This window comes from Arachis stenosperma, chromosome 10 (genome assembly GCF_014773155.1).
Source record: "Arachis stenosperma cultivar V10309 chromosome 10, arast.V10309.gnm1.PFL2, whole genome shotgun sequence".
Taxonomy (NCBI): domain Eukaryota; kingdom Viridiplantae; phylum Streptophyta; class Magnoliopsida; order Fabales; family Fabaceae; genus Arachis; species Arachis stenosperma.
The window spans coordinates 2,512,803-2,582,067 of record NC_080386.1 but is presented as its reverse complement, the minus strand read 5'-3'; the positions used below and the strand labels follow the sequence as shown (position 1 = coordinate 2,582,067).

The window sequence follows — 69,265 nt, the reverse complement described above, 5'->3', positions numbered from 1 at the left end:
CAATGGAGACCAAATTAACTAACAACTCTAATGTATCAAACAAGAATGGACATCAATGACTCAAAGATCACCAAAGTCATCAATTTCAAGCCAAGAGTAAAGAAAAACTAAGTGAAAACTAAGCCAAGCATTTTATCAAACACTTGGTGTCCATGAAAATAAAATAATATTAAAATGTAATAAAATAAATTCTAAAGTACCAAAAGCAAGAAAATGACAATAATAACTAAAGAAAGCCATAAATGAACATAAAACATAAATTGCATTAATTGAAAGTAAAATTAACAAAGTATTCATAAACATGAAAATTGGCATAAAAGAGAAAATAACAAGAAAAATGGAGAAGATAAAGGTGCAATAACAATAAATGACAAGGAAAGTAAATAAAAATAAGAATTAAAAGTAGAAATTATAAGAAATTAAACTAAATAACCCTAATTCTAGAGAGAGGGGGAGCTTCTCTCTCTAGAAACTAAGAGAAAACATAATAAAAGCTAAACCTAATTGCCCCCCTTTCACATGGAGTGAGGCATTGTCTAATATAGGAAGAATCAGCTTCAGAAGGTCCAAAAATTGGGCTTTGGAGGCCCAGAAATCGCCCCCAACGACTTCTTGTGCGTACGCACAGGATGTCGTGCGTACGCACACATGGTTTTGTGGCTCTTGTGCGTACGCACAGGTGGTTGTGCGCACGCACACTCCAATGTGTGCTTCTCCTTTATTTTTTCTTCATGTTTTCTCCCTTTGTACATGCTTCCTTCCACTTTTAGCTATCCATTCTTGCCTCCAAGGCCTGAAATTACTCAGAAAACATGTCATGGCATCAAATGGAATAAAAGTGGAATTAAATTGCTCAATTTAAGCACAAAAACGCATGTTTTCACATTTAGGTTCAATTTAGGGATCAAATACAAAAGTATGCTATTTGGGTGAATAAGTGTGAGTTTATGTGATGAAATCTATAGAACCTATGCACAATTACTCAAGAGGGGGGGTGAATTGAGTAATGCAACAACAATTTATCTTTTTGCGAATTTTAAGGACAATATATAAAAGTGTTATTGTACTAGTATTTTTCCAAGAGCTTAACTCAATTGCTAAGCATTTATAAGGAGCTTTTACTTTCCAATAGACACTGATTCAAATAAATTGATCAAGATTTTCACCAATCGGACTTAAGCCACTCCTTAAGTACTTACGAAGCTACTTTTCGATCACAATTTATTTGCTCAAAAGTAAAGAGACAATATTATTAAAGAGATGAGTTTAGAGAGAATCAAACGCTATTTAGAGTGGTTCGGCACAATCTTTGTCCTACGTCCACTTTCTTTCTCAATCGCAATTGAGAAGTTCCACTATTGCCAAGCTTCAAGGTGCTCGCGCAAAACCTTTTACAATCTGAGTCCTTAGTTTCTAACACCTCACGATATATGATCACCACTCGTATACTAACCCACTCCACTTAGAGATACCTTCTCTAAGATTTGCCTTGAGTACTTAGTATACCTCTTTGGTATCCTCACCGACTATAGTGTTTATAACTCTTGACTCAACCTTGGAGATCACACTCCAATTCACAAGGTGTACAAGAAAAACAATTCTCAAAGAATTGTTGAGATAAGTGAGTGCTCTCTAGAAGTGTGTGATACAATTTTGCACTATTGAACCAATTTATGTTTCTCTCTCAAAATGTGTATTAAATCACTTGAAAAATGTGTAGAATGTAAGAATATGAATGAGGTAATTTTCTTAATCAAAAACTTATGAAATAAGGCTTCAATCCATCCATTTATAGATTTCCCAAACCTTAGAAACGTTGGGGAATTAATGGGATGGAGCATTTATGTCAAACTAGCCGTTTTTTGTGTTTTTGAATTATTTGCATCGATGCATAACACTTTGCATCGATGCAAATATGCATTTGATGCTGAAATTTGAATTTTCAGCTAGGTTGCATCGATGCAAGCATCTTTGCATCGATGCAACAAGTCGTTGCATGCTTTGCATCGATGCAAGATAAGTGTGCATCGATGCAACCTCAAAGAACGGTTTAAAAACACTTTAAAATGCTTAGGATTGATCTCAAACTTGTTGGAGTCAATTCCTATGCTTTTGTACCTTGCATCGATGCAAACCTCAAAGAACGGTTTTAAAAACACTTTAAAATGCTTAGGATTGATCTCAAACTTGTTGGAGTCAATTCCTATGCTTTTGTACCTTTGAAAACAAGTTTTTAAACCTTTTGGCTAGCATTGAATCATCAAAACATTTTGTGAGTGTGTGTTGAGAGATTTAACATTTGGTTCTTAACAAGAAGTTACCTAAGTCCTAAGACTCTATACATGTCTTCAAAGTTGTGGACTTGAGTTTCTTGTTGTTGTTGTGTTTGCTTTCAACTCTTCATTTGTTCATTTAGATGTTTGTTGATTTGTCCTTTCATGTCGTTTGTTGGTTGTCATTCATCAAAACCTACGAATACAAACTTCGCATACAAGCAACATGATTTACATTTTCCCCCTTTTGATAATGACAAACCAATTTGAGGATATGTATTTATAAATGATTTTGAAAGTAACAATAATGCACTTTGTTTTATAGAAAGCTTTGGAGAAGACTTCACAAAAAACATTTTGCAGGAGTTCCCCTAAATATGTGCATTTGTTCTTTTAAAGGGCGTTTATCAAAGAAAACGATTAGATATCAAAGTTTTTGCTTAGCGGAAGTCTTTTTGAAATCATTGTTTTGCAAACTTATTTCTTCTTTTCAAATCCTCAAACTTCTCTTCCTTTTTCAAATGTTCAAAACTTCAAATATCCTCAAACTTTTCTTCCCCCTTTTGACATTATCAAAAGAAGGGAGTTTAAAATGTGTCATAGAAGCATGCATAAAACAATGAATTTTTTTTTTTTAAGTTTAATTTCTCTATTAATCTCAAGGATGAGATATTCCCCCTTTCAAAAAGAATTTGATTTCTTTTTATATATAAAGCATGCATAATTCCCCCTAAAATATATCAAGACATGCATATTAACTTAAAATAGGGTACCAAGCCTATTTGAGTTATTCACCAAACAGCATACAAGCATTAATCATTAAACAAATTATGAAGGAAATATCAAAGTATTTAAACCATAATAGAAATCCTTAACTTACTAGGAGTTAGTTTAACAATTCATATAATCAAATAAGCATAAAGTAATGAAAAGTGACTTTGCTCAAAAATGGGGTTTGTTGCTCAAAATGCCAAATTCACTTGTTTTTGTGTAATTTGGTCGTGTTTGCATCGATGCAATGGTCTTTGCATCGATGCACATGGCACGTCTTGTGCTTTGCATCGATGCAAAGCTTGGTTGCATCGATGCAGCATGCATCATTTTGCCCAAAATCACCAAATTTCATCCTTTGGTGGTTCTTTCTTCAATCCTTTGAGTTCCAACATGTATATACTCACTTTAAACCATATAAGCTTCAATTTGTTGATCCTCCATTGTTTATAATCTTCAAATTCTCATCTACCTCAAGATTAATCACTCATTCATCAGCTCATAAACTTTTCCAACGCCGATTACTTTGCCGGTGTTGTCTCCATAGATCACGTTTCCTCCGTTTGTAGGCTCATTGCGGTGAACTTGATTCCGCCGGTCATGTGTTTGGAGCATCCACTATCAACATACCAATTTGTATCCTTAGCTCCAACACGTACCTACAAAATAATTAAAATTTGGTTTTAGGTACCCAAGTGAATTTGGGTCCTTGATGGTTAGTATGAGCATAATGCCCATAAGGTGCCCATCTCGTATCTTGACTACGAAAGTTATATGTTTAATTCTAGTAAAGCATACGGGTGCTATGACCTACTTTATTACAATAATGACATATGACATTTGGATTATGCATCCTATGCATGTTTCTAAATGGTTGCCTAGGTTGTTTCCTAAATGCAACATCTTTGATCTATATACATTGTGATTATAATTTCTAAATGAAGCATGTTGAGGAGGATGTTTAAAGGCTTCATTCCTTTTAGGCATGCTTACCTTTGGGCTTGCGGTTGCCTAATAGGAGTTTAGCATTTTTAAATTTTCCTTTTTCAAAACCCAAGCCTTCCTTATTAAAATGCTTTTGGTTTTTCAACATTATCTAAGTTCTTTGAAGATTCATTGAACTTAGCTAAAGTGTTCTTAAGATTTGTAATTTCATTTTCATGCATTTTACAAGATTTGTATGGATCACTACTTGTGCTACACTTATCTTTTCCAAGATTGATATTCTCGTTTTTCAACATCTCATTTTGTTTTAAAAGTTCCATATTCTTTTCTTTAGGAGAGAATAATCTTGGGTAAGTTTTGTGTACACCTCAAGTAAGGCATCATATTCATCTTGTAAATTAAAAGAAGTGGGGTTGTCATCACTAACCTTTTCTTCGCTTGCCATTAAGCAAAGATTTGCAACCTCGTTGTCATCGGAGTCGGTTCATCCTCGTTCTCCCATGATATGTATGCTTTCTCCTTCTTCTTAAATTTCTTGTTTTGTCCTCTTTTTGAAGTTTTGGACAATTGGGTTTGATGTGTCCAACTTCTCCACACTCATAGCATTTTGGTACCTTTGTTTTGCTCTTGAAGTTTTTCTTCATTGCAAACTTATTGAATCTTTTTAATAAGAGTACAAATTCTTCATCTCCTTCTTCTTCATTATCATCACTCTCTTCTTGCAGTGATGTTGTTTTAAGGGCGAGACTTTTCTTCTTGCTTTCTTCACCTTTTTGTCTATTTAGCATAGTCATTTCATAGGTGAGAAGATTTCCTCGCAGTGATCAAATGTAAGTTGATCATAGAGCCTTCCTTCCACAATGGCGTTCACTTTGGAGTTCCATTTTGGTGTAAGGCTTGTAAGCACCTTGGTTACAATTGTTTATCATTGTATTTTGTGCCAAGCATTCTTAGATTGTTGAAGATCTTGGAGAGTCTTTCAAGAGCTTCTTCAATGCTCTCTTCATCTTTCATTTTAAAATTTTCCCATTCATGAACCAACATAAATACCTTTGATTCTTTAACGTGGTCGGTTCCTTCGTAAGTGATTTGGAGTTTATCCCAAATCTCTTTAGCGGTTTCACATGTAGAGATCTTCATATAATCATGCTCGTTAAGTGCACAATGAATGAAGTTGATGGTTTATCATTCATTGCCACTTTCTTCCAATCATCGTCACTATTCATCTTCTCCTTCGGAACTTGCTTTAAGACGGAGACTCCTTCTTCTTTAGCGCTTGTTGTCTTTGTTGGAATGTGATTTCCATTCTCAATTACTTTCCAAATTCTCACATCTTGAGAACGGATCCAAATTCTCATCTTATTTTTCCAATAAGAGTAATTTGTTCCGCTAAAAGAGGAGGTCTAGCGGTTGAGTTACCTTCGCTAGTGTTGTTGTTGTTAAAGCCTGTGCTTGCCATGATCTTTTCCCTTAAACGGTTAAGTCTTTCAAAGGGTTAAGCTCTGATACCACTTGTAGAACCTATGCACAATTACTCAAGAGGGGGGTGAATTGAGTAATGCAACAACAATTTATCTTTTTGCGAATTTTAAGGACAATATATAAAGTGTTATTGTACTAGTTTTTCCAAGAGCTTAACTCAATTGCTAAGCATTTATAAGGAGCTTTTACTTTCCAATAGACACTGATTCAAATAATTGATCAAGATTTTCACCAATCGGACTTAAGCCACTCCTTAAGTACTTACGAAGCTACTTTTCGATCACAATTTATTTGCTCAAAAGTAAAGAGACAATATTATTAAAGAGATGAGTTTAGAGAGAATCAAACGCTATTTAGAGTGGTTCGGCACAATCTTTGTCCTACGTCCACTTTTCTCAATCGCAATTGAGAAGTTCCACTATTGCCAAGCTTCAAGGTGCTCGCGCAAAACCTTTTACAATCTGAGTCCTTAGTTTCTAACACTCACGATATATGATCACCACTCGTATACTAACCCACTCCACTTAGAGATACCTTCTCTAAGATTTGCCTTGAGTACTTAGTATACCTCTTTGGTATCCTCACCGACTATAGTGTTTATAACTCTTGACTCAACCTTGGAGATCACACTCCAATTCACAAGGTGTACAAGAAAAACAATTCTCAAAGAATTGTTGAGATAAAGTGAGTGCTCTCTAGAAGAGTGTGTGATTACAATTTTTGCACTATTGAACCAATTTATGTTTCTCTCTCAAAATGTGTATTAAATCACTTGAAAAATGTGTAGAATGTAAGAATATGAATGAGGTAATTTTCTTAATCAAAAACTTATGAAATAAGGCTTCAATCCATCCATTTATAGATTTCCCAAACCTTAAAACGTTGGGGAATTAATGGGATGGAGCATTTATGTCAAACTAGCCGTTTTTTTGTGTTTTGAATTATTTGCATCGATGCATAACACTTTGCATCGATGCAAATATGCATTTGATGCTGAATTTGAATTTTCAGTAGGTTGCATCGATGCAAGCATCTTTGCATCGATGCAACAAGTCGTTGCATGCTTTGCATCGATGCAAGATAAGTGTGCATCGATGCAAACCTCAAAGAACGGTTTAAAAACACTTTAAAATGCTTAGGATTGATCTCAAACTTGTTGGAGTCAATTCCTATGCTTTTGTACCTTTGAAAACAAGTTTTTAAAACCTTTTGGCTAGCATTGAATCATCAAACATTTGTGAGTGTGTGTTGAGAGATTTAACATTTGGTTCTTAACAAGAAGTTACCTAAGTCCTAAGACTCTATACATGTCTTCAAAAGTTGTGGACTTGAGTTTCTTGTTGTTGTTGTGTTTGCTTTCAACTCTTCATGTTTGTTCATTTAAGATGTTTGTTGATTTGTCCTTTCATGTCGTTTGTTGGTTTGTCATTCATCAAAACCTACGAATACAAACTTCGCATACAAGCAACATGATTTACAAAATCCACTCAAATCAATCCAAAATATATCGTCAAATATGGACTCATCAATAATCTATTGAGCATAAGTCAATTGTGTGACCTTGGATATGTTGTAACCTTTAGAAAATCTGATTGTAGAGTCATTAATGAGAAAACAAGGGTTATTTTGTTTGTTGCCAAAAGAAGTGACAATGTTTATGGTCTTACACTAGATGATCTCAAAATTCAAAATGTAACTTGTTTCTCTTTAATGAAATCTGAAAAATGGATGTGGCATAAGAGATTAGGACATGCTAGCATGTTCCAAATCTCTAAGCTTGTAAAGAGAGGCTTAGTAAGAGATCTTCCTAATATAAAATTCGATAAGGACATCATTTGTGATGCTTGTCAAATGGGTAAACAAATAAAAACCTCTTTCAAATCCAAGGAAGACGTCTCAACTAAGAAACCATTAGAGTTGTTGCATCTTGATCTGTTTGGACCAACTAGGACTCAAAGTCTTGGAGAAAAAAGTTATGGCATGGTAATTGTGGATGACTATACTAGGTTTGGTTGGGTGCTCTTTCTTGCTCATAAACATGAGGCTTTTTCTATTTTTGAGAAATTTAGTAAAAAGATTCAAAATGAAAAAGGTTTAAAAATTGTTTCAATTAGAAGTGATCATGGTAAAGAATTTGAAAATCAATACTTTGAATCTTTTTGTGATGAACAAGGCATATCACATAACTTCTCTTGTCCAAGAACACCTCAACAAAATGGTGTTGTAGAAAGAAGAAATAGAAATTTACAAGAAATGGCTAGAGCTATGTTATGTGAATATGAAATTCCCAAGTTCTTATGGGCTGAAGCTGTAAATACAGCTTGCTATGTTTTAAATAGAACCATCATTAGGAAGTTTTTGAAGAAAACCCATATGAACTTTGGAAAGGGCATCCTCCCAATCTTAGTTATTTTCACGTGTTTGGCTGCGAGTGTTTTATACTGAATATCAAAGAAAACTTAGGAAAATTTGATCCTAAAACACATGAAGGCATTTTTCTAGGTTATTCCACTCATAGCAAGGCATGTAGAGTGTATAACAAGAACTCCAAAACTGTTGAGGAAACCATGCATGTCACTTTCTATGAGTCTAACTCTGTTCCTAGTGTTTGCATTGATGATAGTCCAGGTTTTGAAGCTGAATTGTCAAAGAATGCTGATTCAAGTTCTCATGAAGCTGCACCTGTTAGCAGCGAAAATCCCAATTCTGTAGGAAACAATTTAGAATTATCTCCTGTTGCAGCAGAAAACACTGATGCAGAGGCCATTGTTTATCAAGAGGAACCTGAATCCTCAACCCAAACTAGACGGTTCAGGGAATGGAAGTTTTTGAAAAACTATCCTGAAAAATTCATAATTGGTGATCCCTCCAAAGGAATATCAACTAGATCATCTTTGAAAAGAGTTAAAACCAACAACTTAGCTCTCATATCAAAGATTGAACCTCAAAATATCCAAGAAGCTCTTGCTGATCCATCTTGGGTATTAGCTATGGAGGAGAAATTGCAGCAGTTTGAGAAAAATCAGGTAGCTCGAATGGAAGCCATCAGATTGCTCCTTGCTTATGCAGCTCATTGTGGCTTCAAGCTATTCCAAATGGACATTTTGCTAAGCTTATGACAAATGAATTTGATATGAGCATGGTGGGAGAGCTCAATTTCTTTCTAGGCTTGCAAATAAAGCAAACTGCAGAAGACATATTCATTCATCAAGAAAAATATGCAAAGAAACTTGTCAAGAAATTTGGGTTAGAATGTGCCAAGCCAATGGGAACCCCCATGCATCCAAATATCAAGCTTGACAAAGATGAACATGCTAGAGATGTTGATGAGACACGCTATAGAGGGATGATTGGCTCTTTGGTGTATCTAACCTCCTCAAGGCCTGATATCATCCAAAGTGTTGGAGTGTGCTCAAGATTTCAATCAAAGCCTAAGGAATCCCATCTCTCAGCTGTCAAGAGGATCATCCACAGATGTGTATTATGTATTTCACATAACAAATTCAAAAAATATATTTTGTTTACTTTGAATTAAAGTTTTCATAATCGATTCATTTATTTAAAATTTTCAGAATTAAATAGCTATTTTAGTTACATAATCACAAATTTTTTTTATGATTTTATTAAATTTTTTTTGTATTTTTCGATATGTGCTTGGTACCACTGATTATGGTTTATGGTTTCCTAAGCTTGATTCCTTTCAATTAGTGGGTTTTTGTGATGCAGCTTTTGTTGGGGACAAAATTGATAGAAGAAGCACTAGTGGCATGTGTTACTTTCTTGGGAAATCACTCATAGTTTGGTCAAGCAAGAAGCAAGCTATAGTTGCACTTTCAACAGCCGAAGCTGAGTATATTGCAGCCTCCTCTTGTTGTTCTCAATTATTATGGCTAAAAACTCAATTAGCTTACTATAAGGTGAGTGTTTCTAATATTCCATTGTTTTGTGACAACATGAGTGCTATAAATATTTCCAAAAACTCTATTTTACACTCAAGAACAAAGCACATTGAAGTTCGATTTCATTCTATAAGAGAACATGTGCAAAATGGAAACTTAGGCTCCGTTTGGTTTGTGTATGTACTAAGACATAGACACTTGAGACATAGACATTAAATATTTATGTTTATGTATGATGTTTGGATGGAATGAACATGACTAGAGTGTAGTGTCTAATATTATGTTTGGTTAATAAAACACAAGAACACTACATAATTAGAATGACTATTTTGCCCTCATAATTCAAAGTAAAAAATCAATAATTAAAAAAAAACCAGAGAGGCAGAGCCCCAAATTGATTCCAGGGTTTCTTGTTTGTCCCTCTAACCTCAAGCCCCCGGAAATCTCCCTCTTGTGCGATCTCCTTCTTCCCGGTGCTCTTCCCTCGTGTGCGATCCCCTTCTTCGCGGTGATCTTCTTCTTCTTCTTCTTCTTCTTCTTCTTCTTCTTCTTCTTCTTCTTCTTAATTGTTGTTCTTAGTTGTTGCGAGTGTGTTTGATAGGTTCGGTTTACGAGAGGGAAAGAGGAAGGCGGCGCATTGATGAAAAGCCCATGCGTTGAATTAGCGTCGAAGAAGAAGCCGTCTCTTCTTCTCCTCCGTGTTTGGCAGGTATCTATCATACCCATTCATAATATTTACAGCTTATACTGTATTTTTAAGAGTTAGGAGTTTGCAATTTAGGGTTTAAGGTTTACCGCATTTTGGGAATACGGTGCTTGAAATATCTACCTGCTGCAATTTTGGGAATACGGTGGTTAAAATAGTAGTAATTGAAAAAATTTACTTATCAAACTTTACAAATTAGTGGATACTTTAGTAGATACTTTTGATATATTTAGAATTTTATGGTGATCAATTGTTGTGATGATAGTTCGTTGGGGTAACTTGGTTCTTCATAGGATGGAATATTTATTTTCTTGTTCTTTCCCCTCTTTTTTTCTGCTGCATGTAATCAATGCAGAAATAAACACTTGAATGACAGCATGTACAAGTTATTCATAAATCGTTTATTTGGTGAAACAAGCACACATTAAAGTTGGGTTTGATTTGCTTGTTGTGTACTGTGTTCAACGATTGATGGCTTCAACATCTGTCCACTGTTTGTGTTGTTGTTTTTCTTGTTTTCATATGGCGAAGAGCAATTAACTACAGTTGTTAGCCTGATTTGCATCAATACTGAGTATTGCAATTCTTAATGCTTTGCAATTACAAATATCCATATTTTAATTTTGATGTAAATATATTTAAGTATTTAGCTTATAATGCTGAGTAGATTGAAGTGTGTAGGTGACATCTTGAAAGATGCATTATATATTGATATTAGGCTTCATGTTATTGATGCTTTTTATTATTTATTATTGTTGGAAATGTTGACGAAATCCATATTTATAATCAATCCATTTACCAGTGAATTCATGCTAATACTTTGAGAATAGAAATTGGTGTTTGAGCTATATGCTTTTTCGTGGTAATGCATTTAGCTTAAGCTGTCTCTTATTTCAACTTTTGAATGTGTTATTTGAATTTCTTTTTGCAGGGAATGCTTGTGCCTGCTATCAAGCCATCAGGCAGTTATGAACAGCAGCAGAAATGGTTGGCTTTGGGTTATAAGATGCAAATAATTGGTTGCTATGCACAAACAGAACTTGGTCATGGATCAAATGTTGAATGGCTTGAGACAACTGCAACTTTGGAACAAATATTACTTTTGAAAGTTGTAATTTTTTCAATTATGTGGCACTATTTGTACCATGAACACTGAGAAACCATAGCATAAGAGTTCCATTGGTATAGTTTTAGGATTCAACACAATTGTATGATTGAAAATTGTATGAATTGAAATTTGAATGAAAAGTGGTTTCTTTGAAATTTAATTTGGCCAATTGTTTGCTTTCAGCAATGAGTATTTGAAGTATATTTTGTTTGCATTGCAATATGTAACTGGAGAATTTGAAACTCAAGCTGTAAACATCGTGTATGAAATCAATACAGAAAGTGCAGTATTTTAAGATCTAAAAATTGATTCAAATTTTGCAAAAGTGCAGAACTTTGTTGTGCAAAGGTAAACTGCACAATTAAAATTCAACTGTACCTAACTGCAGAAAATTAACAAACAGAATGCAGAAATTAATTTTAAAATATGCAGAAGTAAATAACTTTAAGGACAAATTACACAATACATTTGAAAATCGACAACAGAATTACGATTTGAATGCAATAATCCATAATTGCACAGTATAAAGGGAAAGTTGCATAATATAATTATAAACACCTGAGGCAAACTTAGGTGCATAAACCAAAATATCACATATGTTTCAGATTACAAATAAAGTCACTTCATGCATAAATTAGGTGCATATATAGCTATTGCACTTTAATAATGCAACAATTACCTAAACCCTGTTCAATTATAGCAAAGTGCCCACAGTATTTAGCAATAGACCTTAATAAGAACACAACTAATTAAACTAACAACACTAATAATAGTTAAAAGTTTTTCATTATATCTCGTACGAATGTTGCCTTTTCCTCGTCCAAACTCCAAAAGGTTGCCTTCAATTCCGGATTCTGCACAAATTTCTTTGCAACTTGCACAATCTCCATTGTGTCAAAGCCAAGACTCTTTAAAGTTTTGCCCATTTGGTCATTTACCCCACTCATTGCATTTGCTAGTACTTGCACATGCTTTCCTTGATCTTCTACTGCGGACTTAAAAGTTTCAGCCAAGTTTAATAGAATTGCAGCATCATTATTTTTCTTAGTTGCAGATTGACGTCCTTGAGCCCTCTCACTTGATGAAGCAAAAGAAGTCGAGAAGGTGTTGGGTAATTCACTCTCAGCACCCCCTAAATCCTCCATGTCAATATCCTCGCTGCCTAATCCCAAGCCACCAGCTGTGGCCGCAGCAAATGTAGATCCCGGAGTAACATCTTCTTCAGCATCTTTTCCACTGCATGCTTCAACACCGGTAGCTCTATCCTTACCAAAAATATTGCCAAGACGTTCAAACAAGGAAAACGGCTTTCCGGGAGTGTAGAGTGTGACGTTGCGACCCTATACCATAAACCAAAGTCGACATTAATAAACATAGCAAAAATGAAATTCACAGTTGTAAGTTTAAAAATCTTGCAAGAGGAGTGAATAAAAACAAAAAACATACCTTTCCCCAAGCTTCCAAGACTTGCTTGCTATCGACTTCAACACACATTTTTTCCAAATTCCACCCAAAGCCGCTACAACCCAACATCTCAGCCACATACATATATTTTTCCTTTAGTCGCTTGTGTTTATTTCTGATGTGCTTCACAGTGAGGCCACATCCAGGAAACTTCTCATTCATCTTATTTGCCAGCTTTTGAAATGTCCCAGGTTTAAATTGACCAGCATCCACTCTCTTGCCTTCAACAACCAATTCCTCCATGAAGACCACAAATTGTTCAGTTTCCTGTTCAGTTCACTGACGTGGTATGGAAGCCATTGATGCTGGATAATGTAGTTGCACAATAAAGGAAAAAGAGCACTAGACCAACGAAATTACTATAGGAATTATAAATTAGTACAGCAGAATCTTTATCATCATTACAACAGACTTACAATAACAGCAACTACACAATAAATATCAAGTGACTAGCAGAATTTTAGCAAATCAATACCGGGTAGCAGATTTGTAACATAGTAACACTACAATAAACTAACAATTGCAACAGAATTTAACTAATTACTAGTAGAATATCAATATAATTCAACAATTTCAACCAAATTAGATCACAACTAACTAAACCTAGTATGCAAATACGTTACGCCTAAAAAAACTCAAATTTCTTCAACAGAAACAATTTATAGTTCACGACAATTGCAGATATAATAAAACTAGAAAAAATTTGAAACTCTACGCATCATGTTCTGCTCTCCATATTTCCCACATCTCAGTTGCTAAGTCCTCACGCCATTGAGTCCACTCATGACTACTTTCCACAGCATCAATCACATCGGCTTCATCAACAACAGTGTCATCTCCAACGGGTATATGCTCCGGTAAAAGAGTTGCATCTTCTTCGGGATCAACATCCATATTCATTCGAATAAAATTTTGTAACAAACAACACGCAATAATAATGTGGCTTTGGATTCTAATTGGATAGAATGAGAGACTTCGTAGAATTGCCCATCTCTTCTTAAGCAGCCCAAAGTACCGCTCAATCACATTCCTAGCCGATGAATGCTTCTTATTAAATAATTCTAGACGATTTTGTGGTGCACGGTGACCTTGAGCCCACTCATTGACATGATATCGGACATTTCTATAAGGAGATAAAAATCCTCTACCATTGGTATAGCCAGCGTCCACTAAATAATAAGACCCTAAAATGGAAGGATGGAAAAATTATAAGGGGTATATCATAATTCTTTAATACATAGCTAATGCACTTATCAAGAGATTAATTTAAACATACCAACAGGTATTTTCAAGCCATTACGTCGAGTAATGGCATCTCTAAGTACCCTTGAATCAGATGCCGATCCTTCCCAACCGCTAAGGACATAGACGAAATTTATGTTCCGATTACAAACTCCTAAGACATTGGTGGATATTCTAGATTTTCTTGTCCGATACCTAGATTTATCACTCTTGGGGACTGTGACATCTATGTAAGTGCCATCTAATGCTCCTAGACAACCCTATCAAATGGACAAAACAAAATAGTTATTACATACAAATAAAGTTGACCAATACAAATTTAAAGTTTATGCAACACCTTACCTTAAACCATTTCCATCTGGGATCTATAGAATCCTCTGGTACAGGGTCTGCCTTTGCAAATAACACACTTTGGACATGCAACACTGAACCTAACACCTTATGAAAATACCTACTAACAGTTTCACCAGACCTATAAAACCTCACTTGTATACTGCGATTTTTGGTATGATGAGCTAATATAATCAAGAAAGTTGCTACTTGCTCGCCTATGCCAACATGACCATCATCATCTAACCCACCTTGAACTTGTAGCAATTCACACAAATTAGCAAATGCATTCAAACTCATTCTTAACTTCCATATGCAATTTCTATCTCCACCCGCCCCAATGATGTTATCTAATGCATCTCGCCTTAATGGCAATGTGTTCACTCTTCGCCCAATTGAAGAATGACCACTCCTTCTATTCCTAATATACATATATAAAGTAACTAAAAGAAACAACATCATCGTGTCAGATTGCGTTCTCATGATCCAGTAATATCCAACACATAGCTTAATTTGTTCAGAACGATCCATCATCACTTCCTAAGAAACAATTAAAAATAAATGCATAAAAATAAAATAAATTCTAATACCCAGTTTGACAACACTCAAGAGTAAACTATTCTTTATCATTTTAATCAAACTACAAGTAGAGAAAACACCCATTACATAATCACATACTCATATTAGCAAGCTAACAGTTTTTGATACATAAATGGAGAACTCTTAATTTATTACAGTTGCTAATTTTTTCTGCACTATAAATTGGAAATAAAATTCAAGGTAAAAATATACTAATAAATATCAAAACTAATGCAATCAACCAGTTGGCTCAGATTTCCTGAACAAAATAGCAAATAAATTATTGGGATATAATTAAATATAAGTCATCAGGTGGAGATACACAATGCTCCGTTATGATAACAAGTTTACAATTGGGGCTAAGTACAAGAAGCTCTCAAATGGACTCAAATTCATAATTTTGAAACATCAAACTGATTCAAATTGAACCATAATACTATGACATTATCTTTTTATTTGTTACCATCACTTATAATTTATTTTATTGACCAAATCAGAGAAAACAAGATAACCCAACATAATACTCCAGCTAAACTCTAAACATAATACTCCAACGGAATCCCATTAAAAATACATATCCAAAACAGTAGATTACCCAACACATAAGTGTTAAAAAAAAAATGGATATCCAATACAGCAATATACAAATACAATATACAAACAAACAAGAAGATTACGATTATTTCAAACCTTGAGCTGAGCTTTCTAGCACAGATGAAGGAGAAATATTGTGATAGAACAATAAAAAGCTTCAGCACATCGAACAACACACACAACTGCAGAAGATTTACAAAGCTGCAAAAGCGAGAAAACAGAGGAGAAGAGATTAGAACTAGTAAGGGTTTGTGAAAAGGAGAAGGAGATTATCATAGAATAACAACAAGTTTCACAAAATCAACCACCGCATACATACCATGGAGAATACACGAAGCTTCAGAAAACAAATGACAAGGGCTGAGAACTGATTAGGGTTTGTCAATAGAGAAGGATATATTTAGAATTTTAAAAAATTGATGAGGATAAAATGGTCCGAAAATAAAATTTCAGATCTGTGTCCAAGGCTTTTGTTCCGTGTCTCACCATTTTATTGAGACACTAAAAATATGTATACTGTGTATGCTTATGGGTATGTGTGTATCTCCAATTTTTGTGTCTCACTAATCAAACACCAGACACGTTCTACCGTGTCTATGTCTTGCCCAGACAGACACACTAACCAAACGCAGTGTTAGATATTCACTTTGTTAATTATGGAAGTCAGCTGGCTGATATTTTCACCAAACCATTGATAGAGGAGAAGTTCTACAAACTAAGGACTGAACTGGGTATTCTTGCTTCATCTTTGTTCTCTTAATGATTCTGATGTTGAGATTTTTTTGTGTTTAGTCTCATAAATCGCGATGAGATTTTTTTTTTTTTTTGGCAGGTGATGAGTAAACTTCATTAATTCACTATGAAGCCTACTGGATTCAAACCTGACCACAATGAATGATGGACCTCACGTGCTGGAGCAGTTCACGAAATATGGGCTTTCTTTACTGATTCCTTTGGGCCCATTTTATTATTGCTTTCTCTAATTTTTCTGGCAATAGCTTTTCATTTTTTGGGCCTCATTTCAATCTTTTTAAAATCCAAATTTTTTTTCCTTTTGTCTTTTTTTTTTAAACGTACGAAGGTTACAGTTGTAACTTTCAATACTTTTCAAAGTTTGAATTTTTTTCCTCTTTTCAAGACTCAACCTTTCTACTCCTCCAAGCTTATATTAACTCCCCACTACATGCATCCATTCACACTACACTCTTCACTCCTTTATCTTTTTCACATCAATACTCTATAAATATGGCACGAAAGAAAAGAGTTGTTCGTAGAGGCTCTCACATTGGCACTCATCGTTCTGACCAGACACACTCTTCTCCATCACAATCTCCCACTCATTCTTCCCCTCTTTCACCACCCAACCATACTCCTGACATGGCTCGCACTAAGACCACTACTCGCCAACCCGGCATCGCTCCTCGGCCTACTCCTCCTCCTCCAAATACCTCTCAGCCAAGTTCATCCAAACCCAATTCTTCCAGAGGTAAGAGACCTCTTCACGAAGACGAAGAGATTTTCTCCACTCAGACTCGCTATACCTGCGGTATAGTCATTGATTTCCCTCTTCATTCTGTTTCTGAACATAAGCTATCCAACCCCATTGCTTACAAGTCTTTCTATGCGGAGTTTTTCCATGAGTCTTTTGATCGTCGTCGTTTTCAATCTCTCATGAACTACTTATTTTTCTGCAAAGACATCTATAATCGTATTCTTTGTACTTCTAAGCTGGTCAATATAGACAAACTCCGTAGAAAAGGTCTGAACTTTACACTCCTGTTTGCATGTCAAGGATGGATTCCCATTCTGTCCATTAAGGAGAAAATTTACCTTGATCTGGTGAAGCAGTTCTACAGCAATCTGTCCTACAAAGAAGGGAGAATCGTCTCTTTTGTCAAAGGTAAGGTGATCATCCTCGACAAATACCATCTAAGCAAAGCCCTAGATTATCAGGACAGGGGGTTGATGTCTATACGTCGGGTAAGTGGGACGATACTCTGAATGTGTCTTATTTTAAAGCTCTGAGTACTGTGTGCGCCAATATTCCTCTCTTAGAAGGTACCCATCCTACTCATAAATCTCTTGGTCCAATCCGTGCCCAGTTGCATAGGATAGGTAACCATATCATTTTTTCTCAGCACGGCTCTTTTCAACGTGTTTCGTTTTGTAACACACTGGTTCTGTTTGCTCTTCTCTCAAAAACTCCTATTTCTTTTGCTTACTTGCTTGTAAGACATATGCATGCTTGTGTCAGTACCAAAAATGTTTTACCATATGCCATGCTTCTTACAAAAATTTTTCAATATTAAAATGTTGATTTTGGGGTTAAAATTTCAAAAGATTGTAACTCATATATCAAAGGGGGTGGTACAGTAAAGAAAACAGCACCCAACCATCGCTAGATTGATGACAGCACTGATGTTCCTTCTGTTGATGAGGATCCTCTGATTCCCCCTTCAACCTCCACCACAATCAAGGTCATGACATGCATTCTGAAGAATATGCTTGAGGAGTTCATCAATCTGACGACCTTCTTCTCACTCATGGTGCCGAGCGCAAAAGGAACCAAGTTATGGAGGAAAATGCTCTCAAAAAGACCAAAGGAAGAATCAAGATTCTGCGGGACTTTGTGAAGGATGTATAGGTTGGACTCACAACTACAGACAATAAGGGGGATGGCGATGGAACCTCTGATGAATGCAACTCTGATGCCTAGGCCCTATTTTATCTCATCTGTGATTTTTATTCAGTTTCTTTTTGAACTTGTTTTATTTTTGGATGACTGTAAAGACTTTAACTACTCTGCTATTGACACTCCATGAACTAGCCACTAATAAAATTTTGTGCAAGTTTTTTCTTTCCCTCCTTGATGACAAAAGGGGAGAAGAGAAAAGAAAAGGAAAATTGTTAGCATTGGCTTAGGAATTAAGGATTATGATACTGATACAGGATGATGCTATGCTTATTACTATGCTACACTTATTTTCATTTGTCCTGTGATGTGTTAATTCTTGTGATGTGTTATTACTATGCTTGCAAAAATTGGAATTGTATGTTTTTTAAGCTTTGTCCAGGTAAGCCATGATTAAGGGGGAGAGAACTGCTAACATTAAAGGGGAAGTACTGCACTTCGGATGGACATCAAAGGGAAGTACCCTCAACCCATTTCAATTAATTTTAAATTCTACTATTCCCTTTTATCATATTTGTTATCAAGAGGGAGATTGTTAAATCTAAATTGATTTTGGGTATTATAAATAATGACAAACATTTTTTTAGGTTGAAAGTCCAATATTATTTAATGTTTATTTTATTGTGGTAGGCCCATAACTTTTCTCACTGCTAAACAATAAAGCTGGTCTATTTCTTTGGTTATTTATGAAAAAATAAACAAACCTAAGACTAGCTTATGTCTCAGCAAGTTAAAGAACTAAAGCTCCTCCTTAAACCACCGTTAAGCAAATTAAATGGTTATGTATTTGCTAAATGTAATAAAAGGACAACTGAAAAAAAACATATATTTCACCGTTTTTCATAACTTCATTAACTTGTATCTTACACTTTAGTTGAGCACATTAGATTGTATATAGATATAGATGTTTCGGTCATTTCCCTCAGTGAGGAATCCCGGTGAAAGTGGATGAAATATCATTCAAAGCATTTTATGATGTTGGAAATCCAGAGTGATTCATAATCATATATGTTCATAGCTGCACACTATTCTAGAACATGCATGTAAAGTGTGTTATGTAAGAATTCAAGCTACATCATATGGAGAAGATCCTCACTCAAGAAGTGGTTGTATGATTCGTGAAGATATATATAGTGAGGTTATGTACAATCATCCATGCATCTAAGAATTGTAGTGAATGCGTGCAGTGGTCGAATTTGAGAACGTGTTGAATATAAATAAAATGGTAAAAACTCAGAGAATTTATAACTAAAAAAGTCATTACATGAAAATTTAATCAAATAATTTAAATTATTTAAAGATTTTCAACTATTAATTTTACTGTACTTGAATTTTTATCAAATAAAATTTGATGATAGAATTGATTTTTATCTAATAAAATAAAAAAAACTAATTTAATTATTAAAACTTTTTGTGAACTAAAAGTCTTAGACTAGAATTAGTTTCAGGTATTTTTTTAATCATATTAAATATGTACTAAAATTAGCTACCAAAATTAGTTTATAGTATAAAATATATATTAAAATATAAAATATACCTTAAAAATAAACTAACTACACATTTATTTATAGGCGACAAAAATAAAAGACTGATTTTGGTGCAAGTTTTTTTTTTTTTTTCCCAAAAGAGGGCTTTTAAACGGGGCAAGGCTGGTCCAATTCAACAGCGCCAAAGTCCAAGTCCCCTCTTTCTTCTTCTCCTCGTCATTCTTCATTTTGAGACCCCAAAAAATAAAATTGTGAATGCAAATTTTGGAGCGTTTATGCGCTTTGGTTGGAAGATGGAATCAACCACTGAAACTAGCGGAGGTGTATCATCAACCCAAGCAGTTCTGCTCGGAGCTTTAGCTCCTGGTGTGAATGTCCGTACACCCTCTGATTCACCTATTTCTTCATTTTGAATCTGTTCTGTGTTTTTTATTTTTCCTTTTTTCCCATTTCAGGGTCCTACTTGGATTACCTTAAAGTTGACTTTTTTGATGATGGGTATGTGTCTTGCTGTTATGTTGGGATTAGCATTCTCTTCCAGTGATTCACCCTTGCTGCTTCATGTTACTTTCCTTGTTCTTATTTGTGTTACCCTCTTCTTGCTCCTTAGCTGGTACTCTTTCTAATTCCTCATCTTAAAACCCCCTAACTTGTTCATTATTAGATTTTGCTTTTGATGTATCTGCTATCCATTCCATATTGAAAGTTGGTGAATTCTATGATGCCTATAACTTGATGTCTAAGTTATTTTTTATGTCAATTTTTGAATATTTAATAATTATTTACTTTTATACTTTTAAAATTAAATATTAATTTTGAACCCTTTTTGGTAAGTTACGCAAACACTTTTAGGCACCGTAGCAATCACCTTGAAAGTTATGCTTCTGTGTTTTTAAATGCCTCATGTTAGGTTACTTACTTCTCCTTTTGCATACCTGAATAATTTTGTGGCCATAGTTATCAAACTCTTGAGTTTACTATGAGAGCTTACGAGTTTATGTGCCCAAATCAATTTTACTGAGTTGAGGTTTATGATTTGAGTTTATCCTAACTCCCACCAGTTTAGGTGAACTCTCAAATTTGTTAATCTTGTTTCTGGTAGTTTCACCGGGGGTTTGAAAGATCCATCATTTGTGCCTATTTTAGATGCAGTTCAAAATTCAAACATTATGGTCATATATATTTGTCCAAAAACTCTGGTCTGCTGGCTGCTGAATTAATATAGCACAGAAAGATTTCCATTTGTTTTTAACAGTTTGGGCTGGATATAAAGTATTTACCTGAATTTTTTGTTTTTCAATACCTATTTGCAGCCTAAACTCGTGGAGCTTACATGAGTTTACATGAACTTAAATTATAAAGCTCAACTGGTAAACTCAATTGGGGACCTATATTGAGGGTTTGATAATCTGGCCTATTTGGTTTTCTTTACCTTATAGCCAACATTTCTCCAGCAAATTGTACTGAAGTTAACATAGTTATGCATATGTACATGACTATTAATGTTATTTTGGTTCATGTCTATGGTTGCAACATCTTAACAGAAAAATAATGACAAACTTGCATACTAATGTTCAATTGCATGCTCTGATCTTGTTCTTCATTTACGTGTCGCACAGTCGCACTATGCCAAAGACCACAGAATTTGGATACTGGCTAACAATTGTAGGCATAACTATCACGAACTGATGATGCCATCATGGCTGGAGCCTGGAGCTCACATTAATAGAAATAGTATATTGTAGTCTGCCATGCCATTTATTTGAAGTTTCAAATCTTGCATTAACATACTATCTATGAGTCTGATGTTCTTGTGTAAGTGCATTAGGTCGTAAAAGAAGCGTGTGTGTAAGATAATCGTGTGTCTTGCATGTGAACTGCATTTTCGCTGTAGGTTTCTTGCACAAACTGGCCTAGTGACAGTTGAACATCAAATGCGCGAGATGGGGTTAGTGCAAAATGATCATTCAGAGACAACTAGAAAGAACCAATAACTAATTTACAGAAGTTGGGAAGGTTCTGTGGATTCTTCTTTCATCATGGAAATGCTTGATAGAATAGTTTTGGATGAATTCAATGGACAGCACCCTAAGTCTTACAAAAGATTTTGCCCGGAATATAGAGGCTGAAGATGATGTAGCTTGTGTTAATGACTCTTGGCTTCCTAATCCTTATGTTTCTCATTCTTTGGTTTAATGCAACAAAAACATGAACAGCAAGGGAAGTGCAACAAGAACTTCATAGCTCATAGCCTATATAATGTTGTAGCCTTGTTGTGTAAATTAATTAATTAATTTATTTATTAATAATAAGATTTTTGTGTGTGTTATTGATGCTGGCTACTTACATGTTCAGTTTTATGAATAGACATTTTGTTCATGCTGACGCCACAGAAGAATTTTGGCTTTTATGGTTCAAGAAGATTTTGATGCTATGTTATACACGTGCCTGGGTTTTTAAATCAGTTAATGCTGTAAAAGAGATAGGATCTAGTTAGTGATTGAAACTAGTCTGGTACCTAAGGATTTAGAGGTTGATTTAAGATATAACCCGTGGAAAATTGCCTCTTAGTTTCTTCAGTTCATTAGAAATAACTTCAATGTCTTTAAGAAAAGGAGACTGTTAAGCGAAATTTAATAATGATAGAAGCAGAGTAGCAGATAAACATATGTGACAATCATTAGTGGGTTCAATTTCAACTATGATGATTCTTAGTTCTTGACTTCTTGTCATATGATATGTTCATATCACACTCATCGCCCTTCATGCAATATGTGTATCTCTTCCTAAACAATTTCGGTATGGATTTCTCTCAATTTTTTTAGTTACTTTTCTCTTTTTTTCTATCAAATCAGAGTAAATACAAAAATTTTACGTATACACAAAAATTAACTATTAATTATATATATACTTTAACTTATTTTTAATATATTTTATATTTTAATATATATTTTATATTAATAATTAATTTTAATAATTGATGTTAGTATATATTTAACATATAATATATATTTTCCAAATTAAAAAAAGCATACTAAATACAATCTAACAACACAAACAATTGATTCAAGCTGCACTATAGAGGAAAGATAATAAATAATAAATGAGTCATGTTAGAGAGTTAATGAATTATTTGTATAATGTGTATATAATAGACTATTGAGTTATAAAATGAATATTACCTATATTATTTAGAATAATCATTCGAGTACTAGGGATAATAAACATCTTTTCAAAAACTTAAACTGATTTTAGAGTTCACCAAAGATCAAACTCTTGACCTTTTGGATCTAGAACTCTAATACCATATCATGATACCACTCATCCTAAAAATTTCAGCTGATAAAAAAAGATAACACTAATAGTTATATTTCTAATGTTCCCTAAACTTCTATTATACACATTATACAAATATTCTATTAACTTCTTATACTTTTCTATAATAAATATATTTAAATTTCTGTGAGTAATATAAATTTTTAAGTACCATTTTAATAATTGATATATATGATGCCACATTTTTTGTTTGGACATCTCCACTCACACATTCTAACCTCAGCAATTACTGGGATTCTGGGAACCGATCCTGAGGTGTGGTTTAGATTTGTCACTCATACACCGCCTCAGCCACATGATGTCACATTTTTAAATTGCGTAGATTTATTTGCGGAACAACTTTTTTGTTTGTTTGTTCGTTCGTTTTAATCCAACTAAGTACTGCGTTCACAAGTATAGCCGGATCCATTCTCTTTTAACAAATAATTAGCTGATAAAACGATCCATAAATAAATATCAATCGAAAGAAAAAGTAATTTAAAAAGAGTTTTTTAATTAAAAAATTAATTTTTTAATCAATATTAACTAATTTTTAAATCTTAAATTTTTCAAAAATAAGATTAAAAAAAAGATAAGATTATATAGAACAGTTATCACTTATCACTGATATTGGTTGAATAAGATGAGAAGAATATAAAAATAAAAGTAGTGTGATGACTAAAGTCGAATGAGGATTACTAGAAGTCTAGAAGATCAAATCCCGAAGTGTTATTCTTGTGATTTGAGAGTAGGCCCATACGAGAGTGGGTCCCACTGTATATATAAGGAGAGAGGGTCCCGCAAAAGGGGTTGGTCCCACGCTAAACCCTGCATTCTCTTGTTCCCCTCTTTTTTTGCATGGCACTGTCACTTGCCGCTTCTTCCTTCATTCTTCTCTTCCATTCTCTTCTCTTCTCTTTCCTCCCTTTAATTTTCTTCTTTCTTTTTTTTTCCGTTAATATTCTTCATCTCATCCACCCTATATATAAATCTTTACATATAGTCTTTTTCTTCTCTTCTCTTTTCTCTAACCAGAAATTTAGGAATTCGCTACTCTTGACTTAGCTTAATTTCTTTACGCAATCGACGATCATCATCAAACCGTCATGGATTTTAATTGGGACGCTGAGCATATGTTCGTCTAACTTTTTTTTTCTTGATTATTTTTATGGAAAAGTTTAGGGCCAGCAGTTTTATTGAATTTTGGCCAGCAGCAGAAGAAGGTGAGTCATTGGATGAAATCTCACACCAATCTCACACCATCAAATCATCATTGATGGGTAACTGATGGCTAACAATCACAAAAATTGCTGGCCCCTAGTATTGCTTATATGTCGGTTTTTTCGATGCTCAATTTTTATTTTCTGAGTCTCTCTTTTTTTGTGTGGGTAGATTTCAACTGTATATGCATGATTATATGGTGAAAAGAGGAATGCACAAAACCGCTGAGATTTTCAGGAAGGAATGCAATCTGACTGACACTGCTGTTAGTATGTATCTGTTCCTCCGACGTCGTTTTCTTTTCTACGGTCATACACATTATACAAACCTATGGTTTTCAAAGAATGTGGCTTCACAATAGAACGTTAATTACTGGATTTCGTAATTTAATTAAAACCTTGCACAGAGTTTTTTTTTTTCCGTTTGTGTTGAAAAACTCATATTACTTGCAGTTGCAATGCATTAAAAAAAGTTTTCTACTAAATAGGGTTTTGTTACCTAGATCATTTTTCATTACCAAGAATGCTTGTTAGGTTACAAAATTAATTCCGATTGAGTCTACATTATTGCTAATGAAAAATGATCTAGGTAACAGTTTTAATTAGAGGTTCAATTAGTTAATGGTATCGGTATATACTTATTGAAAATTGATGAACTTAGCATTGATGCACTCAGCTTAGTCAATCTACTAAATCTTGCTTCACATTGACTAATTGTTCAGCACTTGATTCTCATGATGGGTTCTTGCTCGAATGGTGGTCTGTTTTCTATGAGATATATATGTCTAGGGCTAGACTAGCGAAGGATCAGGCGACTGGGGCAGAATCTTCTAGGAAGGTGGTCACTCAATACCAATTTACCAAATATATTTCTTAGTATTGTTGTCAGATGGTGCATCCTAGTCATACATTTTTGAGTTTTCAGGTCCCAGGAACTACATGTAATGCCGGAATTAGTGTCCCTCCAATCCCTCGATCATCCATGAGTGAGCAGAGACCTGACCAATGTCATGTCAACGCCAGATATAACAGGATGATGGCACAACCAGCTGCATGTGTACTACCATCTACACTGAATGCAAAAGAGCATCCTGGATATCTGACTGTAGATGCCGCCAGAGCAAACAATTTGAAGCTGGCTGTGACCAATTCAAGGTAATGACAGCTGTGGTTGATAAATTTTAATGTGTCGTCTTGTGATTTTTGCTTTCATAATCATGTTATTCCTTCTTTATTTTTGTCAGTAATTCGCTGCAAGATGTAGGGAATAATGCTCAGAGGGAAGCTTTTAAGGTATAGTCCAGTTCACCAAAATATACTAATTAGAACTGCAAACTTGGTCCATGGCATGATTGGATCTCAATTTAATATTTTCAGGATATTTGCATCGGAAGGGACGTATCTAGGGACCCTCTAGATGTAGCCCAAAGGACATTGCAATATAAACCAAGTTTGTCTTTAACCTATTTTCATAGCTCAACATCAAAATTTTTTACCCTTAAGCTTGTTGGCTCATGTCTGTTTGGAGATTTTAATGGTTAGTTTTCTTTGCAGATACTGGTGAATCTTTCAATCGAATGCCAATTAACGGCTGGCCAGTAAATGTAGGTGTTGGAGTATGATTGTTGAGTCACTTGAACCAAAAAATTTCAATCTCAATTCTTTTTTATCCTATTGATATTGTCACATTTGATATCTTATTGATATTCTCACACTGAGCAAGATCTCCTGGATTTACAGAACCAAGTATTAACCTCATTTTTGCGAGCACCAAACTTTCAACAGCAATTTCAAGCGCAGACAATGCAAAATCCGGAAGCAATTCCTGCTCATGTACGTGCAGGTAGTCCTAAAAGTCAGAGTTTCCCAGTTCCTGGAAACTCTGTTGAGTGCAACAATCATCACACAAAGGTTTCCGAGGCTGAATTAAGCATAAAAGATAGGCAGGTTGGTGAATGCATGCTCCTTCTGTTGATGTGGTTAAGACATTTATTTTCTTTGTTTCATTCTGAGATAGTAGAGGTAGGTCTTGTGAAAAAATGAAGTATCATGCAAGGGGAGCCTAGTCATGAGCTTTTTGGGTTAATGGGAGTTAAATTCAAGGGGAAGTCAACATGATTATTTGACAAACAAAAACACAGGAAGAAGACAAGAAGATATTCCTTAGTGAAGTATGATTGCATGAAAGGATTTCTGTTAGACAAGAAATTCTGTTTCTCCAGTTGTTGCATATTTCTTCTTAACAAATTGTTTTCATGTTGACACAGACAATGGACCCAATGATTAGGGATAAGCAACCACAGATGCAGTCTCAGAATGTTGAGGTATGGCATTTGATCTTTTCGAATTCCAAATGTTGAAATTTAAATTATTGTTAGAAGAAAAAAGAATTGGCGCTTATGTTTCTGAAATAAGGTTGTACCCGTTCCTCATCAGAAGAGCAAAAAGAGAAAGGCAGCGATACCCTTGAGGACTGGAGAAAGTGCCATGGTAGGTTGTCTTTTTATTCCTTCTTACAATGGCTATGTTTAAACTCAATGCAATGTTATTTATTCAATTTGTTTAATGCTACTTTTCAATCTGGTTTCCATAATTTTTTTCATTGATCTGTGAAACACAAAATAGGATTGTGTAGATGTAGAAGATGGAAAGCCTATGGATGAAAGTGTGGAGTCTTTCCTGTCATTCGAAAATGAACATGCTGATCATAGAGTTGTGCCTTTCAGCAATCTGACTCGTATTTCAGCTGCACGTGGTAAAAATGAAAATAAAGGTAATATATCCCACAAGAAAATGATGCCTTAATGTAATCTACACATCGATCATAATTCAGTGCTGACCTTTGTCCATGTCCATGTCCATAATAATCTTAGTAGCGATTGATACTAAATGAACAGCAACCTTGGTAATGAAAATTAGACAGAATTAAAATATAATGAATTCCATAAGGTTAAAAGGTAATTCTAGCAATTATTAAACTCTCATTCTAGTTTCTGACACAAGGATATTTTACCATTTGGTAGGTTTTTCATTTGAAGAAGTCAGTTGCCTTCACTCAAGCAAAAACAAGGTTTTATCCACCCATTTTTCATGCGATGGAAAGGTTTTGGCAAGTGCTGGACATGAGAAGAAGGTTGATTTGTGATCAGTTTCCAAATATTAATAATTTACTTTATGCATTCCGAGTCATCTGGGTGTTTCCTCGATTCAGAACTTATTGTAGTTTATGATGATGACAGGTTTTCATTTGGAACATGGAAACCCTTAATTGTGTTACTACTACAGAAGGACATTCACATCTCATTACAGATGTTCGGTTTAGGCCAAGTTCTACTATATTTGCAACATCTTCCTTTGACCGATCTATAAAACTTTGGGATGCAGCCAGAGTGAGTTGTTAATCACTACTTTCTCTGTTTTGTAGTTATATCTTCATTTTATTTTCCCAACATTGATATAGTTTAATGTCAGACATTCAGACTATTTAAGTTATCGTTTTCATGATGTAGCCCGGCAAGTCATTGTTCCAACTCGACGGTCATGCCGACCAAGTAATGTCATTGGACTTCCATCCAAGGAAGCCTGCCATTCTTTGTTCATGTGATAGCAATGACATAATTCGTCTGTGGGATATCAATCAGCGTACCTGCTTGCATACTACTAAGGTTAGGTTTCCAGACCCTTTTCTTTTGTGACGATAGTATTTGTCATTAGGTTCAATTGTTCTGATCAGTGCTAAATGGAGTTGGATTTTGTTTTTGAAGTTGAGCAATGCCAAATTGCGCAGTGTATAAATTTGTTAGTAAATGATATTGTTTTCATAGCACCAACTCACTAAGTTCATGTGTTTATGGTATAAAAATATCAGACTGGACTGAATACACCATTAGAATATTGTAATATTGTTTTGCCCAGAATTGACATGAACATTATGTTTCTGATACTTACTGTGAAAAGAAGAAGCAATTATAAGGAAAATAATAATAATTGTACTACAGGGAGGCGCTAGTAAACAAGTCAGGTTCCAGCCTCGTATTGGGAAGTTTCTGGCTGCTGTGTCCGGAAATAATATCAAGATAGTTGATTTTGAGAGCAATAGATTTATGTACCACCTAAAGGTAACCTTCATCGTTGAGTGATGCCTATTTTATCACGACTCTAGCTTTCACCTTATTGGTAGGAATTTGGATTTTGCACATGACTGAATTTCATTTCTTTCTAGGATCATGTCAAAGATGTTCTTTCCATTTGTTGGGACATGAGTGGAAACTATGTTGCCTCCGTCAGTGAAGATTGCGCACGTGTCTGGTCTGTTGCAGATGGAAAATGTATAAGTGAATTGAATTCCACTGGGAACAAGTTCCAATCGTGTGTATTTCATCCAGGATATCATAATCTCTTAGTAATTGGTGGCTATGAGGTAAAAACTCCATTATGAGATTGATATTTTAGCTAGTGCTTCTTCTGGGCATGCATAATGAAGTTATTGATTTAAGCTTTAGCACCCAAAAATCTGGCTTTGCTTCTACCGTTATTCAAATCGACAGCTTCTAACATACAATTTCTGTTTGCATGTACTGCAGTCCCTGGAATTGTGGTGTACAACAGAGAGCAGTAAAACATTGACAGTTCCTGCACACAAGGGACTAATTGCTGGACTAGCACATTCACCCCAAGATGAAATGATTGCCTCAGCTAGCCATGATCATTGCGTGAAACTCTGGAAATAAGGACTTGGTGCATAGTTCATTGCCGTAGTTTAAATTTTTAGGACCTTTTTCTGATAATATTTCTTTTCTGGAAATTCTTTTTTCTTTCAGATTATGTTGTTTTACAGGCAAACGGGTACTATACGACATTATATGACAGGAATTGGTAGATAGTTTACATAGGCAAAGATACAATAAACGATTGCGCAAATTATTGTACAGTTGCATCTATCATAGACTTAAAAAGTTAAAATCATAACCAAATAAAATGCACACATTTCAGAAACGTTTTTCCTGAAGGGCCTTGATCCTTTAGCATCGATTCAGTTTATATGTTTGAATTTCCAAATTAAAACGACGACACATTTATTGAAAGCTAACCAGGAATCAAACAAACATGGAGATTTAAAAAATAACTTAAATTTCAAAACAAGTTGAGGAAGCAGCTCTTTGAAGAAATTTTTAATTTTCTACACAAAAAAAATGGAGCACTCTTTTGGACATTGTGAGAAAGAGATGGACGAGTTCTAATCTATATGAGAAAGATGAATTGCCTCATTGCCAGAGTTGTTCCATTGGAATGCCACGCTCTTGGGCAACCTCACGGAACTGCTTCATTTTCTGAACAGCAGCAACAGTTGCCCTGGCATTGTTGAGTGCATTGTTGCTGCCTAGTTGCTTTCCCAGAGCATTCTCAACTCCGGCCATCTCGAGAACAATCCTCACCGCCCCACCAGCAATCACTCCGGTACCCGGTGATGCAGGCCTCAGCATCACCTTGGCTGCTCCATAATCTCCATCAGCTCTGAAGAACAATGACAACATTCTATAAATATAATGAAAAGTGAGAAACTTAGTTAGAAGCATGATTTGATTACCTGTGTGGAAAAGTCAAGTACTTAGTCAAAGGAACAGTGATGATGTTCCTCCTTGCATTAACAGCAGACTTCTGAACAGCAGCAATGACCTCTTTGGCCTTTCCAACACCCACACCCACATTCCCCTTCTTGTCTCCGACCACCACCACCGCCCTGAACCTCAGCTGCTTTCCTCCCTTAACCACCTTCGTCACCCTCCTCACCTGAACCACCCTCTCCTCGAACCCATCCTTCACCTTCTCCTTCTTCGCCTTCGACCCGAACCCAGTATCCTTCTTCATCTTCGAGTCCATCACGTATATGTCATTTCCCAGAACGCTCACGCCACTGTACGCCGGTCCGTACAATTCTTCGTATGCGGCGGCTATTTCGTCTTCCGTTTCCATTGGCCCTTCGTCGAACGAAGGTGGGGCCACGAACCCTTCCGGGGCTTCTGGTGGGTTGAAGGGGACCTCCTCTTCTGGGTTCACGTTGTCGAAGAACGAGGTGTCGATGTCATCGGAGGGCTTGGATTTTGCGGCGGCAAGGGTGAGTGTGCGGGGGCGTGCGGCGGCGAAGTTGAAGGTGAGTTTGGAAGCGGGCAGGAGAGAGAAACGTGAAGAAGTAGCAGCAGAAGATGTGTGAGAGTGGAGGGAGAGAGAGGAGAGGGGAGAAGTGAGAGAAGCCATTGAAGAAGAAGAAGAAGAAGATTGGGTTGGATCAGTGATGTTAGTGTTGTGAAAGGGCTTATCCAGAAAAAGCCAGCGCTACTTGGCTGGATTCACCTCACTCGCTCTTTTTTTCTTTTTCTTTTTTCTTTTTTCTTTTTTCTTAGTTTTATTTTTACTCATACTATATCTACTTTTTACTCTCAATAAATAAACTTCATAATACTTAACAAAATTTGTTGAGTTAATAGATTTTGAATTAAAGATTAGTCGCAGATTACAAACACAAAAGCAAGCTAAAAGAAAAAAAATTGCACTACTTCAACCTTTATCTTATAATAAAATGTGTGATCAACTTTTTCACAAAAAAATAAGACCAAAGACAATTAAAATTTTAAAGATTTTGACTTCAGATTAATTAATTTTAAAAAATAAATAAATAATGAATATGTATGTTTTCTGTCAATAAATATTTTAAAATTAAATTATTTATATTAGAGACAAAATGAAACACAGAGTACAGAACTAAAAACAGTCATTATTCTCAATTAGTAGAAGGAAGGTTCTTATCAAAATAGTTACGACAACTATTCCTCTCTACACTTTAAGTTGCTTCAAGTTACCAGATTTTCTAATTGTTGATATCCAACAGAAAATTATAAATTTCTAGTGGGACCAGAGGAAAACTAAGCGAAAACAGTGATAAATTAAATAGGATATCATTTGCAGAGACAAGAAGCAAGGAGAGTTAGGCATCAAAGATCTTAAAGCATTCAACTTAGCTATGTTAGCCAAACAAAATTGGAGAATAACAACTAAACAGAAATCATTAATTAGCAAGATATACAAAGACCGTTACTTTAAATATTCATCCTTTCTTAAAGCACACACTGGATCAAGCCCCTCTTGGGTTTGGAGAAGTTTATTGGAGAGAAAGAAAGTGATTGAAAAAAGTTTAATGTGAAAGATAAGGAGCAGATGTTCAGTTAAATTTTTGAAGACTCTTAGATTAGGAATTTTAGGCCTATTTCAGTCTACCAACAACAGAATGCAACCTCAGATATTATATGACTGAATCAGCTACTCAAACAAAACAGAACATGGGATACATAATTAATTTAATCAATCTTTAGTTCAGATATTGCAACAAACATTTTGCAAACAGAAATTAACGAAGGAGAGGATAGGATTACCTGAGCAAATAAGAAATCAGGCCACTCCTTAGTAGCATCGGGGTACCAAATAGCTTTCTTTTTCTTCCATCCTCTAATTGATCAGCTCCTTAAAGTCTAAAACTAAAAGAATATTTGAAACTCGGTTTGGGATCTGCAATGCCCCTGAAGGTAAAGATCTTCATCTGGAGGCTACTTCACAACGGAATTCTGGTTCGGCAGCGCATTCACATCAGATTCTACAATGTACAAGACGTGTGCCCTAAGTGTGGAGGAGAAGGAGAGACGGCTCTTCACTGCTTAGTGCCCTGCCCAATTGCAATTTAGACTTGGCAATTATCTAACCTCAACGCGGCACCAACAGTTAATAACAATCATGAACCATAGCAATAGTGGTCGGATCTGAGCGAGTTTGCACGACGACAATTGCAAGGAAAGAAGAAATTGGCATTGGCGACGATGCTAACTTGGACAATTTGGAGAGGAAGAAACGCTAAAGTTTTCGAAAGAAAGGACGTTCTCCCTCAACAAATATATGTTCAATCTAACAAACTCCATTCTGAATAACAAACGCACAGACAGTTTAGACATGTAATCTAATTTCTATCTTTCCATTTCTTTTATTAGATTTTCTTTAACTCAGCAATGTAATTTTACATTGACTTTTTCTTTTCTCGATTAAGTTATTATGGTTTGATGCAAGGACATTTTGAAAAATTCCTCTCTTATTATTTGTTGTCTAAATATGGACCAAACCACAACAATGTTCTTATTTTATATAATGAAATGAATATTGTCTATCTTTAAAAAATAAAAAAAAATTACTCATGTGTTTTGTTATTTGTAGTAGTGTGTTCTATTGTTATTACATGAACATGAAAATGATGTATTTTTAGATAATAAAGTATTCATTATCTTTTAATTTTTATATAACTTTTATCAACTATTTTATGTTTATACAAATTTTACCAAAATAAATAAATTTCATTTTAAAGTTGTTATTTACGTGATAACTATTTATAAATAGACACATTACAGTAATTAATGGTACATATAAATATCAACGTTAAGTTTTGGATGATAAATTGATTAAAAGACATGACGTATTAATCGTTTGCTATAGTAAAAAACCAAATTAATACTTTTTTTTTTTCAGAAACTAATTAATATAAAATCAAAATCTTCAAAGATTTAATTGTCACCTTAGTAAAAAAATAAAAATGGTGCTATTTATTTATTTATGAGAATGAAAAAGGGTTTTTGAATTTTTGGAAAAGAATAAATGGGTTTGTTGGACTTTGGACTTGAGATCATTTTGTTAAATAGGCCTAGGCAGGGTGGTTGGCCCATTATTATGAATAGAAAATTACCCTCCGCCGGATTTGAAAACCCTAATTTTTCTCCTCTGTTTTGAGCTCAGCCGTTTCGAAGTGCAAACACAGGCACAGACACAGTAGTAACAGAGATCCAATATGAAGGTTTTTCTCAGAATTTCTCATTCTTATTTCCGTGGTTGTATAATTTCTTGCTTTGTGACTAAATATTGCAACTCTTTTTCAGTTCAACATTGCAAATCCCACCACTGGATGCCAAAAGAAGCTCGAGATCGATGATGATCAGAAGCTGTAATCTCTTCACTACTTTTATTCTTCGGTTTTCGCTTCCATTCTTTAGTTCATAGGAATATTTAATTAAAGCCAAAAAAAAAAAAATGCACGGTGTATTAAGTAATTTGAATGTGGACTTTGCATTTACAGGCGAGCATTTTGGGACAAGAGAATCTCACAAGAGGTTCTTGGTGATGCTTTGGGTGAGGTATGCTCTTTTATTTGCAAACCTTCAACGTATGCTGAAATTTTGTTTAAGCAACTTTGACATTGAATTAATCACCTTCAATGCTGTTATACCAACAGGAATTTAAAGGCTATGTTTTCAAGATTACTGGAGGTTGTGATAAACAGGGATTTCCAATGAAGCAGGGAGTGTTGACCCCTGGTCGCGTTCGCCTCTTGCTCCATAGAGGTAATAGTTATCGACTGTTACATGTCTTCCTTAATTAAGCTTTGAGATTAAGATTGTAATGAAAATTAGTATAGGCTGCACAATGCATAGAGCATTCATTCAAGTCTTGTGTTCTGTGTTTTAATTCTACATTCGATATGTTTTAGGTCCAGTTTGGAAAAACAACTTAATTAAGCTCCTTTTAAAAAAATAGCTTAAACAATAAATAATTATATTAAAAATAGCTTATAAATAAGTTATTTTGTGTTTTTGTTTTTAGTTCCAAAAATGCTTATTTTAAAAGAAATGTGATAAAAAGTAATAATATTATGAGAGAAGTCATTTTTTTTAACTTCTCTATAAGCTCTTAAATAGCTTCTTAGAAAGCTGCAATTTGATTTTGAAAATTGTACTAGACATTAATACGACTACTTTTCATAAGTCAAAAGTTCAAAAAAGTTACTTTTGAATCTTCCCAAACGAGCCCTTAATGAATCCATTTAAGTAACAGGACTTTCGTATTTGTTTTCCAATTTCCATTGTCTTATGGTTATTGCAATGCCATATATTGCTTTCTTGAGTTATATTGTCTTGCTTGAGCAGGAACTCCTTGTTTCCGTGGATATGGAAGGCGCAATGGGGAGCGTAGGAGGAAGTCTGTTCGTGGGTGCATTGTCAGCCCAGACCTCTCTGTTCTGAACTTGGTAATTGTGAAGAAGGGTGACAATGATTTACCAGGCCTGACAGACATTGAAAAGCCAAGGATGAGGGGTCCAAAGAGAGCCTCCAAAATCCGCAAGCTGTTCAACCTTTCCAAGGAAGACGATGTGAGGAAGTATGTCAACACATACAGGAGGACATTCACAACCAAAAATGGTATGGTTTCTTGCTTATGTAGTGTGAATATTCTAGTTAGCTTGGTCATGCCACTACGAAGAGGCTGCTCCTCATATTAAAGGAGGTGAAAGAAAGAAGGGCCTGATGGGAGAATATCCTTGATTTGCATATGTATTATGATTTGGAATCGATATATCTCTTTGACATAATTTCTGATTTTATTATTATTTATTGTTTCTCATCTTGGTAATATTTTCTTTTTTGATTTTGCTGCAGGGAAAAAGGTGAGTAAAGCTCCAAAGATACAAAGGTTGGTGACTCCCCTGACACTTCAAAGGAAGAGGGCAAGAATTTCTGATAAGAAAAAGAGAATTGCCAAAGCAAAATCAGAGGCAGCAGAGTACCAGAAACTCCTTGCCTCAAGGTTGAAGGAGCAAAGGGAACGCCGTAGTGAGAGTTTGGCTAAGAGGAGATCAAAGCTCTCCAGTGCTGCTGTTAAACAAGCTTCCTCTTCATAGATCGCTTGATCTTGGTCATAGTTTTTTACAGTGTTATTTTCATGATACCTCTGTTATTGGATTTTGTAGTTCAAATGTATCGTTTCCTTTTTTTACCTCAACTATTTATGTTGTGTTTGAAAGCTTAATAGAATTTTAAGTTCTTACCTAAGTTTAGTAATAAAGGGCTACTAGTGCCTGCCTTTGTCGCGGATCTTGTGTGCATGCTGGGATAAGCATTAACCGGACTTCCTCACTAATACACGTGGGAATCATTACTTGAGTTATGAGTGCACAATTTTGTTTAAGAACAAATTACACGTGTCTGTTCATTTATCTACGGAATCCATCCCTACTTAGATGTGGATTTGGCTTGGTTGGGTGAGTTTTAAGAAAATATACTATTGAACAAGTACTAAGCAAGGCAAATAGCTTGGTTAGTTTACTTACTTTTGCACTCTGACTATGACCAAAACTTCTTAAAAGATAGATATTCAAATACCTTTTGAAGTTGTACAATTCGCGAAACCAAAATTGATTCCTATGGATTTTTGTGCATGCTGTTGTTCAATCAAACTATGACACCGGTTATGTAAGTATGTTTAACATGAATGCAATCAGACAATTCGAAAAGAAAATTTATTATGATGTTTTGGTAACTCAATTTCAAGGTATAACTAAATTTGATTGAATTAATCACTTGATCTAGATTTGAGTAGGAAAAGAGTGTCAGCAACGAATGAAGTACGTGGCGAATTCGGAAGCACACGTGTCAACACGTAGAACACGTGGCAGTCTATTTCTTTGCCACCCTATCGGCCTTTCTGAAAACGGTGCAAACTAGTCAAGCTTTATACTCATCAAAATGTTTGTTTTTATATCATAACAAACTAAAGTTGGAGAAATAATATAACCATACATGGCATCAATATTCATAACCAGAAACGCAATGGCAGCAATGTTCATAACAAGAACCACCGTCTTCCGCTGCTACACCAAATCATCATCACTCTCCCTCAGATTCTCCCACAGACCCTCCTCCAGGATCGTCTTTGCTTCTGCCTCCAATAACTACTCAGACGTAACTGAAAACTCCATCATCACAATTCAACTTAACTAGTTCTTTTTTCAGGTCCACTCACGTTTTTTTTTTTTTTTTGTGTTGTTTGATTAATTTTCAGTGGAGAAATGCAGCAGAAGGACCTGGAGAGAGATCAAGAAGTGATAATTGGTCGTACGATGGTACGAAAGCAAGACGCGAAGCAGAAGAGAGCGCAGAGAGAGCGAGAGAAACGATGAAGGAAGGCGTGGATAGAGCAAAAGAAGGAGCACAAGAGATGAAGGAGAGAACGAAAGAGTATACTCATGAGGCGAAGGAGAAGACGAAAGAAGGCGCAGAGGACGCCCAGGATGCAGCTGCAAGAATGGCGGAGACGACGAAGAACGCGGCTGATCGGAGCGGCGAGACTCTTAGGAATGTTGGTGAGAAGGCTAAGGAGACTGTGCAAGGTGCTTGGGAGGCTACCAAAGACACCACCAAGAAGATCAAGGATACTGTCGTTGGAAAGAATTATGATGACGACGACGATGATGATGAAGAAGCGCGTGGTGTGTTGGGTGATGATATTGCAGATTTGAAGAGAAAAGAAGATCGTAAGAATAAGGGGTATAGTGACACCTAGAATTGTCAATTAATTTAAATTAATTAATAAGTTTAATATTAGTATTTTACAGCATGCAAGATATATATGTATCAAGTTTGTTTAACTCTTTCGCTTGGAATAAGAATTTAGATAGTCTTATGTATACGGACACTATATACAATAAATCACCATCTTAGTATAGTTGTCATGAGCTTAATTGAAAAATTGCTTTAATTTGAGACATAAGTTGTAAATTGAAATTGGACCAACTGAACAAGAACCGAAGAGCTAGTCCATATACTAATTTAAACCAACAATGGGCCAGTAGGATGGCTGGACTGAAACCCAAAAATTGAATGAAAAGAAAAACCCAAAAGTAGCTTTGAATAGTTGCAGTACAAAAGAAGCTTTTAATAATGCACTGAATTGAGGAAACACAAATGAAAGAGAAGGATAAACCACTAAAAAGAAAAGTATAGGGAGACAAAACAATGGATATTTAATATTTATTAAATATTTAATTTAATAGGTATGTAAATGATTATGTTGATTATTTTTAATTTGATAATTTTTTTATTCGATTTATTCATATATTTAATAATAGCTGAATATTTAATTTACTAAGTGTATAGATAATTATTTTAATATTAAAATTTAAAAAATAATTTAAGATGAAATATTTTTTTATTTTATTGAATTAATTTTAAAATTTATTATTTATATTATTTATAAAAATTATTGTCTATCTAATAAAACCACCACTAAATTTGCATCTGGACTATTTTGGCGTTCTCAAATGATTTTGACAAATATTTTTAATTTTTTTATTGATAAAAACATTTTCAAATGATTTAAAAATACAATACAGATGTTCAAAAAGAATATTATTCCGTTTATAAGTAGTAAATGAATTTTATAGTTAATAAATTATTTATATATTTCATTTAAAATTTTATAAGAATATTTAGATAATTATTTATAAAATATATAAAAAAATAGAATAAAAATTTAATTTTTAGATTTTTTATTTTTTAAAATTATTATTGGTTGTGATAGCAATAGTATCTAATAAGCGGGGGTGACATTGGTAAGAGAGGCGTGTGTAAATTGTGAGCTTTTTTTTTTGAATTTTTTTTAATTCTTTTTTTGTGATTCTCTTTTTCCTAATTCTCTCAGCCTCAATATTATAGTTATTAAAATAGGACTGAATCGACTGATTCGATTAAAAAATTAATGAACTGAATTTAATATTGGTCTAGTCCAAAATTAAAATCGTGAATTTTGGATCGGACCGAATTGCTCGGTCTCACTTCCTCTAAAAGTACAACAAGGATGATCATGCTCAATGTCTGAAACGAGGGTTGAACCCCTTCCTCTGAGAATACAACAAGGATAATCATACCACCAAACTGCAATGCTTCTTACTAATATATATACAAATTATAATACATATAGCAATATTTTATTTTACATATATTCAATTTATTTTAATTTTAAAGTTACTCATTTTTAAATTAATTATATTTTATTTAACTATAAATTTTATTAAATATATATAAATTAAAAAAGATAAACAAAAAAAAATTTATTAATCACAGTTTATTTTTTCTTTTCATAATTATATGATATTTATTAATATTATTTTTTCAATAAATACTTGTAGTATATAATAATAGATAAAGACTCACATGCAGTTGTCTTTATATGAAGTTGATAGTTGAAAATCGTTAGATGATATTTTATCAAACTTGTCAAATCATCTAACGGTTCTTAAATATCAACTTTATATGAAAACAATTGTATGTGAGTTTTCACCTATAATAATATAATAATAAAATAAATATAAACTAATTAATAAAGTATTAAAATTTGAAAATAAGAATTATTTTTATAAAAACAAAATAAAAGTACTTATAATAGAAAATAATTAAATTTTATATAATTATTTAATTATACCAGGACAACAGGCTCGACTAGTCACCCACCGATTGAACCAATGACTGAGTGACCTAATAATCTAACCAATTCGATCACCAGTTCGGTTATGATAATTATGCTCAATATTGTACTTACATTGATTCCATTTGTGATTTTTCTATACTTACACATACATACCAACGATTTTTGCTTAATTTGAGTAAGCAACCTTATCATTTTGGTGCTCTCCTTGAGCTGCCATGGCGGACAACACGCAGCTGCAAATGATACAATCGGCATTACTAGACTCACTGAACAAGTCACCATGAACAACTATCTACTATCAATAGCATACGCTAGCTAATATTCAGGTTAAATTGGCCCAATGTTTTTACCAAAAGCAGCGGCCCGCCGACGTGACTCTTGGGGATCGGGCTTCGCTCCACCGCGCCAAATGAGAGTTGATTTCCTGAGTTTCGTCGGTGATGATGATGTTATGCAATGGATTTATGAGGCATATCATTTTTTCAATATTTACGATATGCCTGAACACCAGAACATTGACTTGGTGGCAGTGAACTTAGAGGGTAAGGCACTAGCGTGATTTCAGCTCCTGGAGAAGACGGGTCAGGTGACATATTAGTTTTTTCTTTCCACAGCTATTCAGCTACAATTCGGTCCCTCACAGTTAGATAATCCCTGGAAGGATTTGCAAAAGCTCAAACAGGTTAACTCTGTTTCTAATTATTTTGATGCTTTCAATAATTTGGCCGCTTGAACTTATGGCATGGTTGATGCCTTACTCCTAGACTGTTTTGTGGGTGGTTTGCACCCGGAGCTCTGTCGAGATTTGAAATCTCGCTCCCCACCTTTGTTGTTACAGACGGTCGCTTTAGCGAAATTGCTTAAGGACAATTTCCTTCCGATGCCGCCTTGCAATCGACCACTACAACCACCTTTCATTCTGTTGGCTCAGCGGCCACTGATACCTACGCAATCCCCTAAACTATTGGCGACCTTCCCAATGCCAGTCCCTGCATCCACCCCATTATTACCCACCCCTACTAAGCACCCTCAGCTTCAAAAGCTTTCACCTACAGAAATCCAATTTCGTTGAGTGAATGGGTTATATTTCACTTGTGATGAGAAATTTTCATCTTCTCACTATTATGCCTCCAAGCAATATTTTATAATTCAAACATTAGAAGACATTCTACTTGAGTCACATAATGGTGGTAAGCCTATTCCAGTGCCTGATAATGACCAAGAATCAGGGGTTGAAGCCCTTGAGACACCACATTTGTCATATAATGCGTTGTCAGGGGTCCCCTCGAGGCGTTCCATTCGTTTCACGGGAATTATTAAGAATCACCCTATTCATATTTTGATAGACGGAGGGAGTTCGGACAATTTTATCTATCCTCGTTTGGCAAAAGCACTGAAACTTGTGATTCACCAAGCCCCTCCATTTGCGGTAGAGGTTGAAAGTGGTGATTTGCTGCATTATGAGGGTGAAATTAAAGAGGTTTTGGTTGTTGTCCAAGATAATTGCCTGTGCATTTTGGCCTATCTTTTGCCTATTGCCTCGGAGGAGTTGGTGCATGGCGATAGTTGGTTAAAGACTTTGGATACTCACTTGATCAATTATAGGGAGAAGTTTATCATGTTCTTGGCTGGTGATCACTTGGTTATCTTGAAAGGGGAGCAAAAAAATTTCAGAGCCAACTTCATTACATCAGTTTAAACGGCTTCAAGTAGTAGATGGTATAGCTGCTTTGTTTACATTGCAGGTTAGACAATTTGCGATGGAGGAAGGTTCTCTTGCATTGGCCTTCCCTCTTGAGTTGGTGCCTGATCTCGCAGAATTACTACATGGTTTTCCTAAGGTTTTTCACCCTTCCAAAGGTCTTCCACCGAAGCGAGCACATGATCATCATATTCCTCTAATTTCTGGTACTACACCTATGAAGGTTCGACCTTATAGGTATGCTCATAGGCAGAAGACAGAAATAGAGAAACTAGTGACAGAAATATTAAATGAAGGAATCATTCACCTGAGTACTAGTCCTTTCTCATAACTGGTGAGTTTGGTAAAAAAAAAAAGGACAAATGTTGGCGTTTTTGCACTAACTATAGGGCGTTGAATGCGGCCACGATCAAAGACTCTTTCCCTATGCCAACAGTGGACGAATTGTTTGGCGCTCGATTTTTCTCTAAACTAGATCTAAGAGCAGGGTATCATCAAATATGGGTTGCCCCTGAGGATTGCTTCAAGACTGCATTTAAGACTCACCACGGTCTATATGAATGGCTAGTAATGCCAATTGGGCTACAAATGCACCGGTCACATTTCAATCCCTTATGAACTTAATGTTTGCTGAAATGTTGCGCAAATTCGTGCTGGTATTTTTTGACAATATCTTGATTTATAGTCCTGACTGGTCTTTACATCTAACACACTTATGCAGGGTCCTATTGGTTCTAAAAGATAATTATTTGGTTGCAAAGTTATCTAAGTACTCCTTCGGCCAGCGGAGTATCGATTATATTGGTCATATAGTCTCCGACAAAAGGGTCTGGGTGGATGATGCAAGGTCTCGGCCATTAAGAATTAACCTATTCCTACATTAGTGCGCCAACTACAGGGTTTTCTAGGCCTTGCAAGCTATTATCGTAAATTTATCAAGAATTTTGTTATGATGGCATCTCCTTTGGACTTGCTGTGGAAGGAAAGCTTTCGCTGGTCTGATTCAGCAGAGGAGGATTTTAACAAGTTGAAGAATGCTCTGATGTATGATCCTGTCTTGGCTTTACCAAATTTCTCTAAACCATTTGTCCTGGAAACAAATGCGTCAGGATCTGGTTTTTGAGCTATTTTGAGTCAATATAACCATTCGATTGCGTACTTCTCAAAGAAACTTTCATTAACTATGCAGAAACAGTTCACTTATGCCAGAGAAATGTAGACGACTCACAGCAGTTTCAAAATTCTGGAATTATTTACTGGATCATCGTTTTGTCATTCGAACGAATCATCGAAAATTGATAGAAATGCAGGACCAAGTGATCAAAACCCTGGAGCAGCAAGCTTGGCTTCCGAAGTTGCTTGGGTATGACTTTACCATTGAATACAAAAAGGGCAAAGACAAACAAAGGGCAAATGGGTTATCTCGCGTCTTTATGATATTGTCCACCATGAAATCTTCTTTTGTGTTACAACTTAAGGCTTCTCTCCAATCAGTTACACTGGCTTCTGAGTTCTCGACAGCTGAATTGGAGTCTGACTGATTGTAGCAGCAGGATGGACTGTGGTATTGGGATGGCAGACTGGTGGTGCCAAGGGATTCATCCCTCATCCCAACCATTTTAGCTGAATTCCATGATTTCAAATTAGGCGGTCATGCAGGATTTCAGAAGAGTCTAGTGAGAGTCTTGACTCAATTTTTTGGAGGTATATGCGTGCGGCTGTTAAAGAGTATGTGGCTAGGTGCCAAGTGTGTCAACATGCCAAGTATATGACGCAGGCTCTAGCAGGGTTACTGGTTCTGCTACCAATTTCCTCCGTATTTTGACAAGATATCACTATGAATTTTGTCACGAGGCTTCCTAAAGTACAAGGTTATTCCGTTATAATGGTCGTGATGGACCATTTATCAAAATTTCTTAAATTTCGTACCTCTTCCGGTGAATTACACTGCTTCAAAAGTGGTTGATATTTTTATTAATCGGATTGTGAGTTTACATGGTCCTTCGAGCTGGATTGTGCCTGACCGTGATAAAGTCTTCATTGGTAGATTTTAGGAGCATTTTTGTGCTAGACAAGGCAACACACTGGCCTGTAATACAGCCTTTCACCCAGAGACTGATGGCCAATCTGAGGTGTTTAATCATTGCTTGGAATTGTATCTCCAGTGCTTTACCCAACATAACCCACAGGACTGACTTTCTCTGCTTCCTTGGGCTGCATTCAGTTATAAGACGTCTTGGCACTCCTCAATCAGCATGTACCCTTATAAGGCTCTTTTTTGTCGTGATCCCCCTGCTATTCTCCGATACACTCCCCATTCTAGTGACCCTCAAACCCTACAGGATTAGCTGCAACAAAGAGATAGTGTTCTGGTAGAGCTCAATTGAACTTGGAAAGGTTCCGAAATAGAATGAAAGCCAAAATGGATCTGAAACGAAGGGATCTAGAGTTTCAAATTGGGAATTTTATATTTGTTTAATTGCAACCCTATCGACAGCAATCCTTTGCTTTATAGGCGAATCAGAAATTGTCTAAGAAGTATTTAGGACCTTTCAAGGTGCTAGCATGTTAGTTAGATCTCCGGCCCACGCCCATATTCATCTGGTGTTTCACATTTTCATTTTCAAGAAGTGTGTGGGACATCCTGTTGCGGCAACTTTTTCTTCTCCTTTTCTCATGGATGGCAATCCTGTGATACTGGAGCCTCAGTAAGTGTTAGGTCACCGCATGATCAAAAAAGACAATAGATGGTAGGAGGAGGTTTTAATTCAGTGGCACTCATTGGCAGCAGAAGAAGCCACTTGAAAATTATATGAGCAGATAAAGCAGCAATTTTTTTCCTTTGACCTTGAGGGCAAGGTCCCTTTTAAAGGTAAGGGTAATGATAGTAATGGTAGTAACATGCCGCACTCAAAAGGAGCAATGCAAGCAGAGCACAATGAGGATCGTAACAAGAATGACCATATGACACACTCAAGCTATAATAAACGCAAATAATAGAATTGGTGCCTATTAATCGAGCGTGACATTGGCAAGAGAGACGTGTGTGAATTGTGAGCCTTCCTTTTATTTAAAGCCTTCTTTTAACCGTCATAGCCTCACCGCTCACCACTGCCCCCTCGCATCCTGTGCCAATGCAGCCGCACCCCCACGCCGATACAGCCGCAGTCTGACCACGCGCCGCTGTCCTTCTGCAGCCCATGCAGACGCAGCCCTAAATAGCAACCCGTGCCTTCTCCTCACATAGTCATGGATGGAGTCCTTTATGGATGGTGGAATTTCTAATCTCCCATTCTCATTAAGCAGTGACAATTCTACGCTTTCAGATAGCAACCTTATCAAGCAGATGTTCATTTTACGTACAAAAGGGATGGTTGTTCTTATTGGTGTGGGGATGGTTGGTGAAGCAGCGACGACGGCCACAACCTCGGCGGCGACGATGATGTTCGGCTTGGAAAAGAGCGACGCCTGTGCGGGGGCTGGTTACGGAAGCAGTGATGCCATCAAATAGCCAGGGGCCGACATGATATTTGGTGATGTTGGATGCGCAAATTTCTGACAAAGTATTTATCGGAAGGATTATTTGCATGTGAATGTTCATCTTACATACAAAATAGATGGTTGTTCTTGTTGGTGGGGGATGGTTGGCGAAGCAACGACGGCGCCCATGACCTCGGCGGCGACGATGATGTTCGGATGGGGAGAGAGCAATGTCTATGCGAAGGTTGGTTACAGAAGCAGCGACGGCGCTGAGAAGTCAAGGACCGACAATGATATCCGGTGAGGAGAGAGCAACACCACTAGAGGCTGGTTGAAAAATAATGGCGCTGATAAAATTTTTAGGAGAGGCAGCAGCGACAGATGATTAAAATTTAAAAAGGTAAGATAAAAAGATTTTTGTTACTTGATTTGGGTGAGTTTTTTTTTATTTTCGATAGATTAAAAAATTAACTTCTTGTTCTTATTGTTTAAATTTTTTATTGTCTATTTAGTAGAGTTGAAATGTTACAATATGATTTATTATTCTAATATTATATATGTTACACATACCTAATCATGAGATAGGTAAATTCTATGGTGTAAAAATAAAATTTTTTTCTACACATGAAAAAGTCAACGTGGCATGAATTTAAGAGTGACACCTATCTTTTGTTATTATTGCTTTGTTCATATTTAATAGACAAATACATAAAAATTCAAATTTTGTCTTTTTCAATTAAATACATTAATTCTAATAAAACATTAATTATTGATATATTTTTGTTGTATTGGACCAAGAAAAAATAATAATTTTTGGGCTATAATAAATTGTTATTAAAGGAACATATTTTATTGTGTTTACTTTATCAATAAAATTAATTAATTTTCATTAAATATTCTAAGTATACAATAAATAATGTTAAATACTATAAATAATAAATATTTAAAAAATAAACATACAAATTCAAAGTTTAGTCTCTAAATTATTATGTATAACATTAAACTTTTTTTACATTTTGTATAAGAAAATAATAAGTGTTATTTTTATTTTGTGAGAGTAACTTTAGAAATTTTTTGTCATTTGATTTATGTAGAAGTGGTATGTTTTAATTTAATATAGATGTAATCACAAATCAAAGAGTCCTATTTGCATTTTAAAAATTAAAAAAAATTAAAATTCATCAATCTAAGGGTCAGATGTTTTCAAATCGGAGAATCGGTTTTTTTTGTCACAAAATCGGAAGATTGGTCTTGTATTTTAAAAATTTAAAAAAATTTAAACTCACAAATGAGAAGATTAAATTTTCTAAGTTTACAAACGGGAGGGTCAATTTTGTGTTAAAAAAAAGGTTAAACTTCACAAATTAGAAGGTTAAATTTGTAATCTCCATATAAAAAAATGTATCAAATTTCATACGTTATTCAAAAATACTGTTATGAATTCAATATCAAAATTAAAAAGTGTTTATGAATTAGTTAAAAAAATTCTTTAATCCATGAATTATTTATTTTTTAAATTAATTTATAATATTTTGATTTATAGTATGAATGATAATTTATTTAAAATTATAAATATAACAACAAAGTTAAATTTAAAAAGATGAGAAAAAAAACTTAAAGAACAAAATTGGAGTCTAAAACATAACTAAAATTATTTAGTACGTATGAATATTTTTTAAAATGTCGAATATTTAAATTTATTTGAATATTTAAAATTATTTAATATGTATAAATATTTACTTATGTTCCAGATTTGCATATGAATATTTTTTCATCTTTTTAAATTTAACTTTGTTGTTATATTTGTAATTCTAAATAAATTATCATTTTTACTATAAATATTTATAAATCAAAATATTATAAATTAATTTTAAAAAATAAATAATTCATGGACTAAAATTTTTTTTTAACTAATTCATAAATCAAATGACAAATTTTTTTTAAAGGTACTCTTACAAAATAAAAATAACACTTGTTAATTTCTTATACAACATGTAAGAAAAATTTAGTATTATACACAATAATTTAGAGACTAAAATTTGAATTTAAATATTTATTTTTTTAATATTTATTATTTGTAGTATTTAATATTATTTATGCATACTTAAATATTTAATAAAAACTAATTAATTTTATTGATAAAGTAAACAAATAAAATATATTTTTTAATATTAATCCATTACAATCCAAAAATTATTATTTTTCTTTGGCCCAATTTTTTTGGTTCAATACAATAAAAATATATCTATAATTAAAGTTTCATTAGAATTAATATTTAATTGAAAAAGATAAAATATGAACTTTTATGCATTTGTCTTGTCACATCTGAAAAAAATAATAATAACAAGAGATAGGTGTCTACTTCTAAACTTATGCCATGTTAGTTTTTTCATGTGTAAAAAAAATTTATTTTTACACCATAGAATTCACCCATGAGATAACAACTTAGAACTTTTATCTATCTCACATTGAATTTAAATAAATAAATAAATAAAATGAAAGTGTGAAGAACTTAGCAGAAGTATGAGAAAGAGAAATAAGGAGGTTATTGGATTCTGACATAGCCACCATTTTTCATTGCACTGCTACCTCTATCTGCAGCCGCCGCCTCCTCTATTGTGGTCCTTTCTCTACACCCATGTTGACCCACGTTGACCTCATTTAACCAAATTTCAAGTAAACCCCACACAAGTTTTTTATTTCCATCTTTACTCCCTTGTTCCATTTCAGTTTATTCAAAATGAAATTAATTAGGAGCGAGCTTTTAAGCGAAAAAATCCAATCTATTGAGATTTCAGAATATAGTGAATTAATTGTATCACATAGTAGGAGATTTATTCTAAGATTTGTTGTTGGTTCTTTCTGTGTATTTCTAGGTAATTAAAGTGTCATACTATTACATGCAAATATGGTAACAATTGCCGCAGTTTTACTGTGAACCCATCCGATCCTTCACATATATATAAAGACATAACCACACACACTAAAGGATCATCGGGGAGAGCAGAAGAAAGCATGGAACAAGAAGGAGAAGGAGGAGAAGACACGAACAAGAAGGAGAAGCAGAAGCAGTTAGTGGGAGATGCAAAAGCAGCACAAGTAGCAGTGGCAGTGAAGTGTCCAAGGTGTGATTCCATGAACACCAAATTCTGTTACTACAACAACTACAGCTTGTCGCAGCCTCGCTACTTCTGCAAAGCTTGCAAAAGGTACTGGACCCATGGCGGAGCCTTGAGGAACGTTCCCGTTGGTGGCGGTTCTCGCAAGCCCAAGCGTGCCAAGCTTGCTGGTAATCATTTCTCAGAAGCTACGGTTGTGGGGGTTCCTGCTCCTTCTTCTGTTTCTTCTGTCACTCCATTTTTCCAAAGTGGTGCTGGTGGGTTTCTGTCTTCTTCGTCTCTTGGTGGTTCTGGTTTTAACAATGTGGATTCCCATAATTTCTTTGATCAAATGATGATGGGCGGTGCAGATGAACAACAAGGATTCATGATGAATGAGAATAGGGCCCTTCCTCTCATGAACCCTGATGGATCTATGTGGAGTACTTTGATGACCACCACCACTCACATCAACAATAACAATTCAAGTGGTGCTTCATCTTCTGCTTCTTCTGCTTCTGATGCTGCTGCTGCTTTGATGCTGAATCAGTGGCCTAGCACTGTCACAGGGTTTCCCCCTCCTCCTCCATCGTCTTTTTGAGCTCTATCTCCATGACTAGCTTTATTTGTTTCTTGTTTAATTTCGGTTTTAACAACCGTTTTTAGCTGAAACAATGCTATATGCATCGTTTTTTTTCTGTCCATTAAGTGTACATCTTCAACTTTTTTATTCATAGGTGAAAATAAAATAAAATAAAATAAAATAAAAAGACGTACACTTATATTAATAATATGGAAAAGTCTAGGGGACCAACAGTTTTATTGAATTTTGGCCAGCATGTAACCAGCAGAGGAAGGTGAGCCATTGGATGAAATTTCACACCAATCTCACACCATCAAATCATCATTGATGGTTAGTTGATGGCTAACAATCACAAAAATTGCTGGCCCCCTAGCATTGCTCTAATAATATATCAATAAAGTAATATGAAAAACATGTGCTTATACTATATCTTTTATGGACTGCTTGGATATTGTTTCATAGATTAGAACGAAAGAAAGGTGAAAAAAAGAGGTGCATAATTGCATAAAGATATTGTGATCTGATTTGAGTTAGCTAGGATGTTGAAGAACTGCTTTAATTTACATAGCATTTTCTTATTGTCATAAATTTTATGGGATGAATGAAGTTTTTTCTTCCTTAGTTAGTAAGATTTTTGTTATTGCAATAATTCTACAGCACTATGTTTTGATTTGTTAAGAAAGTAAAGTGGAATTGAACTAATAAGTAACGAGGATCATTGAATAAATTAAGCTTACTTTTAGACTAATTGAGTGTATAAAGCTAACAAGTAAATTATGTGTTAAAAAGAAAAAGCTGATGATAGAATGGTTGTTGAATAATGTGGTTGCATGTGGGTCATTCAGGATCTAAATTATATAGTATGCTACCTCTCTTATATAGCTTGCATTAAGTCCCATGTATTATATTTTGTTTTTATTTGCACGCAACAATGCTATGTTTTGTTTTGGTTGCGATCTAATATAAAACTAGGGTGTTAGATATCGCGTTGCCAGAAAGTAAAATGAATAATATATACATGAAATTATTTAACAAAAAAGTTTTAAAAATTAGTATTAAATCAATTTTTATTAAGTTATTTAAAAAATTATATATATTTAATTAGAATTGCATATATAAATTAACTAGGGTGTGTTTGTGAAATACGTTGGAGAGAATAAAAATGCGTTTCAATACTTTAAATGCTGTTCTTTAATATTTGGCAATTTTTTTTCTGAACGCTAACGTGATTCTGCATTTACTCAACTTACGTCTAGATTTGTTACTAATTATTATTGGTTTTTTCATAATTTTTTTCTAAATAAATACTGAGAATATTAAAACAATTATTCTAATTTTTATGCACTGTTACTATTTTAATTTTTTATAATATGTATTATTGTTCCTATTATAAATGATAAATTAAATAAAAAATTAATTATAAATAATAATAAAAATATAACTTGTAAAAAATTAGAACCTAAAATAATAATAAAAATAAAATTATTAAGAGTACTTAAAAAGAGTACTAAAATATGTTATTTTATATATTATTTTTAATTTAATAAATAAATATTAATTTTTACTATAAAAAATACTTAAAAATTGTCAATTTTTATATCTTATTTTTAATTGCATAAATAAATATTAATGTTTATTATAATAATAAAAAATTTTAATATACTAAAATAGAATACTACAAAAAATACTACAAAAATATAAAAAAAGATTAAATATACTTAAAAAATAATATTATAATTTAATATTATATTTTTTTAGTAATTAATTAATTATTTATCTAAAAGTGATTTTAATTAATATTATCCAAACAATATTTATTTTATCAAAATCAATTTTAATAAAAATTGCCAAACATAAATCATGTTGGCATAAACTCACTTTTACACAAAATCAATTTTACAAAATCATTTCCATTCAAACTCCAATTTGCTCAAAGTAAATCCAAACACACACCTAATTATTTATATTTGTAAGTTAAAAGTAACTATTCATGCTATTGATTTTTTGTAATATATCTACTAATTGCAAGAGTAAACGTCTTTTTAAAAGAAATTTATAATTAGTTAGATGGATATTATCAGCTATAAGTATTGATATAAAAAAAATTAATAATAATGTTAGAATATAAATGCATTAAGTGTTTTGGGAGTTTATCACACCTAGTATATAAAAAATAATTATTTAGGAAAATAAAAATAATAAACTGTGGCTATCAAATAAAATTTTTAAAAATTATATAAAATATTAATAAAAATAGAGGCAAAAGAATAAGAGACATAAAATAATGTAAGAAGACATAAAGAAGATGTATGAAATAAATGTTGATTGATTAATAGAATAAATATGAATAAAAAAAAGAGAATTATTTATATTTTATTAATTTTTATATTTATTAAAAAATAATATTAATTACTATTAAAAATATAAAATAACTTATATAAAAAAAGAGCAAAAAAGATTTAAAAAAGTTAAATACTACATAGAAAAATAAAAAAGTGATGTGATGAGAATAGAAAAACTAATTAAAATAATAATTTAACTAAAATATTTATATAGAAATATTAGAAACCACCTAATATATCAAAAATTCATTGTATCATTACTTGATTTTTATTTTTATACCTTATAAATAAATTGATAAATAAATAAATTTTCATATAAATTTATTCTCTATGTATATTAGAATTTGGATCATTAATATTATTTAACATTCTTTATGCTATAAATTTTTTTTATCTATTAATTAACATTCTTTATGCTATAAATTTTTTTTATAGAATTAGATAATTTGATGACTAAAATTATGAGATTAGAGTGAAATTAATTATATAAATGTTATTTTTTATAATAGTATAAGTATAGTTCTAATATAGATACTTATTATTTCTGTATTATTATAAAAATGACATGATAATTTTATATAAAACTTAAAATTTTATGTATCATTCACTTATTATATAATACTATTTTGGACTCTTTTTATATATATCATAATAGATTTCATCATTCACTAGTTACTTCCACTACTACTATATACCAATAATAATAATAATGAAATTGATGAATAAGTAGATGTCCATCACAGTTGATTAATACTGTGAGTTAACTCATGCATGCAAGTGTTGTATGATACTTATTATTACTAAAGAAATGTGGGAGAGATAATCAAAATTAATTAGTCTAAATTAATTTAAAATTGTCTTATTTTATATTTATTAATTATTTTTAAAATAAATATATCATATTAAATATAATAAATATATAATTTTAAATATTATAAATATATAATTATAAATATTAAATAAGTTAAAATCATTATCTTTCTAACATTATTGTGTTATTATTTTTTGTTATTTCAAGTACTCATTGCATAATGTAAATATATATAGCATCATGACCAAGGTACATGTAAGCTTAAATATATTGGTGTTTAGTGGTAAATTAAAGGTGGGTTAGTGTTGAAATGACGAAATTAAAATGTACGAAATGGTGGCAGGTGCTTTAGACTTTAATTTGTCAATAATTGTTTTGAGTTATTTTTTTATTCTTTGAAGATTGTTTTATTTATATTTCATTTTAAGAACTGGTTTGTTCAACTTATGCATGTAAATACTTAATAGTTATGTGCGCTAATTAATATTCTATGTCAACATATCATTATTAATTAATGACTATAAAAAAATTGGTATTATCTAATAAAAATAAACGTTAAAAAATGTATTTATCATTAAATCAATTGAAAATCTTATAATTGTAATTAATGAAATATTCGAACATGATCAATGCCAATGGTATTGCCAAGTGGTTTCTGGTTTTGATCAATACGATTAAGCTAAGCTAAGACTGTATTAATTACTTTCTAAAATTTCGTCTATTATAGAGATATTTCATGGATGATAATAATAGGAAGATATCAATTCAAAAATATTTTATTTAATTTGATATTTATATTGTATGTATATAATATTTATAAATGGTAAATTCTATTAGTTCCAAGAGTTATGATTGGTGTCGAGGTACTGTTTGTCCGAGTTCTTCGTGAGGAGGTTGGGGGTGGTACCTGCGAGAGACTCCGATACTTAAGTTAGCAAGGGTTTTAAGCAGGTTTTTACTAGATTAGAACGTGAATTATATCTGAGAGGTGTCAGTATATTTATAATGGAGTAGATAACCACCTTTGTTGGAGTAGTTCCATCTTTATTGATGGATAACCGTTCCCTTTATCTTGGGAGTTTGTTAGGGAATATTTTTCAAGGAAGACAGAGATAGTTAGAGAAATTTGGGGAGTCAGTTACTTAAATAAGCATAAGTTGTCCCTTTTCAACGTGTCCGACTTTTTTAAGGAGGTCGCGTATGCGGTAGAGGCCACCCTTTTAGGCGGGCCTTTCAATTTTATTGGGTCTAACTTTTGTTTTAGGTCAGGGTATGAACAGTATTCTTAGTTGAGACTTCTGCTCGGATATAGTTTGTTTGACTTTAAGTCTTAGCAATTTTGTTAGGTTAGTTTCCTTTCCTAGTTCCGACTTTAAATAGTCGGTCTTTATTAAGTTACTTTTATAGTTCGTTTTTTATTTGATCTTATTGAGGTCACTTTGTACGAGTTGTTTATATAACTTCTTATATTAATTTGTACTTCGTCGCTTCATCTTGTCGACCATTCGAGGTCGGACAATGATTTTCACGGTTTGTCAAGCTTAAATTAATGCGTTCTAAATAGGAAACTTTTGAAGGAAGAGGTAGAAATATTTTATTAAATAATTCCTTTACAAATCTGCACACTAGGGGCTTGCATTGGGTGCCCCTAGTTCTCATGTATGTGCCTCGTTAAAAATCCTTATAGTTGAGAAAAAGAGTATACCAATACACGAGGTTTGCTACTTAGCTGTAGTACTCTTTAGGTTACAAGCGTGTCAAGACCTCGAGAGCTCCCACCCTTAAAAGTTAGACACTTTGTAGTAACATTTTTCTAGGACCTCAACTATTTTGTAAGGTCCCTTTCAATTAGCAGTCAGATTTTCTTCTTCTGATTTTTGTATTCCAATGTCATTTTAGATCAGATGAGGTCATTGGTGGCGAAGCTCCTTTTGTTAACTTTTTGGTTGTATCTTAGAGCCATCCTTTGCTTTAGAGCTTCCTCCCTAATCCGAGCTATTTCTTAAACTTTGGGGAGGTGGTCGAGCTCTTCTTTCTAGAAACCATCCATCTTTATTGGTGTGCAAACAACATCAAATTCATTGGCAGTGATGTAATTTGTGAGCAACCAATGAAGGATGTATCATGAGAATTTTCGGTGTTATTTACTGATTTGTTGTAATTGATGATTTGTGAATCCAATGAAAAAAAATTGGATTCATCAATTCATAGTCTGATTGAGTAGCATTCAAATTGGCTGATTCTGCATTTTTTTTTTTTTTTTGCATAAATTGGGAAGAAATGTTTCATTATTTTTACCAATGATTTTTCGTTCTTCCTTTAATTATTGACCAGTATGAGACATTTTATTTATTTATTTTTTCTTCATAAAATCTGTATATTTGGAATATGAAACTACTCCATTATCATGAGTGGGTATCATGATTCTTTCTATAGTTGTAAGTTAGGACAGATCTCGTTGTCCATCCTATTCCAAGAGGAGATTCGGATCAGTCACATTTCCTTTTTTTTCTTCTTCTTTTTGACGATGGTAATGAATACACGGCTTTCCATCTACCATGATTAGTGTCTACGAGTGCATTATCTTCGTCTCTGCCGTTTGGTATATTTAATCCAATTTAACTATAAGAGTAGAATTATCGTCCCTATTTGATATCCTCTGCCTATTAGGAGAAGTTTTTACGGATTTAGTCTCTTTTTAACATGCTTGCATCCTATTCATGTTGAGTGGTTGTCCGACCATTTTGACCATAGGATGTGGGGGTGATACGTGCAAGAGACTCCGATACTTAAGTTAGCAAGGATTTTAAGCAGGTTTTTAGTAGATTAGAATATGAATTATACCTGAGAGGTGTTAGTGAATTTATAGTAGAGTAGATAACCACCTTTCTTGAAGTAGTTCCATCTTTATTAATAGATAACCGTTCCCTTTATATTGAGAGTTTGTTAGGGTCTATCTTTCAGGAAAAATAGAGATAGTTGGAGAAATTCAGAGAGGCAATTATTTACTTAGATAAGCATAAGCAGTCCCTTTTCAACGTGTCCGACCTTTTTAAGGAGGTCGGTATGCGGTAGAGGCCACCCTTTTAGGCGGACCTTTCATTTTTATTGGACATGTCTTTTATTTTGGGTTAGGGTATGAACACTATTTATTCCTCTCTAAATTAGAGAGTAAATTACATCTTATGACATATCTTCTTATTATTAAATGAAATGAAATACACTGACTTATCATAATTAATTTTAACTTTAATCTAACCTAAATTTTCTTAATTTAATTAATTCATCATAATGTAACTTTTTTTTGTAAATTATAAAAATTGTTAAAAAAAGTTTAATTTTGTAATTTTTTATTTTTCTCAAATTATACGTTTATTAATCTATTTCACTCACAAAATATAAAAAAGCTCGAAAGATAAAGAATAAATAAAAAAAATAAGGGGCACACAAAATTTAAAATTTTTAAAATTTTCTCTTTTTTTGCTTTTTTTAATTTTTTGAAAAAAATAAAATAAAACTTCTCTAATAATTTTTAACTATGATATAACTTTTCTTAATCTAACCTAAATTTTATTAACCTAATCAACTAATCATGGTATAACTTTTTTATAAATTATAAAAATGATTAGAAAAGTTTTATTTTATATTTTATTATTTTTTTTCAAAAATTTAAGAAAATAAGAAAGAGAAAATTTTGAAAATTTTAATTTTTTTGTACCTTTTGAATTTTTTTTATTTATTCTTTGTCTTTTGAAATTTTTTTTATTTTGAAATTAAAATTGATTAATAAATATATAATTTGAAAAAAAAGTTTTATCATGATTAATTAATTAAGTTAAAAAAATTTAGGTTAGACTAAAATTAAAATTAATCATGATATGTTAATTAATTTTATTTCAGTTAATAATGAGAGGATATATCACTAGGAGTAATTTACCCTCTAATTTAGAGATGGTTAGATAATATTCACCTTTATAAATTATATAGTTATTATATTTAATATTATTTAATTATTTTGAAGATAATTAAAAATATTGTCATTCAAAATAATTACTTTTAAAATTTGATTTTCTACTATAGTTTCTATTTATAAACTTAAATTATTATATTATCTTTTCATTAACAACTTAAGTAAAAGAGAAATAAAAGCAAAAAGAGATATTTTATAAAGATGAAATATAGGTTTTCAACTTTTGGACCATCAACTTCAGGTAATTGATCTTTTTGTCAAACTATTCTCCTTTAAAAAAAATTTGCAATTTCAATATTCACATATAAGTGGAAGTGGGAAACCTCCATCTCTTCCCTACACTTTGCATACATCCTTGCCAATCCAAAAAAATTCATAGAGCAATAATAGTAGTAGTCTTTAGGTAAAGTTGTTAGTGACACATGCATGGAAGAACAATCCATAGTGATGTCTGGCTTTATCACCACAAAATAATATGATTTTATGATATGATGCATGTATGTTGGACTCTCTTTTTCTCAATAGCTCTCATGATATATATGATGATCCGTAATATAAGAAATGTATCATTAGAAATATGGTGCATACTATAGTGTCTATATATATTTATCTAATTTATTAAAAAAAAATAAAAATTAATATTTAAATTAAAAAATATAAAAATAAATAAATTTTTTAATATTTAAATCATACCATAAAAGATAAATTTGACAATTTCGACACAAAAATTATAAATACCACAGAATTTGCCTAGAAGTATATAGCAAGAACTAGTAGTGGTGGTGGACCCACAATGCATGCCATGAAAATTGAAATGTCCCTTCACTTACCTTGTTTAGATGTATAGTGCTATGTAGCCACATCTATCTCTCATTACAGAAACTAAATAAATGAATCTTCCCATGTTAGTTTTTGTAGGACTCCATCTCTCCAATAATTCTTTTAGAATATAATTATATGAATATAAAAAATTGTAAGATCCATCGGGATGTACTAGCAAAAGATTTTGCCAATAAATTCAGTAATAATCTAAAATTATAAGAATTAAAGTAAATATTATATTTTAGATACCTGTTAAACTCTTTATTTATAGTGTTTGAAAGAAAAATCTAAAAAAGATTCAAATAAATCTCTGCACAATATATACCCTAAAATAAGCGTTTTTGGACTGGCCACAACATAACTTTAAGTCCAATCTAGATACTAGACGCAATAATATATAGAAAAGTCTAGGGAGCCAGCAATTTTATTACATTTTGGCCAGCATGTAACCAGCAAAAGGTGAGCTATTGGATGAAATCTAACATCAATCTCACACCATCAAATCATGATTGATGGCTAATTGATGGCTACCAATCACAAATGTTGCTGGGCCCCTAGCATTGCTCATAATATATATATTTTTTTGTCAAGATTTAAGATAAAGCTCAAAAGTTAGTCAAATGATTTAAGATACAGCTTCTGAGGGAATCCGACTAAAGAGATAGTAATTTGTTATTCTATGATAATAGGAGGCTTTTATAATGCTTCCAAAAACTGTTTCTCTTGGAACTTTAATTTGTATTATCTAAAAAAATTGCTTTCCCTTTTACAAATGAACAAAGGGTAAGCATTGTTGACTTATTAAAGTGAAATCATCCTGAAATCCAAAGCTGAAAATGGAAAGAGCATTACTATTATGTAGTGGTGGGAGAATTTATTCGATCCTACTTTTCTTTAACATGAAGAGAGGGTGACATATTTATTCCCCATACACACACAATTATGTTAATGTTGCAAGTGTGAGAAGTGTATGAAATTAGTCCCACATCAAAAAAAAGTAAAAAAGTAAAGAAGAGTGAGAAGTTTATAAGATAAGAGACTCATTAATTTGACACCTTAAGATTTTAAGTTGGATGTGGTGTCTTTTCATCTTACAAATTCAACCTAGTTTTGATTTCATGGTTCATTCATTTCCAGTACAATATATTTCAAAACATTCCCTTGCCTTTTCTTTCTTTTTTTTTTACCTTTTCATATTTTTGGGATTACTTGTGACTAAAGTTTTTGAAGTTTGAAGGTATCTTATCATTTCAGTCTCGAATATTTGATATTTTGTTCAGACTTAGATGTTGTCTTGTTCCAATATGAAAAGAAGCACTCATGCCATACAAATTCATCTCGTGTCAGTTTTGGGTTTGCTTGTCATCTTTCTATTTGGCTTCCATAGAGAGAATCATTTCGGTGGGGAATCTCTTGCCTAAGTAAGTATTATATATTTACCGAAAATTTGTTAATGGATTTGGTGGAGGACTATAGAACAATATATAATAATAATTATTTTAAGCAATAGTTTTTCAACGGCAATAAAATTCAACTTATATTATTTAGTCTTGTGCTATTATTTGTCACTGTGATGCGGTCCATATATAAGTCAAAGTGGAAGGTAAAAAACTAAAAAGTGATATTACATCATTTATCAATTAGGTCACGTTTGGAAGGTAAACTAAAACTGAACATAGAAATTAAAAAATATAGATTAAATTAAGTTTTTGTATTATATTTAGTATAAAATATACTAAAATGAGTTATATCTCAGTATAGTATGTTTAGTTTAAGATAAATATAGAAATTAAAAAAGATTTAAAATTTTAAAAATTAAATAAAAATATTTTAAAAAAATATTATTAAAATTTTAATTTTCGTTTCCAAAAATTTTAATTTCTTGTGTTTTTACTTTTTAAAAATACTAAAATAATTAAAATTTTGTATCTTAAAATTAAAATTTTAATTTTAATATATAATCACTAAATACAATATTAAATCTCAATTCTTCGATTTCAACTTCAATCTCTGAAAATAAATATATCAGAAGTAAATGCAATAAGGCTTATGTATGTGAACTAGTTTTCATGACTTACTAATTAATTACTATACACATGAGATGGACTATTTTTATAGCTTTTGACGAACGAATTTTTTTAACTTGCACCTAGCTATATTTTGACTTAATATATTGTTTAAATTGATGATTAATTGGACATATGAAAATGGAGAAATACTAAAATACATTTATATCTTACTAATGGAGAAAAACTCTTGCAATATTACTAGTTCATTTGTTCACACGATCAAGTTGAGGCTGGAACCCCGTTTAAGGTGGGAAATCAATTAAATTAGGCCCTAAAACCTAAAAGCCCAGTGTGATATATGTACGGATGTTAGAAGTACTTACATCATTACATGAGCCTATCCAATCTTCAAAGAATTCTAAAGTCGAGGATTCAAGGTCAAACACTTTAATCTTAGTGTTTTAAACTACTACAAAAAAGAGAGCTATTCTAATATTTTTTTTAACAGCTATAATTAAGTATAAAAATTAATATATATTTTTAATAAATATCACAAATATTAAATTTTGTATATTTTTTTATAAATAATTTGATCCTAAAAAATTACTTTTCAATTTTCGCACTCATTTATTTTTAACTTATTCTACTATTTCTCTTCTTTTTTAAGCTTCGTCAATTTAACATCATACTGTTCTCAATTTAGGATCATATTACTCATTCTTTATTTTTAAAATCTCAATTTATTCTTCGATTTTAAGATCTCATCTCATTCTTTGTTAAAAAATTTTTATTAAGAATTTTTTATGGTCAATAAGTGTCAAAATAAATAGAATTTTTGACGGTTAATAAGTATCACAGAAAATATATTCTTAATTTTTTTAACAAATTATTTTTGACGACCAATATTTATCAAAATAAAATTTAATTTTTTTTATAATTACTTATATGTTAAAAATACTATTTTTGATAAAACTTTTATTAACATGATCAATGTAGTATTGCAATGATGCACTGAGTTATGTGTCTGTTGGGCTTATGAGTCCTTGTTTCATTAGTCCTGTCCAAATGAAATTGCAGGTTAATGTTGGAGAAGCTGTGGAGAGTTCTCAACAACTATTAAAAAAATTTCAGAGAGAAACCAAACAAAAGAATATAGGAGAAGATATTATATTCAACTAAAAATATTAAAGTGTCAAATTAACAAATCTTTTATTTTATAAGTTGTTTATTTTTTTTTTAATTTTCTTTGACGAGTACTAATTCATTACAACTTTTACGTTTATTATTTAATGGTTAATTTCACTCAAATTCTCCATACCAGATAATCAGATATAAAATTTAACTTGTTGCTTAGCTTCATCTGAAATAATCTATACATATGGAGTCAATTTATGACATTTTACTCCCACAGTTGTATCTAACAACAAACACATTCAAGAGACAAAAGTAATTGACTTTAATTATTTTGTCACCATTTATCACCTCAACATACATAAATCTCCATCAATAATTGTATTGCTTTTTAAGCTGGAAATTACAAAATATTTTTCTTGAAAAAAGAAAAAGAAAAAAGCTTGCGTGAAACGATAGAAGCAATAATTTTATTTTAAGCTTGTGACTTGTAATATACGATGAAACAAAGATTACTTTGAAATTATATATGATTTGAATATTATAACCGATTCCTAAGATAAATATTTATAACAACACTCAAAATTTAAAACTAACTATTGGGTCACGCTCCAGAGACTTATGAAGGAATCAAGCGAGATAATATAAAATGAGAAAATACTACATCAAACTCAAAATTTTAGGTAGTATTTGGTCTAATTTAATTTGTATATAGAATAAAATTAGAATTAATTAATTAAAATGAGGGTATTTTAGGATACTATACTGTGTCTTAGTCTTTATCCCATTACTTCAAAACAAACGCTACCTAAAATAATAAATTAATAGGTCTCTCATCTTATAAACTTCTCACTCTTTTTTGTTTTTTTTGATGTGGGAACTAACTTCATTACTTCTCACACTTACAACATTAACACTAACTAATCAAGCTAACATGATAAATGAAGAATTAATTAAGAACTAAAAAGCCAAAACACGCACGAAGTTCCACTTATGCTTTAACTACACTCTAGCTCAGTAATAAATTAGGTTGATAGAGATTCCGATATAGGGACAGATTCAATCAATTTGTCTAATTAAGAGAAGAAACAAACAAAACAATGAGCGAGCAATATTATCCTTAATTTGGAATTAGACAGATTCCATATGAAATTAGAGTGACAAAGAAAAAAAAAGCTAGTGTGAAAGGAATTCAATGCTGTGTATAGAAAGCAATATCACACACATTCACCATTTTATTTTAGCATGACCATTTAATTTGCTTTCAAATTGAGTTTGCTATGGTTTCAATTTGTAACTATAAGTAAAAGTTATGGACCACAAAGTGCAACAAAGTTGAACCAAATTAAGATGAATAATAAGAACAACGCATAAATGAATCACCCAACAAAACAAAGTAATAAATGTATAAATTGTCCCTCCGCCATGAACAAAAATGGAACTAACAGTAGTTCCTTTTTTTCTTACAGCACAGCATATGCGCAATAGAGTTATGTTACGTGTACACCAAAATCAACCGCCAAAATCAACTACTAGTATAAAATACATGTTGGAATATAAATACATATTGAAAATAAATTAAAACACATGTATATTTATACATAAATACATTGGTGACTAATTTTAGTAGCTGATTTTAGTGTACAAATAACATTTTTGTACCGATAATACATGTCAAAAATCAAAGTAAAGAAATTAAATGTGACTGGTGCATATATACATACATAATAATGAGAAGAAAATTAAAAGACGAACCTAATCGATGAGAGAGTGATGAAATTCACGGAGAGGATCCGAGGTTCATCTCGGCGCAGTAGTAATCAGTAATGCTAGGGACTTTAAAAAAGAAGCAGCTGACATGATCACTCCGATCCAAACCCCACTTTTACCCTTTTTTCTTTTTCTTTTAATTTGAAGCAAAAAAAAAAAAAAGATTGTCTTAGATGAGAGAAGTAAGATGATGATTATTATCGTTGTTCCAAGAAGTGAAAGCATTACTCCAATAATAAAGAGAATTTGGATCAGAGAAATTAGGCTCCATCTGGTTTTGGCAATAATAACCACCATTGATGACGTTTTGCTGCATCGGCATCATAGTTGTAGAAGCAGGAGGTAACAAGATAGAATCATAGCTTGAAGAAGAAGCAGCAAAGGCATGATTATTTTGAAGAGCAGCATGAGAAGTGAAGGTGTGGAATAAGGAGGGGAGATTGACATCATGATTGTTGGTGTTGATCTGAGAAGAAGTAGTGTTTGGGTGTGGGTGGTTGAGACGACGCTTGTTCTTTCTACAACCGCCGCCAACAGGAACGTTTCTGAGGGTTCCACCTCTTGTCCAGTATCTCTTGCAGGCTTTGCAGAAGTGCCTTGGCTGTGACAGGCTGTAGTTGTTGTAGTAACAAAACTTGGTGTTTGATGAATCACATCTAGGGCACTTTACTCCTCCTTTCTCCTTCTGCTCTTGCTCTGCTCTCTCCATTATTCTTGATTATGATCATGTACCTGCTCAACCCATCAAATGAGTTATGATGATCATAATAGTATATATTCTCTTCCAAACACAAACAAACAAACAAACAAACCTGGTAACCATTGCCTTAGTGCCATGTTTTCAAACGAATATATATATCGAGAAATGTTGGAGAATCATTAAAATTTATTATTTTTGTTATAAATATGAAATAAAATATGTTGTTGAATTACTAAATTAAAAAAATTAAATTAGATTAAAAGAAGCTAAGGTAAAATTTAGGTGTGCTAAACTTTAATATTAAATAATTTAATATTTGATTAAATTTTTATTTAACAATTTTCAATTATCAACTTTATATAAAATTGATTGTCCTTAAATTTTTATATTTATAAAATTAAATTAATAATTAAATAATAATAAAAAACTATAAATTCTAATGATATCCTAATATTTTTATTTATAATCCCCTTTCAAACAAACACTATGCACACAAAATATTCACACGTAATTACCTTATTAATCACAAATTCAAACCATTACAAGCTAAGTTTATTAATTTATTAATTGACATTTTTAAGGTAGCGATTGTGTTGAGATATTGAGATTGAGACTCAATATCATATTTATTGGTACAGAGATTAATATTAAAATTTCTATTTTTGTCTCCAAAATTTCAGTATTTCAATATTTTTAAAAAGTGGAAACACATGAGACTAAAATTTTTAGAGATGGAAACAAAAACTTTAATAACATTTTATACTTAAAATACTCTCATTTTAATTAATTAATTCCAATTTTATTCTTTGTGCAAATTAAATTAAAGTTTCATTATTATTTCATTTTTCTCAATCTCAGTCTTTTCATCTTTTGTCTCTCTACTAAATACTACCTAAAATACGTACGAGGCTTTATATATATATACCTAATATAGCTTTCATAGTTTCACGTGATGGGCCTGCTATTATAGTGGATTTTAATTTCGATGGTTATTATTATAATAATGGATTTCGAATATATGAAGGACATTCGAAATCCAAGAACTAAAGCAGAATTGGGTAGGAAATCTTTAGTGCTTCAACAAAGTTATGACCCTATATATACACATATATTATTCTTGATCGGTTATTTATATTAGATGACGTTACTATATATACTTGGTCGAGGGAAGAATCCCTAAGAACTCAGTCTCCAATGCAGTAAATTATTAGATGGATGTGAGACAAATTAATTAAAGTAAGAAAGCATGGCAAGGAACGTAAAAGTGATGGAGTGATAAAAGTTCCAAATGAAAGGGACAAAAAGGCAGCATGTATATCGGTAATTTCCATTTAATGTAACAATTTGCCATAGATGTGTATACATGTATATACGTACACATATTGTTATTGTTAATAATCAGAAAAGGATAAAGAAGGACAATAAACCGTTAATGGGGGTGTCAGAGGAGAGGGACAGAAAGGGTAAGAGAATAAAGCAAAACCCAGATGCAGATTTGTAGTCTCCCAAGGGATCTTTTCTACTCCTTCATTTTTTTTTCTTTTTTCATTCTTTCTTCTTCAAATAATAATAATAATAATCATGATTCATCAAGTCTCTTATGTCTAAAATATATATTTGTTAGCAAATAATCTATTAACATCTATGTACATGAAGACCATTAATTTCAAGTTTGGGATCCAAGCTGTACATTAAAATTAAATTTAATGATTAAATCTCTAAATCCATGATGGGAGATGGGTACCCACAGGCACTTAGTGAAGTGAGGGGACCCATGAGATTCCACTTTGCACGTTAACAGATTACATACCATTTTTGTTAGGGATAGGGACCAAAGGCATCAACTCCCTTAATTATCCATCAAAACCCTCACAACAACAAAATCTAATGATATTATTCTGATGGGGAATGCTAGTGGACAATGATTTTGTTAAATAATATGAACAACAATCAATTAAATTAAAATATACTACACCTCTAAATTAATTCTTTAAATTTTAATATTAAAATAACTATCCATACACTAGTAAAATGAACATTCGATATATCTATTATTTTCATTATTTAATATTTTTATTGTTTACCTATATTTTTCCTATTCTGATATACATGCAATTCAACCGTGACAGCAGCCTGTTATATCTGGGGAATAATTCACAAATCATCATATGATTGCTTTTCACACAAAATGATTCCATCAAAGTTTTACCATAACATATACCTAGCTTTTGAGTTGTTGCCAACTCCAACCAACCATGTGTTCAAATTAAACAAAAGATACTATATGAATCAGGGTTTTGTTTAAATTCAACTATTCCATATACTTGATCCACTTGCATTGCATTGTTATTGCAATCAATCACAACAGAGACATGTGCGGTTCAAAATTAACCAATCAATTACCTACCTGTTGTGTTGCATCTACCACTCTTGATTTTCTTATCCTTTTGATATATATTTTTTCAAATGAATGACACTATTACAATTTCAAGATCTATATAGGGTTTATATATTTAATTAGAAATAAATGATCTAATAGGGTTTAATTTCTTCTCTAGAATTTTATTGATTGTTGTTTATATACTAACATCTTATTATATATTGTGTAATATATATGCCTTGGACTGTTTCTTAGTAATTATGAAGGTTTTAACCGTGTCCAATTTCGTGGGGTCTCAGAATAATATTGCACAAGAATTAAGGACTATTATATTCTACTATTACAATAGGTTACGTTGCCCTATAATAATAATAGTCATGAAATTGTTTCATGAATCTTCTAATTTGGTAATATTAAGAAAATAATTCTCATTATTATAAGAATGAAAATACGTGTAAGATAAAATTGAAAATTATATGTAATACAATGATCGGAAGCAACCTGTCAAGAAGGTCTGATTTGCAAACAAATAGCAAATCTTTGTGTTGATATTATTAATGATTAAATGTTATGATTATATGGTAACCCATATTCCCTGGTTTTTGTAGTTTTCTTCTTGTCTATTGCAGCTGCGAAGCATGATATAAGACCAGAAAGGCATTTTCAGAGACTATAATTTATAATCAAAATATATGGGCCCCTATGGCCTGATTATGATTTCAAAGAATTTGTATTAATAAATTAAAGTTAGGTCTCTCTACACGACAAGGTTATTGCCATAGAAAATCAACTCCCGTTATAAGGATTACTGTGATGATTAGCAATTAATGACTAAAATCAAATCTAATAAGTAGAATTGCATCACTTTAAATGTGATTAAGCAACATATCCAACAAGAACCATAGAAAACCAAAATTACTTAAGAATGTTGATGGTGCTGACTAATAACTACATATATATATATATATATATATACACACACACACACACATAAACATGATCATAAGATCTTGATGACATATATATAGTCACTTGATATAACCAGATTCCGGTGTTCTAGTTCTATTAATTGCTTTTGTTCATTTAATTAAAAACTTGTGACTAACAATAATAAGTACAATAATTAATTAAGTAGCAGCTCAGGAGTGCAGCCTACCTAGTACTAAAACAAGCTAAAAGCTAAAAATTGTATGGCTCCTCGTCATTTTTGCAAAAGACAAATTGCATATTCAACATCTCCATATATATTGATGGGTAGTTACAAACTATATAATAACTGATTTCATAGTCTATCATTAATTAAGAAAGTAATCCACAAATAAATTAAACCACATTCATGTGATATCTACTTTATTTTCATCTTCAAATATAATTAATATAAAATACGTAGGGCATGTTTGGATTTACGTTGGAGAAGAGAGAAGCGCGTTTGAGTTCCTTGAATGCTTCATCTTGTTTTTATCCTCTAAACGCATAAGTGATTTATATCTTCAACCCCGTCTACCAAAAGTTATAAATTCTAGCTTTTTTGTTTAACTTTTCAGATTGAAATTTATGTTCTATGTACCAATTATGTCCTTCATTATTCATATGTTTATTATAAAACTTCTGTTTTTTTGTTTATATGAATTCTTTTGCTGTTATTATTATTTTTTTGTATGAAATATTTTTTTTACTTTATATTATGATTCTATTAATCCTATTAGAGCACTAAAGAATATTGACGGTACTAAAAAAAATATTAAAATTTATTTAAATATTTAAAATAAAATTATAAAATAACATAAAATAATTATTTAAATTCATATTTTTTCTGTAATTTTTCATCTAAAAGTAACTTTAAATAATATAATCTAAACAATATTTATTTTATTATAATTTTTTTAAATAAAAATTATCAAATATAAACCACGTTAATTAATACTAACTTATTTTTTATCAAAATTAATTTTACAAAATCAATTTTATACAAAAACCTCTGCTTGTAAACATAATCCAACACACACGTAGTCGTTCCAAATTATAGAAACATGGGGAGCAAAAATATTTATATATAGATAATGTTAGAGAAATTAAAAACAAATAGCTGGAATTTTTTTATTTAATATTAATTAATTATTTGACTAAATAACTTTACCATAATTAATAAATATTAAATAAAATAAATTTTGAATATTTTTTACTAATTTATTTTAAGTAACAAACATTTTCGTTTATATATATACACTTTGAAAATACAACTGATTACAATATTATAATTACTCATTGTATAACTACTTTTCTTGCTAAAATATATTTTTGTTCTAGTTTCTACTTTGTGTCCCCACATTTATCCTTGATGTTAATAATAGTAAAAGTGGTAGAGTCTCAAAACTGCAGAAAATTGCGACAAAACGAATTCTGAACTTGTAACTTTTGTTTTTGGCCATTCAAGAACACAAGAGAATCCCATGTATGCAGAAATCGATTTCTACACATCATCAATAGTATGTAGCTGAATGTATGGCTGCTGCAACATGCATCATGCATCCACCAATAATGTTATATGTCAAATTAAAGTTACGATAATAGTATCTGTTTCACGAAATAAGCACCGTTCATTGTTGAATGCTGGTCCACCACATTTGCTTGGACTTTTCCTTCCCTATTCCAACTTGTCAACCTCATTTTCGATTTTTCAATAATATATATTCTTTATTTTTTTATTATATAAAATATTTTATATTATCTGAAATTATATTAGACTCCATGTATAAATGTTTAAAGTGAAATACGCGAATAATCTTAGAGCAAATGCATTATTTCTGCATACTTGAATTTCTTACATTATAAAAATTCTTCTGTCGGTCAATATTTATGATTGCATATATGAGACCTACCTATTATTAATTAATTAAAATAAAACATTTAAATTTGAGAGTTGGTAACATTAGACTTAGGGTGGTAATGGGTAGGGTAGAGTAGGATTTGGATCTAATCCTAACTCTATCCGCGGGTTGAGATTTTTATATAAACTCAATCCTACCCTACCCGTGGATTGAGAATATCTCAACCTTAACCCTATTCGTTTTTAACCCGCGAGTACCCGATCCTATTCGCGGGTTACAAAAAATATATAACATTATTATATAATTTGATGATAATTTAAAATAGAATTATTTTTTATGTAAAAAAAATAATATTAAATTATTTATTAATAATTTTTTTTATTGGTTAAGAATCTTTTGCATTTAGTGAGAGATTTTTTATTCAACATTCACTTAAAACATATTTTTATATAAGTATATAACATAAACATATATATAGTGGGAGTTGATCGGGTAGGATTGAGGTTCAACCCGTACCTACCCGACCCGCACCCAAACCCTACCCGCATTCTACCCTAACCGCTGCAAATCGGGTTAACAACCCTTCCCAATCGGATAGGATCGAGTTGGGTACCAACAGATAGGATACATATTGTCACCCCTAATAATTAGACTTATTTGTTACTAAATTATATTATTAATAATCCACTACATAATCTCTTTTCATCTTTTAACTAATTTATTAATCACCTAATGTCCCAGAGAATCATTTCAGGACCACAATGTAGGACTAATACGATACAAAAAGCATATGTATAGAGGGAGGATTAAACACACAAAAATTAATCCTCTGACCTTATTTTTATTTTTTATTTTTTATCCCATACCTTTGTCGTTACAGCTATTCCATACTATGTAGACTACTAAAGTATTACAATTTTTGGCGCCAATTTTAGTATAAGTAAAATTATTATGATTAACCTTAATACTTAATAGGAGCAAACATTCTCTGAATTAGCAGTGCAAATTTGAAATGTTACTTATTATTAACATTCATCTTTTCATTTTTTTATAATTAATTAGCTTCTCGTTCCGGTAAAATTGTAGGCATGGATTGATGGCTTCTCAATCACTCAGCAAATTTTAAATTTTAATAAGCACGTGTATAATTTGTTTGGCAATTGTCCATGCTGATAATGATAGTAAAAATTGTATTATTAAAATTTTCATTCTAATTAGGAATTTAATTAGTAAAGCCCAACAACTTGCATGGTGTAGCAAGTAGCAAGTAGCTAGCCTCGCACGATTTAAAAAATGTGACAAACAGCAAAGCGACAATAATTAGGGCACCAAATTAATAATAAAATAAGCAAAATGCTGAAACAGGGTGGCAAACAAATTAGGAAATGTTTGGGGGAAGAATATAAGTCATGTGTAGAAAAGCTCCATTATTGTTTATAATTGTCAGAAAAGAATAATAAATATATTAATTAGAAGTTTAGAATGCATATCAATCTAGAGAAAGCCATTAATCAAGGCACGTTAAGCTACTTTGGAGGACCATAATACTATATTATTATTAATGGGGTCTCTAGTTCAGTACCGTACCCCCACTCATCAAACACATGGCCTACCAAAAAAGAATTCTAATAAGTAATTAATTTGGGATCCTTATCTTATGTCCTTCTTGGTGACTTCTAATAATAAGATTTGACATACATATTTTTGAAAAAAAAAAACAATATATATATCGTCAGGAAGTAATAATGCATGGCAGTGATTGAATACCTTCTTTTTTTCTTTTCTTTTTGGACAGACCCCTCTCTCTTTTTTTGGTCGTGGGACAGATCCATATCCATCTCTTTTATTTGTATAAATATTTTTTTTTGGTACACTATTTTTTATCAAGGGCTGTTATGCCCAAAAAAACGAACAGAAACCCAACCCACCAAATCCTACCCAGAAAAAACTAATTAATCTCCACGTAACATGAAAATATGAATTGAAAAAACTAATTTTAATCAACTACTCAACTGATTTGTTATGTTTAAAAAAGAAAGATGATTTTTGTTTAAAACTGAAAAAATAGACAAAGCAGAATAGAGAAGAAGAGAATTAAACAAGTATGTATTATGGTTCTGTTTTATTGTGTTATAAAACTTACATTTAATTTTCATTATAGTAAAATTTTCAATATAATTAAACTGATTACATACACTAATACCAATGAATTACAACTTAATTCATCTAATATCTATCACTAAACTTTTAATCAAATCTAGTCATCATTAAGTACGGTCCCAACTTGACAAAGAAAAATTAATTGGTTCAACAGCCACCAAGTACTATCCCAACTTAATAAGGGGAACTAATCCTAGTTTTTCAATAACCAATTACAAAAAAAAAAATTCTCTTGGCTTTTTAAGGCAACTCTTATGCGTCTTTTTTCTCATGACTTTTTTATTTTTCATTTCACCATGATTAGCCTTTTGCGAGATATAGAAAGAGTAACATCAGATAACCATAACAAAAAAAAATCTAAAATGAAGTTCAAAAAAAAAAAAAGAAAATAATTCTACATTATTGAAATGATGCTTTAAATTTGGTCTTTACTCTATTTTCTTTGTGATCATATGTTGTAATGTGTCCTACTATATAGAGTGAAGCTGCTCTTCAAATTGCTTGATTGCCTCTTTAATTTTCTTGCTTGTTTTGCCTGTTGTCGCTATTTTCCTTGGCAACTCTTGCTATTCTTTGGTATTCTGAATAAACGAAACATAATTTATTATATAAAATCAAATTCAAACAACTTTTTGCATAATAAATCGAACACGTACTCATGGTGAAATAATTGTATAGTACCAAATGAATGAAATATAATCTATTATATAAAATCAAATTCGAAATACCTCTGTCTATAATTTAGAGATTATCAATTCAATACAATTCAATTCAATTCAGAACACTTGCGTCTATTCAAATCAATTCAATTCAATTTAGTAATTGCATTCCATTCAATTCGATTGAAAAAATAATCCATTAGCAAAATGTTGGTGTTATTGGTGATGAGAAGAAGAAGAAGAATCTGCGTGGTGAAAGAAAGAGGAGGTATATGTGAATCTGGAAGAAGAAGAAGTTGACGTATGCGTGTATTTGAAAGAAGAAGAAGAAGTTGACGTATGCGTGTATTTGAAAGAAGAAGAAGAT

At 32.4% G+C, this 69,265-nt stretch overlaps 8 protein-coding genes across 10 annotated transcripts; 5 read left to right on the top strand and 3 right to left on the bottom strand.

Annotated features, from left to right (window-relative positions):
* Positions 1–13,359: 13,359 nt before the first annotated feature.
* Positions 13,360–14,751, bottom strand: LOC130955434 (uncharacterized). Its single transcript, XM_057882280.1, has 3 exons — positions 14,233–14,751; positions 14,052–14,150; positions 13,360–13,665 (listed from the first exon to the last, which is right to left on the bottom strand). Exons 1-3 carry the CDS (start codon positions 14,749–14,751, stop codon positions 13,360–13,362), a joined length of 924 nt encoding a protein of 307 aa, XP_057738263.1.
* Positions 14,752–19,762: 5,011 nt separating this feature from the next.
* Positions 19,763–22,095, top strand: LOC130954754 (uncharacterized). 2 transcript variants are annotated; one of them, XM_057881518.1, is made up of 3 exons: positions 19,763–19,946; positions 20,028–20,185; positions 21,467–22,015. In XM_057881518.1, the coding sequence occupies exons 1-3, from the start codon at positions 19,848–19,850 to the stop codon at positions 21,564–21,566; spliced, it is 357 nt and encodes a 118-aa protein (XP_057737501.1). In that variant the 5' UTR covers positions 19,763–19,847; the 3' UTR covers positions 21,567–22,015. The 2 variants fall into 2 exon arrangements, with proteins under 2 accessions (XP_057737501.1, XP_057737502.1); XM_057881519.1 differs by having other exon boundaries at positions 19,764–19,946; positions 21,192–22,095.
* Positions 22,096–23,805: 1,710 nt separating this feature from the next.
* Positions 23,806–29,084, top strand: LOC130958177 (transcriptional corepressor LEUNIG-like). Of its 2 annotated transcripts, none has more exons than XM_057885136.1 (17): positions 23,806–24,022; positions 24,280–24,377; positions 24,830–24,945; positions 25,033–25,262; positions 25,352–25,400; positions 25,485–25,557; positions 25,662–25,711; positions 25,848–26,054; positions 26,375–26,431; positions 26,544–26,597; positions 26,733–26,880; positions 27,131–27,240; positions 27,347–27,496; positions 27,617–27,772; positions 28,106–28,225; positions 28,330–28,527; positions 28,691–29,084. In XM_057885136.1, exons 1-17 carry the CDS (start codon positions 23,994–23,996, stop codon positions 28,835–28,837), a joined length of 1,992 nt encoding a protein of 663 aa, XP_057741119.1. In that variant the 5' UTR covers positions 23,806–23,993; the 3' UTR covers positions 28,838–29,084. The 2 variants fall into 2 exon arrangements, with proteins under 2 accessions (XP_057741119.1, XP_057741118.1); XM_057885135.1 differs by having other exon boundaries at positions 26,523–26,597.
* LOC130958178 (30S ribosomal protein S5, chloroplastic) lies at positions 29,007–30,426 on the bottom strand. The gene is made up of 2 exons (XM_057885137.1): positions 29,695–30,426; positions 29,007–29,621 (listed from the first exon to the last, which is right to left on the bottom strand). The coding sequence occupies exons 1-2, from the start codon at positions 30,360–30,362 to the stop codon at positions 29,372–29,374; spliced, it is 918 nt and encodes a 305-aa protein (XP_057741120.1). The 5' UTR covers positions 30,363–30,426; the 3' UTR covers positions 29,007–29,371.
* Positions 30,427–32,873: 2,447 nt separating this feature from the next.
* LOC130958049 (40S ribosomal protein S6-like) lies at positions 32,874–35,131 on the top strand. Its single transcript, XM_057884936.1, has 6 exons — positions 32,874–32,991; positions 33,074–33,138; positions 33,271–33,328; positions 33,427–33,535; positions 34,118–34,390; positions 34,628–35,131. The coding sequence occupies exons 1-6, from the start codon at positions 32,986–32,988 to the stop codon at positions 34,867–34,869; spliced, it is 753 nt and encodes a 250-aa protein (XP_057740919.1). The 5' UTR covers positions 32,874–32,985; the 3' UTR covers positions 34,870–35,131.
* Positions 35,132–35,741: 610 nt separating this feature from the next.
* On the top strand, positions 35,742–36,687 carry LOC130956525 (uncharacterized protein ECU03_1610-like). The gene is made up of 2 exons (XM_057883575.1): positions 35,742–35,929; positions 36,030–36,687. Exons 1-2 carry the CDS (start codon positions 35,768–35,770, stop codon positions 36,528–36,530), a joined length of 663 nt encoding a protein of 220 aa, XP_057739558.1. The 5' UTR covers positions 35,742–35,767; the 3' UTR covers positions 36,531–36,687.
* Positions 36,688–46,629: 9,942 nt separating this feature from the next.
* On the top strand, positions 46,630–47,400 carry LOC130954048 (dof zinc finger protein 5-like). The gene has a single exon (XM_057880786.1). The coding sequence runs from the start codon at positions 46,651–46,653 to the stop codon at positions 47,332–47,334; it is 684 nt and encodes a 227-aa protein (XP_057736769.1). The 5' UTR covers positions 46,630–46,650; the 3' UTR covers positions 47,335–47,400.
* Positions 47,401–59,776: 12,376 nt separating this feature from the next.
* On the bottom strand, positions 59,777–60,986 carry LOC130955978 (dof zinc finger protein DOF2.2). Its single transcript, XM_057882995.1, has one exon. It carries the CDS (start codon positions 60,878–60,880, stop codon positions 60,341–60,343), a length of 540 nt encoding a protein of 179 aa, XP_057738978.1. The 5' UTR covers positions 60,881–60,986; the 3' UTR covers positions 59,777–60,340.
* Positions 60,987–69,265: the final 8,279 nt, after the last annotated feature.

Coding starts and splice junctions, on each gene's coding strand:
- LOC130955434 (XM_057882280.1), bottom strand. CDS start 14,751: ATGGATCGTTCTGAACAAATTAAGCTATGTGTTGGATATTACTGGATC. Junction 14,151..14,232: donor CCAGATGGAAATGGTTTAAG/GTAAGGTGTTGC, acceptor TCCATTTGATAG/GGTTGTCTAGGAGCATTAGA. Junction 13,666..14,051: donor AATCTAGAATATCCACCAAT/GTCTTAGGAGTT, acceptor AATGTGATTGAG/CGGTACTTTGGGCTGCTTAA.
- LOC130954754 (XM_057881518.1), top strand. CDS start 19,848: ATGCGCTTTGGTTGGAAGATGGAATCAACCACTGAAACTAGCGGAGGT. Junction 19,947..20,027: donor CTTTAGCTCCTGGTGTGAAT/GTCCGTACACCC, acceptor TTCCCATTTCAG/GGTCCTACTTGGATTACCTT. Junction 20,186..21,466: donor CTCTTCTTGCTCCTTAGCTG/GTACTCTTTCTA, acceptor TTTTCGCTGTAG/GTTTCTTGCACAAACTGGCC.
- LOC130958177 (XM_057885135.1), top strand. CDS start 23,994: ATGGATTTTAATTGGGACGCTGAGCATAT. Junction 24,946..25,032: donor GGGCAGAATCTTCTAGGAAG/GTGGTCACTCAA, acceptor TTGAGTTTTCAG/GTCCCAGGAACTACATGTAA. Junction 25,401..25,484: donor CTCAGAGGGAAGCTTTTAAG/GTATAGTCCAGT, acceptor TAATATTTTCAG/GATATTTGCATCGGAAGGGA.
- LOC130958178 (XM_057885137.1), bottom strand. CDS start 30,362: ATGGCTTCTCTCACTTCTCCCCTCTCCTCTCTCTCCCTCCACTCTCAC. Junction 29,622..29,694: donor TACTTGACTTTTCCACACAG/GTAATCAAATCA, acceptor ATTGTTCTTCAG/AGCTGATGGAGATTATGGAG.
- LOC130958049 (XM_057884936.1), top strand. Junction 33,139..33,270: donor ATCGATGATGATCAGAAGCT/GTAATCTCTTCA, acceptor TTGCATTTACAG/GCGAGCATTTTGGGACAAGA. Junction 33,536..34,117: donor TCGCCTCTTGCTCCATAGAG/GTAATAGTTATC, acceptor TTGCTTGAGCAG/GAACTCCTTGTTTCCGTGGA.
- LOC130956525 (XM_057883575.1), top strand. CDS start 35,768: ATGGCATCAATATTCATAACCAGAAACGCAATGGCAGCAATGTTCATA. Junction 35,930..36,029: donor CCTCCAATAACTACTCAGAC/GTAACTGAAAAC, acceptor ATTAATTTTCAG/TGGAGAAATGCAGCAGAAGG.
- LOC130954048 (XM_057880786.1), top strand. CDS start 46,651: ATGGAACAAGAAGGAGAAGGAGGAGAAGACACGAACAAGAAGGAGAAG.
- LOC130955978 (XM_057882995.1), bottom strand. CDS start 60,880: ATGGAGAGAGCAGAGCAAGAGCAGAAGGAGAAAGGAGGAGTAAAGTGC.